The sequence below is a fragment of the Aristolochia californica genome, unplaced genomic scaffold, assembly GCF_029961685.1.
Source record: "Aristolochia californica isolate CCGP_79_NKW_82.1479 unplaced genomic scaffold, dmAriCali1.0.hap1 SCAF_16, whole genome shotgun sequence".
In the NCBI taxonomy this organism is placed as follows: Eukaryota; Viridiplantae; Streptophyta; class Magnoliopsida; order Piperales; family Aristolochiaceae; genus Aristolochia; species Aristolochia californica.
Genome location: NW_027181837.1, coordinates 23,111,870 through 23,179,656, shown reverse-complemented (window position 1 = coordinate 23,179,656; position 67,787 = coordinate 23,111,870). Strand labels below are relative to the sequence as shown.

Here is a 67,787-nt window from a genome sequence, read left to right as displayed (position 1 = left end):
AGGGCGCCCCTGACGCCAGAAACCGAATTTTTGGGATCTGGCGAATTTTTGGGAGTGTTTAGAGATTTCAAAGGGCCAGGACGGATTCTGAGCCTTCAAAAGCCCAAGGGAAGAGGCTATAAATAGGAGGGGCCTCACCCATTGTAAAAGGGGAGGAATTTCGTATTCTTAGCATTCTTTGCTCTTTGAGTGTATAAAGAGAGTTTTTAGCATTGGCCTTCAAGAGTGTTTGGCTACCCTTTGTAATCTTGTACCCTCAACTAAAATGCCCATTCTCTCCCCTGCCCCACATGTTCCATCGAAGGTCCTGCTCATCCCATCGATTGTTCCACCCGCCCCTTGATTGCCCCACTTGTCCCATCAAAGGTCCCATTTGCCCCCTTCGAACCTCACGTCGTTTATTCAAATCTATCGCCATCGGGATCTGGCACCATGTGTTTGTCTTCCCTCTTCGATTGCTCCACCTGCCCCATCGATTGTACATCAAAACTCCTCGATTGCTCCACATGTCCCCATGATTAAGCCCCACCACTCCCTAGCCGAACAAATATTATTTGGATCGGCCATAAGGGGTTTGTCCTTTCAAGAATTGTGCCACGTAGAGACACCCCCTCCCCTAGTCTTCTCTCCTCTTAAATACTCGAACCGTGAAATCTCCATGGAAGTTTTCCTGATTGAGACCTACTCCCTCTATCATCTCTTGACACTCTGAGTCTCCCAATTCACACACACACACCTCGAAAATTGCCCCCAAAATCACACATGGATACTCCCCAGCCTTCCACTTAATCCCTCGTCCAGTATGCCTATGTAACCCTAGACTACTACCAGACTGAAAAAGTCTTCTCCCCCTTCCATCTATCAACACCAAGAGAAAACCCAGCCCGATAGTGTTATTTCATCGTTTTACTACCTAGATTCTGGTCAAACCTCACACCTCATTGAATGACACCCACTCCAACTTCAACCAAATACCCAAACATTCACCAACATAAACCACATCTCCCATGTTTTATGCCTGCTCCACTCACTATCATGAAGCCCGACACCAACCACCATGCTGACATCTCCAATGTCGAGTCCTCCAACCGACCTACTCCCCCAATCAAATTCACCTACTTTTGTCATTGATACAAATCCAAAGACAAAGAAATCACCCGCCCTCCAACTCCCCTAGTGGCACAAGATGATAGATCAAGAAGAAGAGCAATTCACCCCTATTCCCTTAATGTGATCATTTGGTCATGGAATATCAGGGAAATTAGTTCGTGCTCCAAGCATGCAACAGCTAAAACAATTCTCTTTGAATGTAAACCAAATATTGTAATTCATGTGGGATTATTCCTTAACACTCTTCCTCACGTGCATACCTTTTTCTGTGGCTCTACAAGTGGATAATTATGGTGGAAGCCCACATATGAGTACTTATTCTGATACCATGTGAAATTGTGTCCAAGGCCCATCCCAAAATGATTAGCCAACTTAGGTAACCTTTTTCTCAACTAATATACTCAAGGTCTTTGTATTCACTAATTCATATGGAGGGATTCCTTAATGAGACTCTCGTTTGCTTAGCATTTTGAGAACTGCAGATTGAGTTCATCCTTGAGTATCCTTTTGAAGACCAAAATGTTGCACTTGAAAATCGATTCATGTATCCCACGAACAATGAGAAACCATTTTCCGATTCCCTTGAAAAATTACGATAAATGCCGGAGAATTATTATTTGTTGCGAATTAGGATGGAAGATTAAGATACTTTAAAATAACGTTGAGCTTAGGGGCAGAGAACATCATTTGGAATTCAATTTTATTTACAACAACTTTATAGAATTATCACGAAAATGTGCATTTATAATTGTTAATCGGGTGTCTTAAATCCGATTACCTGACCCGATTACCCGTTTCGGCCCCGCGTATGTTACCCGATTAAATCACTTAATCGGGAAATCAGTTTTCGGGAGGTTTTGAGCTGAGACATTTTGGAAAGATAGGTTTTTCGTCGGGGAAGAGGGTTTCTTCGAGAGGAAGAGGGCTTCATTGGGAGAATCGTGTTTGATTTGTATGCTAGGAGCCGCAAAGATCTCTTCTTCGCTCGAGTTAGTGGACTCGTCGCCTCTACCCGTGGAGTAGACTGTTGCCGAACCACGTAACCCTGTGTCTCCTCTCCTTTGTGATTTATTTACTGTTTCCGCACCTATTTACGTTTTCTCTCTTTGATTATATGCTTCATAGTTGGATATTGTTGATTATGTGCTAGGATTTGTGTCTTCGTTTTAACAATTGGTATCAGAGTGGGGTTTTCCGGCGTCGGCACCGGATTTTCGGTTGCCTCTTTCTGTTTCCTCTGACGGGAAGAGAGTACTCTGTCCTAAGCTTCCGTTTGGTGGTTTTTTGGAAGTGCCGAAAGGGGTAGAGAAAACAAAGTTTTTTTGTTGGGGCACTCTTCGGTTCTATAAGTGCAGAGGAGAAGAAAAAGAAATAAAAAATTTGGGGGGCACTGTTCGGTGTTGGATTCTGGAAGTGAAAAGAGAGAGACTCTATTTATCAAAGAGGTCCAAAGAGAAGATTTAAGCATCTAAGCATATTTGTGATCGAGGGTATTTTGGTAATTATGACTGTGAATTATACAGTAGAGAAATTTGATGGGCAAATGAGTTTCAGTTTGTGGTGCATAAAAATACGTGCTTTGTTAGTAAATATTCCACAGAGCATTGAATGGAAAGGATAAGTTTCCAACTACGATATCAGAAGAAGACAAGGAGGATCTTGACATCAAAGCTCTTAGTTCCATTCACTTGTGTTTGGCTGATGAGGTTTTGCGGGAAGTTGCAGATGAGATGACAGCAGTTGGTTTGTGGTTGAAGTTGGAAAATATTTATATGACTAAATCTCTCACGAACAAGTTGTATTTGAAGCAATGTCTTTACACTCTTCGGATGAAGGAAGGTATATCTCTCAAAGAACATCTTAATGAGTTCAATAAGATTGTTATGAATTTGAGAAATATAGATGTTTTCATTGAAGATGAGGATCAAGCACTGAATATGTTGTGCTCTCTACCCCCATCCTATGAGCACTTCATTATGACTATACTCCATGGGCCTGATACCATCTCTATGGAGGATGTTAAAGCATCCTTATACTCAAGGAGTTGAGGAAGAAGGTGTCTACCAGTGGGAGCGAGGAGCAAGAATATGGTCTGTTTGTTCGAGGGTGAACGAAGGAAAAGGATTCTGGAGGTAGTGGCCGTTCTAGGCCCAAGTCAAAGGGGAAATGGGGGAAGTGCTATTATTGTCATCAACCAGGTCATTTTGCAAGAGAATGTCCAAAACTCAAAAAGAAAGAGAAAATAGAAGAAAAAGAAGAGGTTGTTAGGGTTGCTGAAGATCATCCTGATGGTTCAGAATATGTTCTCACAGTTGAGTGTTGCACACTTACAGGTTGAGTGGATACTTGATCTAGGCCGCTCCTACTTGTGTCCTATCGAGGATTTTTTTCTGCGACATATCAGTCGGTAGATGGTGTTACAATTTTGATGGGGATTTTTTGCTCTATAAAACTGTTTGGGATTGGAACGGTTTAGATCAAGATGTATGGCGATAAAGTGAGGATTTTGAAGAAGTTCAACATGTACCAGATTTTGTTTTCTCTAGGTTCTTTTGTTTCCCTTGGCTACAGATATACAACTAAAGGCGGAGTTTTTTGGAGGTCTGTATAAGTACACTGGTTGTAATGAAAGGGAAAAAGTTGGAAACCTTTATATGCTTCAGGACAGTACAGTCATAGGTACTGCAGCAGTTTCCTCATCTTCAGATTGATATTGACACGACTCGTCTGTGGAATATTCGATTAGGGTATATCAGTGAGCAGGTGGAGTTTGAGGGTGATAAATACGGCTATGCTGACATGGTCGCTTGTGCATTGCCTGTGGCAGAGACCGTTTAGTTTCCAGAGCCCTCTAACTACCGTGAAGCTGTCATGGGTAGTGATGTTGCTCAATTTAGATGCCCTAAGAGGCAAGGTGGAGATGGCGATAGACAGGTTCAGTTTTTCATAGAGGAGTAATCGAATTCAAGCCAAGGTGGAGATTTGTTAATCGGGTGTCTTGAATCCGATTACCCGTTTCGGACCCACGTATGTTACCCGATTAAATCACTTAATCGGGAAATCAATGTTCGGGAGGTTTTGAGCTGAGACATTTCGGAAAGAAGGGTTTTTCATCGAGGAAGAGGGTTTCGCCGAGAGGAAGAGGGTTTGGGAAGGAAGAGGGCTTCATTGGGAGAAATTGTGTTCGATTTGTATGTTTGGAGCCGCAAAACTCTCTTCTTCGCTTGACTTAGTGGAATCGTGTTCGATTTGTTTGCTTGGAGTAGGCTGTTGTCGAACCACGTAACCTTGTGTCTCTTCTCCTTTGTGAGTTATTTACTGTTTCCGCACCTATTTACGTTTTCTCTCTTTGATTATATGCTTCGTAGTTGGATATTCTTGATTATATGCTAGGATTTGTCTTCATTCTAACAATAACTATTTAGATAACAGATTTTCATTAGTATATGTTAAACGTTACGATATTTGATATGTTACTCTATCTTATATGTCACCGAAATATTAAACTCATTTTTAAGAAATATCGACAGTTACAAACCAGAAAGTTATCCGTTAGAATGCGGACGTTCGTGAGATTCCTCGGTAAAACACCGACCAAGGTCTCGCAGAGTCTAATACCCACACAGACTTAAAACTTTGTTGTTTTCCAGCTTCAAGTTTCATAATAGGTTTAATGAACCTTCTGAGAAAAAAAAAAAAAACTACGACATTTTTAACTTTAAGGAATCTCCTTCTCTGGTTGTCTGCATTTCTTTGGCAAACAGAAGATGCCTGCATTTCTTTTGACTGGCAACAGAGATTGTCGTCTTCTGTTTGCGTTGTGCATATTTTTCAATGTCTGGGTATTAGAGTGTCAGATAGATCCCTTTCTGGGTTTATGTTCTTAATCATTTTTAATTTGGATCCAAGACTTCTCGCCTACATAAGCCCTCAGTCCAAAAAACTGGTTTGCCTTTCCTATGGGAATACTACTTGCGCCATGCAAGGAAGTGATAAATTTTTAAAGTGAAAGTGTATTTTTTTCCCCTCCATCTAGGACAGAAATTACTGAGACACAGCAAGACATCTCCAGGGTATGGTCCAATGCTTTTCTTGGGTTTTACGGTAAAGTAAGAAAAGGGATATTAAATTGAATGTGGGAAGGGGTGCAGTGATAATGAAAGGGAAGAGAGAAAAGAGGATAAGCAGATGGGTATTGACTGCAAGACTGGATTTATCACGAAAGAGTTATGAATCTTGATACAATCTGGTGCCACACTAACAGGCCTCGGGATTTTTTAGTGTCAAGCCGGATGTCTCTATAACTAATTTTGCATGAGAATCCACCAAGCGAACTGAACTTTATTAACAATAGAAGCCCGCAAAGTTTAATTTGAACATACTGTAAGCAAGCTCCAATAATGAATCTAATTATTCAGGGAGGAAAATAAAAGTGTTTGTAACTGAAAAGACATGGAATATCTGTCTGTCTGTCTTGGGGGCGTGGATTCTCAGCATCCTGAGACCCCTTTTTTATCGGTTCTCAAGCCAGCAAAGGTGCCGGCCCTGGACACTAATATTGTCTGTGTTGTTAAAACTTGTAGGGTTGAATGAAACCAGCAGAATGATTAGGGACCGAATAGAGGTAGATAAACGTAGTACCGCTCCCATTGACTTTCCTCCGAAGGTGTACTCATTGTTGGAAATAAAAACCTCTGGGGCTTGCACAGGCAAGGATGAGTTGAGTGGAGATGGCTCAGTCAAATGATGGAGATTCAGATTCATTCAAAGCCATAACGAGATCATTTCCTTAGAAAGAAGGTGACACAGCTTCATCTTCAAGAAACTTCGGAAAATGGATACGGGGATGTAAAACCATACCTCGCCGGCTTAGTAACAGGAGCAAAGGGGAAGGAGAAGCCTCCCTCATCGATTTCGGTCTACGGATGGCACTTTTACGCCTTTTACAGTGAAATAGAGAAGATTTGAAGTTGCAGGCAGTCGGAATCTTGCGGCGGCTACGTTGGAAGCTAAAGCTTCGATATAAGGAAAATAGGGGGAAAAAAGAGAATATCCGATATACCACCCGATATCCGTTACGTTACATATGCTTCCGATATGTTACGATATACGATGTTTCGGACGAAATATCGGGACTAAGTTGGACCGAGTTTGACTTGTATTAGCCGCTATAAACCATAAAATTTACCATTACGATCATATATGGGGGCTAAAAACATAATATAACGGCGCATCAGCCGTTACTTTGTCGATGTAAATGTCTCGTGTTAGGATTTTCGCTACGTAACGCCAAGTTAGGTGACTGAGTCATATCTGAGTTATCCTACCGACCGCCAGAGTTTAACGAGTCGACTCCTACCGTTTGAGTCCACTTGTATCGCCTGCAATAAAATATGGAGTTGACATGACAAACTGCAACAAATATAACAAGTTAACCCAGACCGAATGTAATAAAATAGTGAGCTGACACGGATGACTGCAGTCGAATGCGAGTTGGTTTTCTGCTACGTAGCACTTACAAATGTGACTAAATCAAGATTGAGTTGAGTTGACCCGGTAAACCCTATTTCAGTTGAGTTCTCATATTGTTTCCTAAAAATAGAAATAGAGATGTCCAGTTTCAAAACGAGACTGAAACCTTTCAATCTCCATCTACGGTTATATTTCTCTTCATCCTCTGCCCTTCCTCTTTCTCCCGCCCGACCGAAACTTCGCCTTCTTCCTCTTTCATTCTATCACGGCCGACTGAGACCTCCAACCGACCTCCCGTTCGACCTCTTCCTCTTGGTTCGTCATTCCTCCCCGCGTTCCTCTTTCTCCTTGCCCGACCAAGAAGAACCCCTTCCACAATGGAGAGTTCATGACTTGGCTTTATTGGTGAGGTTGTGAAAGCGCTCCCAAGCCAATATTTTAAAAACTCGTTTCAAATTTCCATAAGAAAAGCAAATCCAACACACTACATTAGGCCCCAAACCCTATTAATGGGAAATCTAAAAAACCCTAAACCCAGCACCCTAAAAACACTAAACCCTATATATTAAAAAATCACAAACGATTTATTGCATTCGACTAAAATCGAAATGAGAATTTTTATTTGCACCATTTAGATTGTCAAGCGAATTAGTTTTTCTTTATTTTGTTTTCAGAAATTTTAGACCTCAAAAAGGTCGAATTTCCATTGAAACCAGTTCCTACTAACTGCTCTCATATGCTTTCACAGCTCAAATTGAATTGTTTTGTTGACCTAATCACACCAACATGTAACCTTATCTTACTTCATTACGGCTTTGTACAGATATAATGGAGACAACACTGGCAACTGTTGATCCCCATCAGAATAGCATCCTTGTGTGTAACAACATCGATTGATACCGTCACCTAAACCCATAAAAATTCTAGCAGATTTCTTCCAAACATCAAAAACTATAAAAAAATAAATAAATAATGCAACCCATGTTGGACAGATGGACGCTGATTGAACTTTTGAGTCACTTTTGCACAGCATCTCACCGGAAGTTGCTCATCTTGGATTGGTTATAACTTGTTCAAGTGACCTGAATCGACCAGCTATTAACAAACACTGGATGTAGCCGTTGGGCACAACAGTTACCACAGAGTTCAAATGTCATGCGTCAAAGAGTTTCAAAAAGAAGAGAAAAATCAAGAAAACTTTCAGCAGTATCCGTCAGGCCCAAAGTTCATTATGAGTTGAAACTGTTCCTCACTGCTTTTGTCTCATTTATCCTGGCAAAACAACAAATGACAGGATCTTGTATGGAACAACCCCCTTCATAATGCAAAGACCAAATGATAAATACAAAAATACCAGCAAACGTGTCATAAATACACAAAAGTTACATGTATGTTCGGTCTCTTTCAAATATTAAACACTTTAACCTAGACCCACCCTCCAGATACCCAAATGTTCCATGAGACTTGAACCGAAGACCTCACACAAGACCTCAAAAACTTCAGGAACCCCCTGTTATCCAACAGTTGTCTACCACTTCCTAATCAGATCAAGTTCAACCTTTCACAGGATAAGTATGAGAACTGATGACCAACTCCACAATACTCAAAAATCATCATCATCCTTCATGTACTTTTCTTGCACAGCAAACGTTGTGCAATAACTTGTCAAGAAGTAACAATCAACCAATATGTTATGCTTAGTTGACAACAATATTTTAAAAGAAAACATTCAATACAAATAAAGTTAGCAGCGTATAAACATTCGTTGAATCAGTTAATGAACGTTATCCAGCTGCAAGTAAGACATTAACTTCAAAATCCACATAACTATTGATTGTTCTCTGAAGGGTTGATGACAATGAAGAATTCTAACATATCACATACTCCTAACCATATGACAACCCTCAAGATATATGGATGGAAAGCAAACTGTTTAAATATTTATGAATATTTAATCAGTGACCAAAGAATTCTTGGCAACCAGCAAACAATCCAGGATGTCCAAACCGAAGAATATTTAATCAATGACCAAAGAATTGTTGGCAAACTGCAAATATTCCAGGATGTACAAAATGCACCATGCTACAACTGCAGCACTTGAGAAACAGTTCTAGCTCTCATGTGCACACCATTTTATAAATCAGAGGGTTTTAAGGAGAGCAAAGATAATGAATCTGGTCACATTTTGTGTGTGCATGTTTCTATGCAAATATTAGAGGTAGAGGGAACAAACAATGGAGAGCAGGAAAATGGAATCTCATGGAGCATCAAGGAAATTGAACCTTGTCTTGCCATCCATTAGGATTTGAGAACCCTGTAAAGTAAAAACAAGTAATGCATTCTCAAATACCACAGAAACACATAAAAGGCGACAAAGGATATCTGTAATAATCCCAATCAGTTGGGCCAGCTGCTATCTTGCTGAACTCAACAGCACTGCTTTCTATTCCCAAAAAGATATAACCATTGCTTTTGTCTATTAGCTTCACAAGATTTCCCACGCTTTCTTTATCCTGAATGAGAGTGCCAGACAGTGAACCATTTGATCCACCTCCTAAAATCATAAAGAGGACAAGAAAAGATACAAAAGCATTTATTTGACTACCTGGATGTCTAAGGTTGTGAAGTTGACGAGACCAAAATTTTCTATAACATCACAAAACTCCTTCGTCAATTTTCTGCATCAAAATAATAATAGAAGTTATAGAAATAATTAAGAAACATAAAAGACAAAATACCTTGCTTTTTTATCAAACATTGCCTCATTTCTTATGTAGTCTACAGCAAAATAAAAAGAACCAAAGCATACCTTTTTTTTATAATTTTGAAAATGATGCTAGCTTTGTTAATCAACTGAGCAATAGTGTTTCAACACAGGTTACAAGATGAAAGTACAAACAATCTCTGGATGTCCCATTTTTTGCTAGCTTGTCAGCTTCCGAGTAAGTAGATCTTCTATCTTTTCTCATGCGATTAGCCATCAATTGTTATGTGCATGATCTCATCAAATAGGTGTTATAGTTTCCACGGGGTAGTAGCAGATTTGCTCATGCAGCCAATGACAAGGCAGAGTCGCTTAGATCTTCTATCTTTTCTCATGCAATTAGCCATCAATTGTTATGTGCATGATCTCATCAAATAGGTGTTGTAGTTTCCACAGGGTAGTAGCTGATTTGCTCGTGCAGCCAATGACAAGGCTGAGTCGCCTTCTGGCCCATTGTAGTGCACAGTGAATTACTTTTTGTATGATTCCCCCAATAGTTGCTGCTTTTCCTTCAAATGCTCAACTATTTCTTTCAAGCAATAAGTGCCATGGCACTGCAGCAATTGCAAGCTTCTGTAATGCCTTACGTTCATTATACCAAGCCCCCATCTTGTTTACTTTTACACACCTGGTTCCACTGCACCAGTGAATACATTTTTTTTTAAATGATACTGATTTTTATTAAGAAAAAAGCTCAAAAGAGCAAATTACAAAGGTGGGAAGCCTTCCCAAACAATGAGATATTGCTGGGAAGTTTCGAATTTTGCCAATTTATCAGCCAAATAGTTGGCTAATCTAGGAATGAGATTCCAATTACAATGGACAGATGATACAATGTCAACAATACAATATGTGATAGGCCAGTGGTGCCAAGGGGGGGAGCTGTCTTTGGAACACCAATTGATGACAATCTTCAAGTCTCCTTCAATGATTAACTTGCCATGGAGGCCGAATAGAACAGCACTAACTTCAACAGTATTAGAATCAGCAATGACCACGGGTCCAGCATAAGAAATAATAGTTTCCATTGTGACCTCTGAAAATACCACCTGCTTCAGGACAGCCAATAGCACTACCATCAAAATTGAGTTTGATGCAATCGCAAGGGGAAGGATCCCAGATGGCCATAATTGGAGTCCTACAGGGACCAATCATATGAGCGATCGTGCCCTAATTTTCCCAAAGGGAAACACCCAATAAAGCGGCAAATCCCTTCCTTGTATGAAGCTAGCTCAAGATAAGGCCAACGGCATGTGAAGCCGTGTTGTCCGGGGTGCAAGCTTTGGAGTTAAATCTTAGGTTATTTCGCTCGAGCCAAATACACCATGGAACATGCGCAAGACAGGCCGAAAGTATTACCTTGCCCAGCCGAAGAAGCCGAATCCCTCTAACCATCTCAAAGGTACCGAAGAGGTCCTGATGTAGCCCCATTGGGAACCCAATCTTCTGAAAAATCTTCATCGAAACTTGCCAAGAAAATCCAGTGTAAGAGGACATGCTAGACTGTCTCATCGTACTCACCACAAGGAGACAAGAAAGATCAGGGGCGATGAAGCCTCTTCTATGAAGGTTGGCAGAAGTAAGGATTTGTTCTCTGATGGCCAACCACACGAAAATTTTGATTTTAATTGGCGCTGAGATTTTCCAAGCCAGATTTGCCTTGTGCGCATTTATAACGTATGCTTTCTGATATGAAAGTAAGCATAACCAATAGTGAATCGGCCATTAATGTTGGGCTTCCAAGTCAGCTTATCAACTAAATGCTCCCGGATAATAATACTGTTGAGTATGGTAAGGAGAGCAAAAGGCCGAAAATTCCTTATAATTTAGTCCTCGACAGAACGGGAGACTCCATGACTGATCCCTCCAAGAATCAGCCACTGAGCAAGAGAGGTCTCTAGCCACCCTATACAGCCCCAAGAAGTCATCCGAGAGGGACTGGCGGCCCCACCATTCATCTAACCAGAAGAGGAGGGTTCTACCATTGCCTATGTGAAACATTGTAGCTTCTCTGAAGATAAGAGTTTACCCCTCCAAGTGGCTAGCCTCATTTCAATTTCTCAATGATGGCGGACCAGAGTGACGCCGAAGGCCGAGAATCAAAAAGTGGGAGCCAAAGATATGTAACTGACAGATATCCCACAGAATACCCCAAGTAGTCCGCCATATCCCGAAGTCCAGCTGGATTGAAGTGGTAGCCTAGAAGAGCGGGTTTTTCCCAGTTTATGTTCTGACCAGAAGCCATATCAAATAATCCCAAAACAACATGCAGTTTTCTTATCTGATCCATAGTACCAACCCCGAAGCAAATAGTATCATCTACAAACTGGAGGATCGGAATATGAAAAGTTGTGCAATCTGTGGTGGGGAGAAGTCATCCCATGTTCTTGGCCAAGTAGATCAAGGAGGATGGATATTCTGCTACCACATTGAAGAGAAAATGCGAAAGAGGGTCTCCCTGTCTGATTCCCCTGGTTCCCTTAAACTACCCACAAACTATTCCGTTGAGAAGGACGGAGTAACTTGCAGAGGATATACAATTTTGCATCCAGAAGTGCAAGTTTTCCCCAAATCCCATCCCCAGGAGGGTGTCCAGAAACTTCCAATTGACTCTATCAAATTGTTTTTCGAAGTCAAGCTTGAGGATGAATCTGGGGAGCTTAAGAACCTTGAAGTGGTGGATAAGTTCATGATATCCCATGGCTGAATCAAGAATGTTCCTTTCCTTAATAAAAGCACTTTGACTATGGTGAATGGCAATAAGGAGAACAGCCATGAGGCAATTAGCAAGGAGGCACGCAATCACGTTATATGCACTGGTAGTGAGAGTGATCCACCGGAAGTCGGATGGGAGTTCTACCCCGTCTTTTTAGATATAAGGGCAATGAACGAGGCTCTAATGCTCCTATATCTGATGCCATGCTGATAGAAGGAGCGGGTCATGCCGGCAATGTCGTCTCTGATGAAGGCCCAACAATGGCGATAAAATTCCCCTTTGAATTTGTCCAGGCCCGGAGCGTGATCCAGAGAAAGACCAAGGGCCGCAATTTCAATTTCCCGGCTAGAGAAGGGGAGATCAATGAAGCTTGATGTAGCTGATCGAATAACCTGGAGGTGAACCCTTTGGAAGAAAGGGCAGACTGGCTAGTGATCAGAGTATAAATCTACAAAAAAAATCACCAATGAGTTTGAAATATGGATTCAGTCTGAGGTTGTCTCACCATAGACGTTGAGCATGGTGATGTGGTTGGCCCTTCTTCATGCAGAGGTGACTGCATGGAAAAATTTAATATTAGCATCCCCATCAGAAAGCCATTTGAATCTTGTTGCTTCTAGTGTACTAGCTTGTTGTGGGCGAAGGACTGCAATTGCCCTTGAAGGGCATACCTCTGAGAGACTTCCGGAAAAGAGACCCCTCAAGACTCCTCTAAGTCAAGAGCGGCTATCTGTGCAAGAGCATTGGCTCTCTCGGCCGAGGAACAGGCGTTCTTCTCAGAGGTCCACCATTCAATTATTATTGAATCTGAAAAGAGGGGGGAGGAGGTTGTTTTCTTCGAGATGGCAGGGATTTCTCAAGGCAGAAGCGAGTAGCATTAAAGTCATCCCGCAAGCATCAGAGGAATAGGCCACATCTGACGAGTCCTCAATAGGCCATCCCAAAGAAGGTGGCGCTCGTGGTGTCTGGTAGGGTCGTAGACACCTACAAAGCACCAAATGTTCCCTAAACCTTTGTCTCATAGCTTGATGCCAAGGGAGTAAGAGTCATAGCAACGATCAAGCACCTCAATAGTACTAGTGTCCCACATCAGTAGGATGCCGCCAGCCAATCCCACTGCATCCACTAAAGCCCAAGGAATACTTGAAATGGTTGGTGCTCCTCACAATAGAAATCTTCTTTGATTTGATTCCGGTTTTGCTGCAATGCTAGCCGGGCATGGCAAAAATGTTAAGGAATAATTAGGAAGGCCAGCCAGTGACGCCTTCAGCAGTGTAGTTCTACCTGCTAGACAGATCAGGTGACCCTTCCATGAGTCGAATCCTCACACATCTAATCCACCACTGGTTGCCATAATTGTTTTGTGTACTCTGCCTACAAAGAGTGTAGGCCCAGGTACATATTTGGGAGTTCCATGGTTAAACAGCATTGCACCTGTGCCATACTCAATTCCACATTCTTGCTCATGTTGGCACCTAACAGTCCTTACTTATACCAGATTATATTCTGCCCAGACAATAATTCATAATGGTACAACAATCCTTTACTTCCCTTTACACGGTATGACAGTGTCATTGGCAAGATGCATTATGTGTACTATTATTGGTGATCACCCAGACTAAAACCAGTGATCCCCCCTTGGTTCTGCCCTTCATACACTAGAGAACATAATGCCTCACAATGTTAAACAACAGCGGTGATAGTGGGTCACCTGGCTGAGACCCTTAAGAGCTTTTAAAGAAGCCTTTCACAGTTCCATTGATGAGTACCAAGAATTGGGCCAATGATAAACAGCTCTTGATCCACCCCTTCCTTCTTTATTTAAAACCCATCTTCACCATTAGGAAATCAATGAAATCCCAATTTACTCTGTCAGATGCTTTTTCCAAATCCAATCTCAGCACAAACCATTTTAGGCCCTTCTTTTTATATAGGTGCAACATTTCAAGCACTGTAATTGCTGCAACTAGCATTTGCGTTAAAGCTGACTGGTATCCTCTTATCACCTTGGTTAATGCTTTTCTCAGTCTGGAGGCAAGTACCGCCAAGATTAATTTGTACTGGCTGGAAACAGGATTATGGTTCTGAAATCTTCGGGGATTTTGCATCTTTGCAGCACTGTCTAATGTCCCCCTAGAAGGATTTCAGTTTCGGGCAGAATTGCATGCCAGCTGTTCCTGTGTAGCTGATTTCCTGCCATTAATTTTTCATCAGCTCCTTCAAGCCCTTTCCGATTTACCATGTTTTACAAACCTGAAAGGTGGGGTCCCATTATTGTAAGGATGTTTCAAGTAAGACACTGTGATCCAAGACTGACCATGGGAATATTCCTCCCAATGCTGTCACAAATGCAAGCTACTCTTGGTTCACTAGGAATATGTCTAGCTTTGATATGATTCAGAAAAGGGGGCGGGGGGGGGGGGGGGGGGGGCGGGGGGGGGCTGGGGGGAAGGAGTCCCCACTGATGACCCACAGTAAGCTCTATGGGCATATTCCTCAATACTGTCACAAATGCGAGCCACTCTTGTCTAGATTTGATAGGATTCGAAAGGGAGAGGGAGGGAAAGGGGGTGGGTGGTTTCTTGTTTGTTTGTCCATGTGTACTCTGCTCCTAATAAAGCAGTCTCTATGAGTGCATGCCTGTTAATGTATTTTGTTAAGTACCTCATTGCTGCCTTTGTCATCGTTCTGCCCTCCTTTTCTTCATAGTTGTTAAAAAAATGAAGTCCCCACTGATCACCCACAGTAAGCTCCACGGTTGTATTATTGCCAACATCTCTTCCCACATGAGCTTCCATTGTAGAACTTGTTAAACCACAGACAGATTGGGAAGTTCAGTGTAGATTATCCTACACTGATCAGAAGTACACTTCAATTCTAAAGTTTCCTTCCTCCTACTCAATTTCCTCCAGTTCATTTGGGCCCTAGATATCTGTAATTCCTCCGGCAATCCCCTCTGCTTCAATTAGAGTCCATCTCGGGTTTATTTTATGCCATATCTCCCTGATTACATCTTCTGTGATATCCTCCGTTTCTGTTCCTATATGAAAGCTGCTTTTACCTTGTTTTTTTTTTATAATGGATTTCTTGATATGAGAGTCGAACCCACGCATGTTCCAGGACATAATATTCACCAAACCACTCTCTTATGGTCCCATCTTGCTTCAGTTGTTTTATTCTTGCTTTGCAAGCCTCAATGTAGTCTCTTAGAATTTTCAAGGATATCTCAGATTCATCCATCGCATTCTCAATAAAGACAACTGTTGGAATATTTGTTTGTATCGACCGGGCCAGTCCTTGTATAAGATCCGTAGGGTTGCTTTCCTAATAGGTTCGAGCCTTTTAGCGCACTGGTTTCAACATGGTATCAGAGCAGGTTGGTCCCGAGTTCGAGTCCCACTCCCACCGAATTTGTCTTGGGTTTTTCCAAGAATTTGTCCTGGGTTTTTCCAGTGAATTTGTCCACGGGTTTTCCCCGTGCGGGGAAGTGTTGGAATATTTGTTTGTATCGACCGGGCCAGTCCTTGTATAAGATCCGTAGGGTTGCTTTCCTAATAGGTTCAAGCCTTTTAGCGCACTGGTTTCAACAACAACAATTCTTTTCTCAAAGGCAATTCATTCTCTTTCTGCTTCATCCATCAATTGATGTGGAGGAGCCACCACAGGCGCTTCCTCAACACTATATAAGATCATCGTGTTTCATTTTGCTTTGTTCATTTGCACCACTTTTATCGCTTTTAGTATTTACTCAACTCCCTTTCATGATTGGGAGGACTTCTTCATCCTTTCCACCAAGTTGATTTTGTCTTGATAGGTTTAAGTATGCTACCATGACATCCTTCTTCCGCTTGTGCAATGAGTGGCATGCCTTCTGAGACAATGAGTCCTAGGGCCTAGCAAGGTCGTTTTCCTGACTCACTGATGTTAAGCTGTTTCGATCCAGCAATTTTGCACCTGATTGAGCTCAGTTTGGCCTGATTTTGCATCTGCTCTGTACCAGCAATTTTACATCTCATTTTGCACATGACAAAAGCAGCATGCTCACTCATGTGAGCCAAATCTTCCAAAAGCGGTTCTAGGTTTGAATCCCGCTCGGTATTGGTCTCCTTTTTTTTTTTTTTTTTTTTGAAAAGATGCTGATTTTTATTAAGAGAAGCTCAAACGAGCAAATTACAAGGGGGGAAAGTCTTACCAAACAATGAGAGAGCATTGTCTCTGAAAACACCACAAGCTCCAGCCGGCCCAGGACAACATAAAGCACTACCATCAAAATTGAGTTTGATGCAGTCGCAAGGGGGAGGATTCCAGGTGGTCATAATCGTAGTTCTGCACGGGCCCGCCATATGCGCGATCAAGCCCTAATTTTCCCGAAGGGAAATATCCAATATAGAGGCAAACTTATTCCTGGTATGTAACCAACTCGAGACAAGGCCCACTGCATGAGTAACCTTGGAGTTGAATCTCTAGTTATTGCGCTCGAGCCATAGGTACCATGGGACATGTGTAAGGCATGACGAGAATTAGCTTGCCCAACCTAGGAAGGCGAATCCTCATAACCACGTCATAGGTTCCAAAGAGGTCCTGATGTAGCCCCATTTAGAGTTCAATCTTCTGGAAGATCTTCATCCAGACTTTCCAAGAGATATCACAGTGTAATAGAACATGCTGGCATGTCTCATCGCTTGTACAATAGAGGGGACGAGTACGATCGGGGGTTGTGTAGCCTCTGTTATGGAGGTTGTCAAAGGTGAGGATATGTTTCCTTCGTCCACACGAAAAAATTGATTTTACTAGGCGCTGAGAGCTTCCATGCCAAGCTTGCTTTCTACTCCTGCATGTTGTAATCATGCTTTCTGATATGGGAGTAGGCGGATGGAACTGTGAATCAGCCATTAATACTGAGCTTCCATGTCAGTTTATCAACTGCATGCTCACGGATAGTAATGTTGCTGAGTCTATAAAGGAGAGGGCATAAAGCCGAAGTTTCCTCATCATTTAATCCCCGGCGAAACATTAGACTCCATGAGCAATCTCTCCAAGAATCTGCCACTGAGCAGGAGAAGTCCCCCGCCACCCTAGAAAGCCCCGGGAAATCCTCGGAGAGGGGGCGGGGGCCGCACCATTCATCCGACTAAAAGAGGAGGGTCCTTCAATTGCCTATGTGAAAAGAAGTTGCATCTCTATATATTGGGAGGAGCTTTTGAATTGATTTACATATCAGAGATAGGAGTCCAGTAACGCCATCTTCCCTCCACCAGGCACCTGAAGGTTGAAGATAGAACCTAACCATATCTCTTTATAGGCTGTTATGCTTGATGTTGAAGTTCCAGATCCATTTGAGCATAAGGGCAATGTTCATCTCCTTCGTAGGCCGGATGCCTAAACCACCCCGATTTCGAGGCATGCAATTATCTTTCCAACTCACCAAATGACATCTGAAGGTGTCCTATGATCCTCTCCAACAAAAATGCCAACAGATGGCATCAATCCTGTAGCAAATGGAGGCCAGACAGTGCACAAAATATAATAAATAGTTTGGCAGTCTTGCCAAACAAGACTTAAGGAGAGTGAATCGCGCAGCAATAGATAAAAGCTTGCCCCTCCAAGTAGCTACTCTCTTTTCAAATTTCTCAATAGGGAGGACCAAAGTGTCGCCGAAGACTGAGAGACAGAGTGGCAGTCCTAGATATGTAATTGGCAAATATCCCAATGAGCACAACAAATAGTCAGCCATACCCTAAAGCACAGATGAGTCGATATGATAGCCTAGGAGAGTGGTTTTCTTCCAATTAATGTTCTGACTAGAAGCCAATTCCAATAGTCCCAATACAGCATGCAGTTTTCGGATCAAATCCATAGTACCAACCCCAAAGCAAATGGTATCGTCTGCAAACTGAAGGATCGGCACATTAAAGGCTGCACAGTCCGTCGTGGAGAGGAGCCAGATTAACGAGGATAGATATTCCACTACCACATTGAAGAGCAAAGGGGAAAGGAGGTCTCCTTGCCTGATTCCCCTGGATCCCTTAAAATACTCGCAAACAGTTCCGTTGAGGAGAACGGAGTAGCCTGCAGAGGAGATGCAACTTTGAATCCAGAAGCACCATTTTTCCCCAAATCCAGTCTTCCCGAAGAGTGTCCAAAAGCTTCCAATTAACTCTGTCAGAGACTTTCTTAAAATCAAGCTTTAGAATGCACATGGGGAGCATTAAAGCCTTAAAATGGTAGATGAGTCCGTGACATGTCATGGCCGAATCTAATATATTCCTTCCCTTGTTAAAAAAATCTTGGCCATGATGAATGGCAATAGGGAGGATCACCCTGAGGTGATTGGCAAGGAGGCGCGCAAGCACCTTAGGCACTAGTGGTGAGACTGATCGGCCGGAAGTCAGATGGAAGTTTTGCCCCTTCTTTTTTAGGGATGAGGGCAATAAATGAAGCTCTGATGCTCCTAAATTTGATGCCATGTTGATAGAACGAGTGAACCATTCAGGCAATGTCGTCTCTGATAAAAGGCCAGCATCGGCTATAGAATTCCCCATTGAAACCATTCAGGCCTGAAGCACAATCTAGAGGAAGACCCAGAGCTACTTTTTCAATTTCCCTACTGGAGAAAGGGAGCTCGATGAGACTAGCTGTAGCCGGAGGAAAAGCCTGGAACTGAACCCTTACAAAGAAAGGGCGGACTGGCGGGCAATCAGAATATAAATCTGCAAAAAAATTCACTAGTGAGTCTTAAATAAGGGATCGATCCAAGGTAATCTCACCAATGACGCTAAGTGTGGTGATGCGGTTGGCTCTTCTACGTGCAGAGGCAACTACATCAAAGAATTTAGTATTGGCATCCCCCTCGGCGAGCCATTTAAATCTTGCATGTCGCTTCCAGTGCACAATCTCACTATGAGCGAAGGACTACATTTGTCCTTGGAGGGCATATCTCTGGGTTATTTCTATTGAAGAAAGGCTTTTAGATTCCTCCTCAGAGTCAAGAGTGGCAATCTGAGAAAGGACAAAGGCTCTCTCAACTGAGGAAGAGGCCTTTCTCGCAGAAGCCCAGGATCGCAGCAACGGCTTCAGCATCTTGAGCTTGGCTGGGAAACTCCAACCGCTCGGGCCTGCAACGACCATCCTCTCCCAAAAGGACTGGATATAGAAGTCACAAGAGTGATCCACCATCCAAGCATTGTTAAATCTTAAAAAGGGCACCCGCAAGCATCAGAGGAATGGGCCACCTCTGACAAGTCCTCAAAAGGTCATACCAGAAGAGATGTCTCTCATGGTGTCTGGTAGGACCATACACACCCACAAGGTACCAAATGTTCCCCAATCCTTTGTCTCTCAACTTGATTCCAAGGGAGTAAGTGTCACAACATCGATTGAGCACCTCAATGGTACAGGTATCCCACACCATCAGAATGCTGCCAACCGATCCAATTGCATCCATAGAAATCCATCCAGGCTCTTTAAGGGGCCACAACTTCCAGATATATCCAAGGGGCAGAGAAGCCACCTTGGTTTCTTGAAGAATAGCAATATTTGCCTTGGAAGAGGCAAGAAGGCCCCGAACTGAGGCGCGGTGATGCACGAATCCAATTCCACAAACATTCCAAGAGAGAATGATCTTTGATCATTTGTCTTCTTCTTGGACTTCTCAGACAGGAGGTTATCTCCCTGAGGGGGACTCTGTGTAGATGGTGCCAATCACCTTGGCAAGTTCCACTATCTGGGCCCAGGTTTCTGGGTTAAATTTTTGTTGTTCTATCTGGAGAGCAGCCACATAATTCTAAGCTCTTTCGCCCGGCACTGGAAAGATGTCCCCTATCTCTGGGTTGCAGGGGGTATCTAATAGTAACACTAGGACCTCCTTGGAGAAGTTGTCTCAAGGGGGGGGGGTGAAGTTTTTTTTTCAGGGGAGAAGGAGGGAGGGTGGATGGCTGTTGTAGGTATTTGGGGATTGGGATAGATTATGTCTGGGATATGGCAAGCTAGAGGGCGGGACTATCGAGGAGGCAGCTGGAATAGCATCAGTGCCAGTTGTAAGACTGGCTGGGTGAGCACACATCTGCTGGGGAGAAGAGACCAGGGATGTGAAGAATCTCTAGGTTCAGTTGCAGGGCTCGAGGTCACATTACTGATGTCTTCCATATCTGCCAACTCAATGCGGATCCAGAATCGGGTATTATCCACCATGATGCATCGGAAGTACTGTCCTTCATAAGGACGTATAGGATTGATGACGATAAGAGGGTCTGAAGCAATTATGGAGCCAAACTCTGAGATGATGCTCGTAAAAACCTCAATGTGCCATAGTTCCGCAGGGAGGCCGGTGACTGTAACCCATTGCCCAAATTGACTAGGGGTCGAGGGGAGCCATTCAAATATCCCAATGATGCCCAAGGGAGTCTGGGGTGTGAGAGCAAGGGCCACAGAAGACTCTTGTTGGGTTTCAAAATGAACAAGCCAGGATTGGTGGTTGAGGTAGGAAATTCTGGATGTGTAGGGGAGGTGAAGCTCATCGGTCAACCATTGAAGGATGCTGGATTTGACAATAGAGGGAGAGGTGTGGACTATGATAGAGCAGGCCAGAGATTGTCGGCCTTTATGGAGCAAGTTGGGAGGGATTTGGATGGTTTTGGATGTTTCTGACTGAAGAAGTTGTGTTGGGACATGGTCTAAAAAGAGGTTCTAAATGGTTGGGTTAGGGGGTTGATTGGAAGGAGAGGTGGACTCTGGGAGTGTTTTGTCTCTAGTGGGGCTCGAAAATAAGGGAGGGGAAGGCTCAGGTGGTGTCGCCGGAGCTGGGTGCTCCTCTTGCCAGAGTCAGCACCAGAGAGAGGCTCTGGATGGCCTCTGCGAACTCCTTCCAGCCGATACCCGAGTTGGTGGCCTCGGGAATATAGATCCTGGCAAGCACTGTTGAGCCTCGACGATGGACGACACGACACACTCTTCGTCCCCGAAAGGAGCTCACTGATAGGAAGAAAATCGAATCCCGTGTCCAAAGTTCACGGGTTCGATTGGCTTCGTTCTTGACTCTTTGGAATTGAAGAACGAGGCTTCCATCGGAATGCAGATGAAGGACATCTTCGATCCGACAACGGAGGAGATGCTAATCACCTGTCCGAAGCTCCGAGCAACTATCTCCACTATAACTCTGTTCTTTCTGTAACTAAAACGGAAAGGATGGTTCCTCTCCTTTCATCGAGAGATCGTCTATCGTCTTCCAACTGGCATCGAAACCTTCCGTCAGAGGTTCAGGAGACTCATTGGAAGGGAGCTCAAAGACTTTCGAGCGTCTGGAGTGGCTTTTTCTGGATCGATGGTTGCAGATTTTCTAGGTCTTCTCGCCAAGACACCGTCATTCCATCAATCGGAGTCAAAGAAGGTGCTTGTGTCCTTGTAGAAAGTTCAGCGTCATGGGTTCCGATTACCGGCCGTGGGGATGGTGACCGTTGAAGGGTCTCGGCTCATTTCGAATAGCGGTGCACGTTAGCACATTCGAAATCGTCAGGGCTCTCAACGCATGTTACGAATCCCCTCGGTGCACTAACATTTTTGCATTGGCCTCCCTTACCGGATCTGGACACGATTGGATTTCAAATTCGAATAAAATACCATTCATTAGGCAACCCTCCCCGGCTATTGGCCGCCATTCTACTAAAATAAGCTGTCAAAGCCTTCCTACGACGAGCAATCAGAGTCTCCAGTCACTTGTTTTCCGACCACCATCTGACTGCACCGCCTATATCTCGGGTTTACATCTCCCTTCTTTTTCTTTATCCTTCATCCACAATAAATGATCAACTTGCATCGAGATAGGCATCGATCATCGCCTTGTAGACTCTTCCTCCCACTTAAATCAAGACGTCGAGGCCCCCAGAAAAATGCCTTGCCACCAATCTTTTGGCTCAAACTATATAGATCCAATTGGCTTTAATCGCTTCTTTATGAAACTTTGTTGCCACACCGACTATGCTAGAGAGAACCTAGAAGATCTCCACACACCAAAAATGAGCTAGGATTCCACGCATTGTGGCCTAAACAGATTACCTCTTTCGTGCTTTCTCTGGAGGTCCATTAAATTAACCCCTAGTAAGTCCTACCTTTCATATCTTGTTTATAGGTAACACCCTTTCGAGAATATTCTAACATTTTTACCTACTCAATCAACTAGTTCTAACAGAGATTAAAAGGTTTTAAATATATCTGGTCTTGCAAAGGAAACAGCAGCCCAAGGTAATATGTAAGTCACTTTGAACTGGCCAATGACAAGGTCATATCTAAGACATGCTACAATTCAAGAAACAGTACTCTACATACATTATAGATCATACAAGGCAACAAACAGACAGAAAATGCAGATAATACCCTCGAAGGTAACCGTTGCCTCATCTCTGTATAACATTATGTTTCCTGAAAATTAAGAGACTTCTCATCTTGATCAAGTTTCTTACTGTCAACCCCGAACATACATACGATTAGTTCCATTGGGCATAATATTTAAGTATCAAATTCCTATCTGACTGCATCTGAAAAAGTGGCAGTCGGGGGAATGACCAGAAAACCCCAAAACTTGGCGATGTAACCAGTATGACATTCACCTAACAGTATCCCAATTGGCTTGATAACGAAGAAAGAATAAAATAAAATCAGTGAAATCCCAAGATCACCATAAAACGAAACATATTTGTTGGACACCAAGAGGCACAGAGTAGCATTAATGATAACCATCTAAACCTGTACTTTGCTGAGCGAGGATCTTGATCAAGATGATTTTGTAAATATGATAAATCCTGAACGTCTGTATAGAACTCAAGGTTGAATGCTGTACCAGATAAAAAATATGTTAATTGTATACAGTCACAGACAACCCCCTAATAAAGCTTTTAGCTTCCACAATGGAAGAATTTGACCTTACCTAGTTTCCCATAGCTTTCAATTAGATCAATCTTAGATAAGACATTTATGTGCGGCAGTTCGAGATGTAACATGGTCGACAGCGAGAAAAGCAACGCACTCACATACTTTCCCGGGTCACTACACAAATGGGCATCAACTAGATGGACAGCAGTCAACTGAACAAGAAAATTAAATTAGTAAATAATAATATGAGACCTTAATAAATATCTAGGATGTAAATTTCTGAAGTACTATCATGCATGGAATGCACTACAAAATGTATCAATGTGCACAAACATACCCGAAGGTTCAACTTCTTTATGAGTTTGGTGATAACGTTTTTTGCATTAGAATGAAGGAAGAATAATTCAACTTGTCCAGGAAAGTCAAATAGAAGGTAGTGATCTGCAAAGTTAAACCAGAGCACTTTAAAAAAAAATGCACACCAAAATTTTGTGAAGTTTTTTCAACCAATCATTTAAACGTGATCTCTATCAAAATACAGAGATATGCAAAAGAATGTAAACATTTCGTTTAAACAATTTTACATTTCAAACTTAGGTATCATCAGAAGTATACATTGTTTGAAGACATAAATCCACCTAGAGAAAAGAAATATTGGTATCTCTAGATTTTTTACTCAGTAGTCAAGCACACATTTGATTAAGATACTACCAATAGAAAATACTGAATTTCAGCAAGTTTCTGGGCAAAAACGTTTCGTGGGGGGTTAATCAACATGAATCAGGAGATGAAGTTCATCCCAATTACTTAGATCATTCAAGTAAGCCATTAGTGGTGCAGCAGCTTCATCTGAATGATATAGGTAATCGGGATGAAGCTGCCCTGGGCTTAAACAGTGGAATCCAGAATCCACCCATTTTTGCGAGTCATCCACTTGAAGCCATCAGGACGCATCTCTTCCTCCCGATTTCCTTTGATTTCCCCCATTTTGGTTTCGATTTTCCCCATTTCAGCATCAATTTCTTTGATTCCACTTCGATTTTCCCTTGATTTTCCCATTTAAGGCCCTCACCCTGTTTTCCTGATTTTGCGGAGCACATCTCTTCTACCGCTATTGGTGCCTGCTTCATCTCAATCGTTGTTGCCATTGTCTTCAGTTTCGGCTGGTTTCTTCTCTCGGGACGAAAGGCTTTGGCACTCCACTGACTCGACTATGCTCTTTTAAATTAATTTTGCACATTGGGCTTGAAGACGGCAGCCAGAGTGACCCTAAGTTATACGGATCCGTATACCATGTAAATAAAAAATAAATTTTGGAATTAACAGAGCTTCGATTTTCATGAGCATTATAATGATTCAAGAAATGACAAAATTTCATGGCGTCAACATCGGGCAGAACTGAATATTTGAATAGGTAAAAAAATGCCATGAGAAAATGAGTTGGTCAACTACAAAATGCATGAGAAAAATAAATAATGTACAAAGGTAGAATTTTAGTGTAGTAATCATGTTTGTTTTAGTTAATTTGGGGTTTAGATCTCATCATCCATAGTTTATTTCCACTCAAGAGAACACGAAGCATCCTGAACTCAACAACGAATACAGAGACATGGCAAAGGACTTAAAGAACGAAGATAAAAAATCAAATGACACGTATTGTGAGATAGGATATTACCGGTACCACACCACAAATCGTCTCTTCATAATGTAATGCACCAACAAAGAGAGGCAGGGCAAGGCAGAAACAGGAGCAAATAGTTGTGTATGCTAGCCAGACAAAAGTTGAGGAGAGTCAATCTGCCAGCTTTGGATAACATCCTACCATTCCAAATGAACAGCCGACTCTCAAGCCTTTCAATAATCGGGGCCCATAATCCCATTCGGGGTCTCAAGTCAATAAGAGGAAGGTCAAGATAGGGGGATGGGAGAGACACAATCGAGCAACCCAGAGTATTCGCAAACCCATAATAGTCGTCTTCCTCTAGTTAACCTTCTGACCAAAAGTGATTTCAAAAAGACCGAGAAGGGCTTTAATATTGTGGATTGAAATTCAAATTCAAAGACAACTCACTGAAGAGATGGAGCACAAGTACAAATATAGACAAGCAACCCTTCTTTTTTTCGTAAAATAAGGCTATTGGACATTTTAACCAACAAAGAAAGTTAAAATTCATGTTAAATACGAGTGTAGCACCTAAGGGGGGTTAGTCAACTTGAATTAAGAGATGACCTTCAGCCGCATTATTCAGTTCATCTCCTAACGTCATCAGTGGTGCACCAGCACCCAATTCATGTTGATGAATCCGAAGATGATGCCCAAGGTTTAATTTCTGGATTTACGATTCAATAGTTTTTTGGAAATCATCCGGATGAAGAGGACACGTCATCGCAGGAGGCCTAAATTTTTTTTTTCTCCCACTCCTCTCTCGGTCTCCTTCCTCGCATTTTATTCTCCCTCTCGGCCTCCCTCTCCCTTCTCTCTCCCAACGCCAAACATCGTCGCACGGCTCCGTAGCAGCTTCTGTCGCAGAGCCACCATGCTAATCCCATTCATCCATTGTATCTTCACCATTCAGATCAGCTTGGGTTGGTTCTCATACCACAACCCCTCACTGAGGAGAATTATAGCACATGGAGTCATTCCATGACTATGGCCTTGACCGTCAAAAACAAATATGGTTTTGTTGATAGATCATTGATTTTTGTTTATTAACTATATTTATTTTTTAATTACTGTATTATATTAGTGACTTAATAGTGGTAATTAAAATATTGTTAAATCAAGCATTTGATAAATTATTTTGGTTTAATTAACCCATTTTTATAATTAAGAAAACTAATGGTTTTAAATTTAATGGAAAAATATTATTAATAAATAATACGTAAAAAATATATAGTGTGTTAAAGTTAGCATTTGATCAGTTCTTTTTGTTTAATCATTCCTTTTTATGTTGAAGTATATCTTATGTTATTAATAAATTAATAACTTCATTTATTATATTTGTTACTTTTTTTTGAGTAAAAAGATGTATATTTCAATAGAGAAGGGAAAGAGTACAATACCTGGCTAAAAAAGACCTTCCTCCACAACAAGATGTTAGAGAATTTATATACGTTACAGTTATTTTTAACTTTTTTTTTATAATTAATCATGTGCAAAGTTAATTGGCTCACGTAATTACTGTATTAATGTACAATAAACTGCAATCATTAAATAATTAATTAGTATATTAATATATTTTAATTATACATTAAATTACTTCTTTGTGTAGTAATCATGTTTGTTTTACCTAATTTGGGGTTTAGGTATTATGTTTTAATTAAGTATATTATTACAAGTTACTCATTCTCTTATTTTTTATATTTTTTATATTTTTCTCATTTTGAGGCACTAATATTAGAAACAATTTTCCAGAGTACATGAACTCGTCCACACTAACACCAAATTTGAAGTTGAAGTTCATGCCCCCCAAAGTACAGCTATGTCTTTTCCAAAAACCTTGTTGCACATCAAGAACTTGAGGAAGCAGTCTCCACAAAGAGAAACCAAACTACCCTATGCCAAAACCCTTTTAATCTCTTTTCTTTCATTAAATTTTTTTGAGGAAAAATGTGTATATATATAAAAATAAAATAAAATAAAAAGAAAAGTTCTTTGATTAAATTATATTAACCAAAAAACCAATAAAAACAGCAAGTGTTTGAGTTTGTATGTGTGAATGTTTTGCCATAACAGGGAAAAGGATTTCCAGACTAGAGAAGAATTTATTCATCAGACAAACAAAATGAATGTGAAAAAAAGATAGATACCGACCTTTAAAAAGAGGCTTCAACTTGGACTCCAACCAGTCAATGTTCTTCTCCAAATAGTCCATGCAATAAACAAGACCTACTTGAAATAAAAGAAATTGCATCCAATATCTAGTAAAATTCTTTTCCATTAATTAAGCCACATGAATAACACCTATAAAGGATAAATTCAGTATACATGTCCCTAGTGCACATGTAATCAAGTAACTACTTGTTGACAGCTGCTCTCAACAGACTGGAAGCAAAAGTCAATTTTCTTTATTCAACATGAATTATGGAATTTTGCTCTGAACCACAAGCATACACAATGAATAGTGTGAAAGTGGTTTCAAGTTTATTTACACACATTAAAGATTGCGACAACCCATTAGACCTAACTACAGAGGTTAGAAAAACTCAGTGCCATAGCAAATAATTCTGTAAGTACAACCAACCTCCATTAGGACCAAGTGAATGCTCAGTCATAACATCACTGAGTTTTATGAGGTCTTCAACATTCACTGCACATTCATACCTATGTATCAAGTAAAGGAAAATAATGATTGCAGAAAAAGTTATTTGCTTAACCTCCACTGCAGGTTAGTATCCAACTAATACAACTATTTAAGATGGATACGGTAATGCATCATTTGCTGGATCCAGATTTATGATGGCAACTTTCCTGCAATCAAAAGAAAGAAACATATTCCATGTAAATGCATAGAGGCATAATGTCACTGGCTGATAGACAAGGTAGGCACCTAACAGAAAGATTGCAGCTTGCATTTCATCCAGTTAACTAACCTTTCCATCTCCGTTTACAAGTAAAATAATCACATTAGACGTAGCTGCTGTATTTGAACTTACTAATAAGTGCACATACACACAGCTTTTCCTAATTTAAATTCTTCAAGGGCCACAAAGCAATTTCTTGGAGTAGCCTTTCAGAATCCTTCCTTTGGAAGGCTGAGGGTTTCTACCCACTCCCGCATCCTTCTACATTTATCTCAAATCATAAACCATTGAAAAAATAATAAATAGAAATTAAATGAAATGAGAAATGAAATCTTTGAAATTGCACTACCAAATTTGAACAATTTGGCCATGAACCAAATGCAGAAGAAACTTTAATGTCCAAAACTGGCATTATTCTCCATAGTGCAAGATTTACATTTTCCCACTCATATTTGGCTCAAATATTTGCAGATTGAAGTGGTACAACAACTTAGGAACACAAATCATGCCAATTGATGGATGACACTCTTTTGCAACTCCTTGCACTCAAAGCGTCAACTTGTTAAGTTGTTCACTGATAAAAGCATTAGTGTATAGTAGGGTCACAAACTAGGCAGAATTGCCAAAACCTAGAGAAATTAGGATTTACGTTCCAGCCTAATTAGGAAATTTATGTGTGAATCTTATTAGAAGACATAGCTCAAAGGGATGCTGATGGAAGGTAGTAGTGAACTTTAGTGTGATTGTCTTTGCTCACAGGCAACTGTTAGATCGTGAGCTAAGACGTATAGATTTCCTATTCTAAGAAGGATTTCCTTGTATTGGGTTGCCTAGTGCCCAAATTTTTAGGAGTTGTAGAAGCTTAAGATTAGGAATTCTAGTTTGAGTTAGTTTCCAATTAAATGTATGGCGGATTACCTATAAATTGTAATTGATTTTTTCGAATGAATAGACGGAAACACAGTTGTGTGGTTTTCTCTCAGAAATCCTGTCTCTCTCTTTCTCTCACACTCATGGGCAGTTACTAACTTCTAGAACTGAGCCCCAAAAGTAAATATGCCAAAAACTCTAAGTGATGGAATATGGAAAAGTAGACCCTTAATCCTATTCCACGCTAGGCCGTCTTAATCCGCTGCCAGTAGCCCAGGTTGGGCGTGTGTGTGTGTGCGTGTGTGAGAGAGAGAGAGAGAGAGAGTCTATTGTTGCTTTTAATTGATGTTATCCGATCCATTCAATTTTTTTCTTTAAATGATGATAATTTTATTACAAAAGAAAGCAAAAGAATACATTGAGGGAGGCCTCCCCTAACAACTAGAGATTGCAGGGAAGGACCCAATTTAGCACATAAATCAGCAGCCGAATTGGCTGATCTAAGAACATGGGACCAAGTACAAGTCGTAGTGGAAACAATGTCCATAATATCAAGAAAAATTTGCCAGAGACGCCACGGGGGGAAGGAGGTGGTGAAGCACCAGCCAATGACGACTTTGGAGTCACCCTCCACGATCAATAGACCTCTGAAGTGATCCTGGTAGATGTGAAGCCCGTGGAGGAGACCAGAGAGATCAGTAGTGGCCAAGTCCGTAATGCCGAGAGGACCAGAGTATGACATAATAGTTGTTCCTCCAGGATAAAAAAACCGCCCCTCCAAAGCCAGCCAAACCCGGGTTCCCAAAAGCGCTGCTGTCAAAGTTGAGCTTGGAATATGCGATAGGAAGGGGGAGGGGGGCTTCCAAATATCAACTTGGTGGGGCACTAGGAAAATGGACATCTGAGCAATAATCTTCCAATTGGTGCAGGAAGGGGTACATGATAAACAGCCAAATTCTTTTCGACTGTGAATTCAGGTAGATAAAGCTTGTAGCAGTGCAGATCACCTCAGTGGTAGAGTGAGAGGCACGATTAAACCGTCTAGAATTCCTTTCAATCCAAAGGCACTAGAGAATGTAAGCAACACAAACAGCTAACAGAAGCTTACCAAGGAGAGAGAGACGAGTGCCTTATAAAAAACGGCACATGATGCTCAAGTCAAGGGGGATGCAGAAACTGAGGCCCATGCTATCAATCATAGAGGTTTGGACCTTCCAGGCAAAAGCACGGTGGAGGAGGTGACTGATGGTCTCGGCTTCCACCACACAGAGGGAACATAGAGGGTCAGAGCAATGTTTCCGCGTCTGATAAGATTGTCAGCAGTGAAAATCCTGTTGCAGCAGGCACTCCATAGGAAAATTTTCACCTTCGGAGGAGCAAAGAGCCTCCAAGCAAAAGCAGCCTAGTGAGGGGCGGGAGGTTGTGTCCAACCCATTAGATGATGATAGACCGAGGAGGCAAAGAAGTAGCCAATGTCATTAGGGAACCAGATCAGCTAGTCAGTCAGCAGGGGTCGAATTTTAACACTATCACATCCATCAATCATATCACAAGTAGACACGGCTTCCACATCAGAAGTGCCATTCATTAAGGACAACGATCCAAAAGGAACAATTTTGAGACCAAACTTAGATTTCATCAGTCCACCAATTGTGATGGATCTATGGCAAGGTGACCTTGTTGATTCATAGACAGGTCAACTATGCCAACCTAACGTAGTAGTAACTCCCTATGAAAGAACAATCACAACGACTTGAAAGAGGAAGACTCTAGTGCAACAATATTCACAAATGATTAACATATATCAAAGAGGGCCACTCAAAGAGAGTTACCAATAGGACCCAAAGAAAAGAAAATACTTTCAAACAGATATTTGAATTCATTAAGAAGACAACTATTTCTGTTTAAATGTCAATGTTATGACATGATAAACAGATAAAAAATCACAACTCTGTTCTGGTTCGTGCTCTCATTCAAGCAGCTATTACTGCTTTATGCATTTATCAACAGGTAAGATCATTGATCAGCCTTCAAATCTATAGACAAAATCATTGCTCAGAATATCATTAATGAAGATTTCCGCTATCTGCACTTAAATCTAACAACGGATGAGGAAAAAAAACCTGGATGTAATAACGGCTAATATAAAATCAGTTCATCATACTCCCAAAAAACAAAATAAAGCTCATAAAATTAGTATGACAACAACACAATCATTTACCGTAATCAAGTACCTTCCAACAAGTTTGAGGAACTGTGACATGCCATTGCAAAAAACAAAATAAAGCTCATAAAATTAGTATGACAACAACACAATCATTTACCGTAATCAAGTACCTTCCAACAAGTTTGAGGAACTGTGACATGCCATTGCAGTAAGTTGTTTTTCCTGAACCAGGCGGGCCAATAACTACTTGACCAAACACCATCCCCACCACCGTCTTGTGGATTCAAATGCACCTTTAAATCACATACAACATTTAAGAGTGATCCAAATCATAGTCATCCCAAGCATAGCACTAAATGGAGCTAGGAAGCACTTCTTGATGTGGTACATGACTCAATTGTAGAAGAAGAATTTCAAAATATTTGCAGATATATATAAAAAAGGAAAGAAAAAGATAGAAGAAGACTGAAATTCAGCTATTTATTTTTTCGGAAAGTTACTGTTTTGAGAAAATACTCACTTTAGTACTTTTTATCAGGAAAAGTCAGCATGTTTCCACTTTTAGTAGCTTTCTAGTTTGTCTACAGCCCCAAATTACAAGGGTTTTAGGGTTTAGGGTTTATATTTGCAGATATATATAAAAAAGGAAAGAAAAAGATAGAAGAAGACTGAAATTCAGCTATTTATTTTTTCGGAAAGTTACTGTTTTGAGAAAATACTCACTTTAGTACTTTTTATCAGGAAAAGTCAGCATGTTTCCACTTTTAGTAGCTTTCTAGTTTGTCTACAGCCCCAAATTACAAGGGTTTTCTCTAGCAAAGTCTTTAGTTAGTAAGTTTTCTTCATTAGTAATCAATTAGGGAAAGGGTTAAAGATAGTAAGTCTATCATTAGAAGTTTCCATCTAAGCTAGTTGCTAGAATCATTTCTTAACAAGGGGATATCAATTTATAAAGTCATAATTCCATTGTAATTAGATCTTTAGTTCACAGAAAGTTTTATTGTGGTGATATAAATTATTTTGGTAAGTTGTTGGATGTTTTAGAGTCTATAAAAAGGGAGAATCTATTGTAACTATGAATCAGTTTGTGAAAAATTAATACAAGTTTTCTGTTTGGTTGTTGGAGCACCATTGTTTCACTTTCTTTTTTGTTGAGATAATTCATAGTGAATTTTTCTGTAGTCCTAGCTACAGCAAGTTACAAAACAACACTCAGTGAACTCAAGTTCTTCTCTTTGAACTTTGAAAACCAAGAATTCCCTAGAGTTGAAACATAACCGCCGAGTTGTTCATATTCCAACATGTCCATCAACTATATTCCAATTGTTTTGAAATGTTATTTATTTACGAATAATATGAACTAAAAAAGAATAAAAAGATATACACAACCATTCTTGAACTTTTAACTTCCCTAAAGTCTTAGAGGAAAGTTGTTCCCACTCGCATAGGTACTGGCAAAGAACCATAATTTCATTCAAAAGGAAAAGAATTGAAAGAGGCACAAATGGATAACTAAGCCATGTGCAAATTGCAATATCCATCTCACTTTCAGTTCCAACTCAGGTAACCCCAAATCTAAGACTCAGAAAAACAAGTTAACTCTTCATATCTGAAATGTTACTAAAAACTGGTCTAAACTCTCCAAAAATTTAGAGTTTTCAATATAGATGTATATATATTGGAATGGGATTCATTAATCAAACTAAAGAGCGCAAAGGAGAGGGGAGAGTAGATCCCTCTTATTCCAATGGAGAAAGAATCTCCAACTGATAACCATGATCATTTTTTTTTAAAAAGGTGTGAATATATTACTGAGAGAAAAAAATTACAAACTTTACTAAACAGGACCTTCCTCCACAACAAGATGTTGGAGAAAAACACCTGATTTAGCCCGACTATCCGCCAAGTGATTTGCGGACCTAGGAATATAATTCCACATACATTGCAATTGGGAAATTAAAGTACATATATCATCAAAAAGATCCCAATGACGCCATGGAGGTTTACATGTCTTCTTACACCAATTGATGACAACTTGAGAATCGCCATCGACATATAAAGGTCCTACCATTCTCTGATGAAACAGCTTCAGGCCATTAAACAACCCAGATAACTCGGCTGTAGTTGAGTCTGATATGCCGATAGGCCCGGAAAAAGAAAGGAGCAAAGTGCCTTTATCGTCATGAATGACCCCACCATATCCAGCAGGCCCCTAACACACTTCCATCAAAGTTTAGTTTAAAAAACCCAGCTAGAGGAAGAGACCAAGTCTCCATAGTCGGGAGGCGGGGGAGATGAGACATTTTTGCAACAAGATCCCAATTCTCTCGAAAGTTGATCCCTTCAAGACTTTTGAATTCTTTTCTCATACGAATCCAAGAAGTGACTTGCCCAACAATCTGATTGCTCAGAATATAGTCAGGAAGGAATTTTTTATTAAACCTTCTGTTATTCTGTTTTTTCCAAAGGCCCCAGATAATGTGATCGACGCTGCAGGAGATTAATAACTTTCCAATTTTAGGGAGATTAACCTTAGTAATCGTGTGAATCGTAGAATCGAAATTTTGGGAGGAACAATATTGCAAGCCAATTTTGCTAATGAGTTTTGTCCATACAGAGTACGCATAATTATAATGCAATAATATATGATTTGTAGTTTCAGTGGAGGACAGGCAGAATGGGCTAAGTGGGTCCAAAACATGCATTCCCCGATGTATTAGCGGATGTCAGGATTTTGATTTGGCATGCTGTCCAGATAAAGAATTTTGTTCCCGAGGGTACATGTAGGGACCACACAATGGCTGATGGGTGACAAGATTGAACAAGGGAGGGGGAGAGAAGAGATTTATAGGCAGATGAAGTAGAAAACGTACCTTTGGGACAAAGTGTCCATATCAGGGTGTCAAGGCCATTGTTTACATGGGCAGAAGAAAGTCTCGTAATGAGTTTGGCGGCATCAATAGTTTCTGCTTCTATCAGCGCTCTACAGGGATTTAGGTTCTAGTCACAAGAATGCCGCCCGACAGTAGAAATATTAGCCTCCTTGTTTTTGGTGAGAGAGTAGATTTGACCATAACAAGAGTTTAGACTAGCCTATCCTATCCACCAATCTGTCCAAAAACTTGTCCTACTGCCAGATCCAATATAACACTTGACAGCGTTTTTGAAGATAGGCAGCAACTTCGCTATTTTTTTCCAGACAGGAGATAATCGGTTATACCTTCCTCCTTCAGTCCACCATCCCAAGAACTTATTTGCGTTACTTGCCACAATGTTTCACCAAACCAGAGACGGAGCCATATTGAATTTCCAAATCCACTTCAAAAGCAGAGCCGAGTTTGTTGTTACAGTGTCACGAATTCCAAGGCCACCCTCAGCAAAAGGTTTACATACGTCAACCCATTTGACAAGACAATATTTTTTTTCACCATTTGCCCACCCCATAAAAATCTTCTTTTTAAAAACTCTATTCTCTTTCTTACAGAGGAAGGGCAGCGGTACAAGGATAAAAAATAAGACGGAATACCATGTAAACATGACTTTACCAGCTTTGGACAAAAACTTCCCTCTCCAGGAAGCGAGTCTACCTTCGAGTCGCTCAATGACTGGGTGCCAAGCAGATTTTGAGGGTAATGCAAGAGAAAGCGGGAGACCCAAATACGTGCCCAGAGAGGAGGCAACTTTACAACCCAAGTAGTTTGCCATGGAATTAAGAACCGAGGGATCAATATTAAAACCCAAAATTGAAGACTTAGCCCAAATTACCTTCTGCCCAGAAGACAACTCAAAGAGGTTTAATAGAGCTTTCAAGTGGGAGATTTGAGAAAGGGTACCTTCTCCGAAAAAAACAGTATCATCAACAAATTGGAATAGAGGAATGGTCCTGGTGAGAATCAATTGAGATAGGATTAAGCCAACCAGTTCGTTTGGCAAATCCGACCATAGAAGCAAGATGTTCCCCCATGAGAGTGAAAAGAAATGGGGACAATGGGTAGTGGGTCGCCTTGTCTTATTCCTCTCGTAGCTTTGAAATAGCCGCAAGGGATCCCGTTTACTAGGACAGAAAAATATGGGGAAGAGATACAACTTCTCATCCAAAATTTCCACCGAGTCCCAAAACCTATTCTATCTAAAAGATAATCAGATAGCTTCCAATTTACTCGATCAAAGGCCGTTTCAAAATCAATTTTTAGGACGAATCTTGGATGTTTTGATTTTTTGAAGGTGTCTAGGAGTTCGTGGGCAACCATGGCAGAATCTAGAATATTTCTGTCTCGAATAAAAGCACTTTGATAGGGGCTTATAATTTAAGGGAGGTGGGTCCGAAGGCGGTTAGCCAGTAGACGGGCTATGATTTTATAGTAGCTTGTGGTGAGACTGATGGGTCTAAAATTTTCAGAAATGACAGAGCTCGCCAACATCTTTTGTGCGGGCTACTCTGAAGCTGGCGCCGTGGAGCGAAATATCAATACCCACCTTTCCCCATGATCGTTCTATCATGGAATGTTAGAGGTCTCGACTCTCTGGCCAAGCGTGCCCTCAGCAGAGCAGCGCTTTTTGATGTTAAACCAAAAATTGCTATTCTTATTGAAACTAAGATAGTCTTTTGATTACTCAATTGTGTGTAATTTATGGTATGACACCAACCCAACGTGGGCACATGTAGGTGCAATTGGCCATTCTGGTGGCATAATTGTCATCTGGGATCCAACTGCTTTTGATGCTATTTCTATCATTCCGGGGCGATACTCAATCGGTCTCCAGCTCCTGGATCACAACCTCGGTACTTCTTGGGCGCTAACCAGCATGTATGGGCCAACTCATTACCGTGACCGAGCATCTTTCTGGGAGGAAACCATTCAGCTTGTCCAATTGTGGGACCTCCCTTGGCTCATTGGAGGAGACTTCAATGCGACTTTACTTTGCTCTAACAAAAGTCCTCCTGCCTCCCGAACCTCATCAACCATAAGAGTTTTTTATGACTTTATCAATAGTCTTGCTCTCTCCGAGGCTCCTCCCTCAGGGAAAAAATTCACCTAGACAAATTGTCAGAATCCCCCTATTTTGTCTAAATTGGACAGATTTTTTGCCAATATAGAATGGAACCTCCTATTTCCCAACACATCTGGCCAAATCCTAAACAAAATAGGATCTGACCACTGGCCTATCCAACTCAATTCTCGGCCAGTTACATGGGAAAGATCTCCCTTTCGGTTTGAGAATGCCTAGTTATCAACCGAGGCTTTCATCCCTTCTTTGAAATCGTGGTGGCTCGAATTGGAAAATCATCCGAACCCGGGCTGGGCCCTCCCTCAGAAACTCAAAGCCCTCAAGACAAAGATCAGAATGTGGGATAAAAATCACCGAATTTTTGCTGCTTCCCAGAAAGGTTCGATTCGCCGCCACATTTCTAAGTTGGATCTACTGGAGGAACAGAGGTTAATCTCTCCCACTGATTTTCTGATTAGAAATAATTTAAATGTTGAATACCTTACGTTTCTTCGTTCTGAATCTGTCCGTTAGAAACAACGTTGAAGATTTCGTTGGATGGCTGAGGGTGATGGAAATACAAATTTTTTCCATTCCATCGCCTTGGCCAGGAGGACTAACCGTATCACTGCTCTCTGTAACGGAGACCAAGTGGTAACAGATAGTGCCTCCATTTCTAACCTTTTGGTGAAGTATTTCTTAGAGCTATATTCAGAAGTCTGTTTCAGAAGACCAAAAATTCATCAGCTCGACTTCGAGCGCATCTCAGCTGAAGACGTTGCTGATCTTGAAAAACCATTCTCCTCATAAGAAATTGAACGGGCTGTCCTTGGCCTTCCTAAAGAAAAGCCCCCGGACCAGATGGCTTTAATGGTGAGTTTTATCACTGTTTTTGGGACCTGTTAAAAAATGATGATTGTGCCTTCGTTCACAATTTTCACCAAGTGGGAATAACTCACTCTGGAATCGGTGCATCTTTTATTGCACTTATTCCTAAAAAAAATTATTCGGAGGTTCCTAAAGATTTTTGCCCTATTAGTCTCACTTCCGGTTAATATAAAATTATTGGGCGTCTATTGGCTAATCGGCTAAAAGTTGTCCTTTACAAGGTAATTAATCCTTGTCAATGTGCTTTTATCCGAGACAGAAACATCCTGGACTCTTCTCTAACAACTCATGAACTTCTTGATTCTTTCAAAAAATCTTCCCTTCCAAGGTTTGTTCTGAAAATTAATTTTGAGAAAGCTTTTGATCGGGTTGATTGGAAACTAGTGGATTATCTTTTTGATCGTATGGGTTTTGGTACAAGATGGATATTTTGGATGAGGAGTTGTATTTCCTCTCCTTCTTATTCTGTCTTGGTAAATGGGAAACCCCGAGGATATTTCAAAGTTTCTAGGGGGATAAGAGAAGGCGACCCCCTTTCTCCATTTATTTTTACTCTCGTTGGAGAATACCTTACCTCTATGATCCGGTTTGCTAAACGTTCGGGTTGGCTCAGTCCTATTTTTTCTGATCAAATCCAAGACGTTCCCATTCTTCAGTTTGCTGATGATTCTATTTTTTTTGGAGAAGGGTCCATGAGACAAATCAAACACATAAAAGCAATTTTGAACATCTTTGAATTGACGTCTGGTCAAAAGATAAGCTGGGAAAAAACAACAATTTTTGGATTTAATATTGAAGCCTCTATTCTCATCTCAATGGCGAACTATCTGGGTTGTAAGGTAGCGTCCGTTCCGAGTACATACCTGGGCTTACCTTTGACTCCGTTCCTGCCTTCGAAAAACTCCTGGTTTCCGATTGTTGAGAGGCTTGAGAAGCGTCTGACTTCTAGGAAAGGAAAATTTTTATCCAAAGCTGGTAAACTAGTTCTGATTAAATCATGCCTTCATGGAATTCCATCCTATTTTTTATCTTTGTACCATTGTCCTGCTTCTATTCGGGATAGAATTGAATTTTTGAAAAGAAGATTCTTATGGGATGGGCCAAATGGGGAAAAAATGTTTAATCTTGTAAAATGGGTAGATGTTTATAAACCAATTGTAATGGGGGGCCTCGGGATTCGGGACATTGCTACCACAAACAAGGCTCTACTCTTAAAGTGGATTTGGAAGTTCAACATGCAACCCAATCTACTGTGGCGCCGAATGGTATATTGGGAGTGGTACAGATACTCTATTCTGGTCGGATTGGTGGATAGGGGCTAGTTGTTTAAAGGAAAGTCATCCTCATTTATTCCAACTGTCAAGATCTCGTAGCTCAATGATTTCTGACCATTGGCAGTCTTCGGGTGGTTGGAATCTTCATCTCAGGCGAGCATTGAATGACTCTGAAGCTGTTGAAGCCACCTATCTGGTCAATTTACTTTCTGGTGTGACCTTAAAAAACTCTGCCGATACACTCATCTGGACGCCCAACAAACAAGGTATGTTCTCTACAGCTTCAACGTACCATCGTATGATTTCATACCCGCCTCTCCACGCAGAACATCCTGCTGCTTTTGCATGGTCGCTCCCAATTCCTCCTCGCATCAAGTTTTTCATCTGGACGGTATGTCATAAGAAAATCTTAACTTCTGACGCTTTGCAAACACAAGGCATTAATACTCCCAATCCAGAATGCCCATTTTGCAACACATCTCCTAAAACAGCAGATCACACGCTTCTACATTGCGAATATGCTCATAAGATTTGGAACGAATTAATGGACAAAATCGGTTTATTATATTGCCCTTCGCCAGATTTGCAAAACACTATCTTAACTTTGGTTAGTTCTCGTCTTCCGAAGTTAGGGAAAATTTTAATATCTTGTTGTGTTGGGCACATTGCATGGAATTTATGGAAAGAAAGAAACAATCGTAAATTCAATCAGAAAGCTATTCCTCGGAATGTTCTTTTTGAACAGATAGTCGGTCAAGTTAGCTCTTGGGTTCTTCTTCGCAAAGAATTCTGTAATTTAAGAGCAACAAATATGAGGAAAAATTGGCGAAATGTTGCGGGTATGTCTTTTCCATCGAAGGTTCCTATTATGGTAGAATGGACTAAACCTCCTCTTGGACATTTTAAACTAAATTTTGATGGAAGTGCTCTCGGGTGTCCGGGCCCAACTAGATTTGGCGGAGTAATTCACGATGATCAAGCGAATCTTCTCTTCACTTATGCGGGTCCAATTGGAGTATCAGACTCTACTTGTGCTCAACGGACTGAACCTCTTCAAACAAAAAAAGGACGATGCTCTCTTGGTTGAAGGGGATTCTCAAGTCATTATAAATTGGTGATCCAAGCCATCAAAACCTCCTTGGCGTCATTGGAAGATTTTTGATGAAATTTGTAATTTAACTTCTGGTTTATTATGCACTTGGAAACATGTTCCAAGATCTGCTAATCATTTAGCCGATGTTCAAGCGAAAAAAGGCGTTACCCTCCAACATCTTGTTGTGGAGGAAATGTCTTTTTAGTTTCAAGGTTTGTAATTTTTCTTTTTAAATACATTCACAACTCCTCTCAAAAAACAAAATCTCGAGGAAGATTGGCAGGGTATTTTTTTGGAATTAGGGCAATAAAAGAAGCACCTACTGCCTTATGGGTGATACCGACTTGGTGGAAATTTTGGACAAACGCATAAACATCCGATTTAATGGTATCCCAATACTTATGATAAAACTCACCATTAAACCCATCCAAACCAGGCACTTTATCTTTCGGAAGCCCCATTGCAGCCAGTTCAATTTCTTCTTTGTTGAAGGGCTTTTCCAAGTCTGCTGCTTCAGACAAGGAGATTCTCTAGGAATCGAGTTGAGGCAATTTCGGCCGTTCTTCAGTGTATAGTTCTGACAAAAACTTCACAAAGAGATTAGAGATTGAGGGGCTATCTGTTATCACTTGGTCTCCATTACAGATGGAAATGATACAGTTAACCCTCCTTCTGGCCGAGGCAATAGTATGGAAAAACTTCGTATTTCCATCCTCCTCGGCCATCCAGCGAAATCTTGCTTGCTGTTTCCAACGACCAATTTCGCAGCGAAGCAGAGTAGAAAGCTCAGAATTTAATTGAGCTCTAAGGATTAAATCATAGGAAGAAATGGACCTTTGCTCTTCGAGTAAGTCAAGCTCCGAGAATAACCATGATCATGTTACACCCATGGTTTGACGACTTGGGATGGGGACCCAACTCAACATCGCCCAATCCCGATTAGGCTCCCAACTCACCCAAGTAGGGTGGCCAAGTTGCCTACGATATCTTTGAGACTCGGCAAGAAAAAAAATCATTTTTTAAAAAAAAACCCAAAAATAGGAAAAAAATCTTCATTAAAATATGTAATGTGTTATATATAATTAGCTCAATACTTTAATAATTTCAGAAGCATAAATTTAGTATGTTGTCAATCCGTAATGACTAAGTACTGGATTGGCCAGAGAAAAAGAAAACACCAGTATAAATCATAATAGTGTAAGAGTTCATGGCTTTGGAATTAGAATTGGAATTCGACTTGAAGTCCAATGATCCCGTGTCCCAACTCAACGTTTAAAGATCCTTAGACACAACTTGCCTGATACTCTACCTGACTTGAACATATAAAATTCTACAAGGAGACAGCAAAAAATAAATTTCACAAAAACATAAAAAAGAAAAAATTAGTCTAATATTTTTAGTTTAATATATATATATGTCATACATAGTAAGCAAAATATAAAGGAAAATCCAAAAGTCAATCAGTTTATGAGATTGCTTTAAAATCTTAACTATTATTAATTTAAAATAATTATAATTTAATTTAATTATAGATTTTAATTTTTATTAATTACTTCTAGTAATTAAAGATTTAAAACAATTATTAGTTATTCTTATTGCTTTAAATTATAGATAAGTAATAATTAGAAATTAATAATGATTTTTTAAATCTATGTTACTAATATTAAACTATTAATCAGTATAATTATCATACTTAATAATTATTGTTACTCTATTAGTAATATTAATTATTAGTTATAAACTCTATTAATTGCAAATTTATTCTAGTAATTAGTTATCATTAAACTATTACTATCAATAATTATGGAACTAACTTATTGATTGGAAATAAATTAACAATTAGTAATAATTATTATACTTCATAATTACTGTTACTCTAAGCTTATTAGTTATTATTTCTATTAATTATAGTTTTACTCTAATTATTGGTTATTATTAATATTGACTATTATTATCAATAATTATTGCTCTAAATAATTGATTGGTAATAAATTAATAATTGGTAATTATTTTTTGAAATCTATATTTTTTTTTTTTGAAAAAGATGTATTAATAAAATGAGAGAAACTACAAAATTTGGGGGAGCAAAAAATCTACAACCAGCGATTGTAGGGTAGCTCCCTGCCTGGCAAGCGCATCTGCTGCCGAATTAGCGAAGTTTTTTTTGAAATCTATATTAATAATAATAATTAGTATAATTATATTATTACTCTATTAGTATGTTAAAGAAGAAAGGTTTCCACCCTATGTAGCTATGCATGTCACAAGTGTAATTTCTATATATTTCAGCACTTAAGTGAATAAGGGTATATTTGCACATTCACATTTTTTCTCTCACTGTAAATGATGAGTAAGAGAGTGTATTTGAGTATGCAAGTGAGCACTCTCTTCTTTTGGTGCTTATTCTCTCCTCTTTACACATCCTCTCTCTAAACCCTACTACATCTTTCTTTTCCTTCTCAACACTTCTCCTTCTTCTCTTTTCACATTCTTTGCTTCAACAGGCCCTTTACAAGATAGGAAAACCTAGAATCGTACAAAGTGCTTAATAAGTAATAAGTTAATACCCTACAATTGGCTTTAAGCCCCTCCTTCCCAAGGTCATTAATCATAGTCAAAGCGCGTTCATCCGCGATAGGAACATTTTGGACTCTTCTATGGCCACTCATGAGCTTTTAGATTCTTTCAAAAAATCTTCCCAACCCAGATTCGTCCTAAAAATAGATTTTGAAAAAGCTTTTGACCAGGTTGATTGGAAACTTGTAGATCACCTTTTCGATCGAATGGGTTTTGGCACTAGGTGGAAATTCTGGATGAGAAGCTGTATTTCTACTACATCTTATTTTGTCCTCATTAATGGAAAGTCGTGTGGTTTCTTCAAACCTTCAAGGGGGATTAGAGAAAGTAATCCTTTATCCCCTTTCCTATTTACTCTCATTGGCAAGTACCTTGCTTCTATGATCCGATTTGCTAAGCACTCGGGTTGGCTTAGTCCCGTCTTTGAAGACCCAAACCAAGATATCCCGATTTTACAGTATGTTGATGACACAATTCTTTTTGGAGAAGGCTCTATAGGACAAATTTCTCACATGAAAGTCGTGCTGAACATCTTCGAATTAACAACTGGTCAAAAGGTAAGCTGGGCAAAATCCTCTATCATTGGTTTTAATATTGACTCCTCTATATTAAATTCAATGGCAAGTTGTTTGGGGTGTAAAGTTGCGTCACTTCCGGACACCTATTTGGGTCTACCTCTGACCCCTGCTCTACCAACAAAAAGTGCTTGGTTCCCTGTCATTGAATGCCTCGAAAGACGTCTTGCATCATGGAAAGGAAGATTTTTGTCCAAAGTTGGTAAGTTGGTTCTCATTAAATCCTGTTTACATGGCATACCGTCTTATTTTCTGTCATTGTACCGCTGTCCTGTGTCTATTTGAAACAGAATAGAACTCTTAAAAAGGAGATTTTTATGGGATGGGCCATAAGGGGAAAGAAAGTATAGTCTTGTAAAATGGGATGATGTTTGTAAACCCATCTTGATGGGTGGTCTCGGGATTCGGGATATTGCAACTACCAACTCGGCCTTACTATTGAAGTGGATATGGAAATTTAACGTGCAACCTACTCTATTATGGCGGAAAATGTTTGAAGCCAAATCTGGGAAAAATATTGGGTGGTGGCTTGATGGTGGGAGACTTTACAAATTATCCCCAGTATGGAAGAAAATTGCCCAACTCCTGCCTATCTTTAAATCCGCGGTCAAATGCTATATCGGTTTGGGTCGTCAAACTAAGTTCTGGACTGACTAGTGGGCTGGTTCAAGCAGTTTCAAAGATAGTCATGGACATATTTATCGCCTATCAAGAGTTCAGGATGTGACCGTTTTTGTGCAACGGCTGACATCTGGTGAGTGGAACTTGGATCTCAGACGAGCCTTAACAGATGATGAAGCTTTGGAAGTTGCAGATCTTGTCACAAATCTCTCTGCAGTAAGAATCAAAAACTCATCAAACACACTAATTTGGCCGCCATACAGGCAAGGTATGTTTTCTACTGCTTCTGCCTATCAGTTCATGATCTCTCCCCAAGCACATCAATCAGCTCATCCAACTGCTTTTGCATGGCCTCTACATATTTCACCACATGCAAAGTTTTTCATTTGGACCGCTTGCCAGGAAAAAATCTTAACCTCTGACGCATTAATTCGAAGTGGAAATAGCGTCCCGGACCCATTGTGCCCATTCTGCAATTCCTCTCCTAAAACGGCTGATCATACCCTTTTGCATTGTGAATATGCTCACTTGGTATGGACCGAACTACTGAACAAAATTGGTTTACAATATTGCCCTTCGCAATCTCTACACGACACAAATCTTCACAACAATAAGTGCTCGTCTTCCCAAACTGGGGAAAATAATAATTTCTTGATGTGTTGGGTACATAGTTTGGAATTTATGGAAAGAGAGAAACAAGAGAAAATTTAATAAAAAATCTCTTATTTTCCATGTCACAGAATCGTTGGACAAGTGTCATCTTGGGTACTCTTACGGAAGGAATTTTGTAACTTACAAGGATCAAACCTGAGCGGAAACTAGCGACTTATTGCAAAAATGTCCTTTCCGCCTAGACCTCCTATCATGGCAACTTGGTCTCAACCTCCAGTAGGGCACTTTAAACTAAACTTCGACGGAAGTGCGTTTGGATGCCTAGGTCCAGCGGGTTTTGGCAGAGTAATTCATGATGAAAATGGGAAGCTTCTTTTATCATTTGCGGGTCCGATTGGTATATCAGATTCAACAAGTACGGAGTTACACAGGCTGTATAATGGGCTGAAACTCTTCAAGCAAAAGATGCAGGGCATTCTCTGCGTTGAAGGAGATTCAAAAGTAATTATCAGTTGGTGTACGAAGCAATCACCAGAATATGAGGGACCCGTGTTCGAAAGAAACGGCCCCGTGACCAGACAAGAGGGACTAGCGAGGGAGTCCGAGCCTCCACCTCCCACGAGGAGCTCGGGTCATTCTCCCGACTGCAAACCCCCCTCCTGGTCCATCACGTCGAGAGAGACACAGCCCAGATCACGACAGCGATCACTCGGCAGTTGAGAAACAGCAGCAGAAGCAAGCTTAGCACGCAGCAAAAAAGGAAGACTCGGGATGGCAAACAGTCATCAACAAAACATCCCGACGAAGAATACGGCTAAATGAAGATCGTGAGTTCGAATTTAAAAATGGGTACGGTTCGATTTCACTCAGGCGAACGAGCGAGAGGTTCGGCGAAGACCTCCGCATTCTCACCAGGTCTGGTGCGAAATAATCCTTCATTTCCATCCCAATCCAAGCATTCAAGGCCTTGGTCAGCATCTTCAACAAGATTCAGGCCGACAAAATTGGCAGAGGATTCGGACGATCCCTTCTCACGGGAGACCTGGAATTTCAAGTCCATACCCAATATCACAGAGGACAGATCGAATGCGTCATCACTCAGCGACGCGGACTTAGCTAGAAAAAATTCTGAGATACCTTGCTTCAAATCCTAGAAAAACCAACACTCCCACCCCCACCCCCCCCCCCCCCCCCTTGGAAAATACCCAAAATCCCCCACTGATAAATCCACCCCTCTTACAGCCGAGCACCAATCACCCACCAATACCCCCCCCCCCCCCAGCTTACAAAACAGGAAAACTACTACTCCCTCACGCTTCCAAGCCAAGCCATGACTGAAGGAGAGCGTCGGCTGTCTCAGGAGGCAATCATCTCTGTCCACACGAACAACAACTCTGGCCAAAAACTAAAACAATGGATTCGCGAAAGAGAACCAGAGATTGAAATAGTAGATGCCACCCTATTCAGGACCACAAATGGATCGTTGTCTTCAACTCGTCCGAAGATCGGAAAAAAGTCCACAAAATAAAAGGCGAGGTAGGCTCCCCGATCTTAAAAATGCAAGATTGGACCACCGAACTCACATCCACCATTTCCGGCCACTGGGTGGTTATCTGCTGCATCCCTGCAGAGTTACGTTCCAGGCACGCCATCGAATGTCTCACAAGCATTTTCGGCAAGCTCCACTTGGCAGAAGAACAGCCTACGAATCTTTTGTGGGAGAGACTCTTCCTCCTGCCAAAAACTCCGGTAAGTGGTACTCATTATGTGAACCTCATCTCTCCGGTGACACCTCTTCTTGGGTCGTTTTGGAGTTCGACAGCCTGATCGTCCTCCACACCATGCCCCCTGACTCGCCAGGTTCCCAACAAAATACAACTCAGTCCAGGTTAGCTCAACTAAACTCAGAGTTAACTCGGCACCAAACCGAATCTAAGTCATACAAGCACCTTCCAGTGATAACTGTCCCAAACCATTCGAAATGCAAATATTCAAACACCTTCAAGCTCCTCAGACACAGCGCCCATCAACCTTCCTTCACATCACCCACTTGGCCACAGTCATCAGTCACTTCACCTCACACCTTTCCCCATGCCTCGTGCAGCACGCCCATCCTCCCTTCAGCCATAGTCTCGGCCAAACAGCCAACTCCTATCATCTCTCCCACCTTTTCCCCAGTTGTCAGACCAAACCCCGTACTTTGGCCCACCCTAGTCAGATCACTTGACATATCCCCTCCCTCAAAAAACTCACCCATCTCCACATCACCCCCCTTCAGCTCATTGATCTTTTCCCACCCGCCGACTGCCAGTCCACCTGCTATGATACACTCCCCTGAAAATCCAACCTGTCTTCCCACTTCTCTGACATCATACCTACAAACCCATCCAAACACAGTCTCCCCTCTCGAAAAGCGCTCCTTTACCAACTGTCTTCGCATCCCCCCCTTTCATTTCGTCACCTGTCAGTCGTTCTGACCGCACATACTCCCCAGAAAAAGCCGACTCTCCCTTAAACTCGTCCCCGTGCTCTCAATCCCGAGACATTTCTCGGGCCCTGCCAGCCTCACCAGCCCCGATACATGCCTTGAAACCCACCCCCCCCTTCCTCGGCTTCTACGATACCTTCCCTGGTCCCAAAAAGTTTTCTTTCTCAGGTAAATCATGCCCCCCCCCCCCCCCCCCCCACATGTTCTGTTCAAATCCTTACCTCCCCTATCCTACTTCCTGACATGCACTCCTCGAAAAACCACATTTCCATTTCTTCTCCAGTACCATCACATCCCTCTCACCCTACTCTTATCAACAGATGGGAGCTATCACTTGCCGACCCTGCCACCTCGAACCACCTAAACTCCACCTCTCCAGAAAATCTTTTCAATTCGTCCTATCGTAACCCCCCAGTTCTCTCTCCTATTAAAATAAATGAATGGTCCGTGTCTGGATCATTCTACAAAGCAGATAATCAATGGAGCCCAAAACCCAAAGCCTCTCCCAACCTTATTCAATGGCAAGGTTGTCTTACACCGCCCAACAAAGCTTTGCATCAATGTATAAATAGCATCCCTTCCCCCATTCTTTGTCTGAGCCCTTTAGCAACTATCAGACCAAAATCCCGCCACCTCATGGAATCCTCTAGTTTCAAAGGAACAGTTCCCGTTCCCTCTCTAAACCCCGATGACAAAGCCCACAACCCTCCCTCAATTTCGAAAGACAACAACTCCATCTCCCTTCCAACTCTCCCAATCTCCCTCAAAAAAGCCTGAAGAAAAAACCTCCCATCACTCCATTCGCTCACACCTACACCAGAAGGAGGAAGACGAAAAAAGAAAAAAAAAGAAAAAAGCCCTTTGCGAAAGCCTTGCACTCTGATTTCCCCTCCATCCATTGCTCCCCCTCCAAAAACTGATTCTCTGGCCAACTTCGCCCAAATAGCTCAGACTGAAGCCCAAATGGACTTTATTCGATTCGTCAAAGAGCAAGAGCAAGATTTTTCGCCGCATGAGTTCGAGGAAATTACCAAATTATCATGGGAATTCTGCAAATTTTACCACGATAATCTCCTCAATCCAGAGGAGGATATCTCCCTTCCAGTCTCGAAATGATTGTTCTCTCCTGGAACATAAGAGGAATTGGGTCGCGCTCCAAACGAGCAATCGTCAAGGCAGTCCTTTCTGAATCCAAGCCTAGTATTGCAATTTTGGTTGAAACCAAACGACAACCCTTTGATAATTTTTCTGCCAAAGAATTATGGTATGATCCCTACCCTGAATGGGCAAAAGTTGATGTTGTGGGACATTCTGGAGGTATTCTTGTTCTCTGGAACCCGAAATCTGTTGAAGCTGTTATTTCTCACCCTAGTCTTTTTTCCATTGGAATACAATTTCAAGACCATCTTTGGGGATTTCTTGGGCTCTGGCTGGCATTTATGGGCCAACTCGTTACTACCTTCGTGCATCCTTCTGGGAAGAACTTCTCCTTCTTGCCCAACTCTGGGACCTTCCATGGCTCCTAGCAGGGGATTTCAATGCCATCCTCCATTGTTCCGAAAAAAGTCCTCCTGCCATTCGGACTACCTCCAATATGCGAGCCTTCTCTGATCTCTCTCATCAGCACTTTGGAACTTTCCGAAATACCTCTCTCTGGTAAAAAATTTACTTGGTCAAATTCCTGGAACCCCCCTATTTTCTCTAATTAGATCGTTTTCTTGCCTATAATGAATGGCTCCAAAATTTCCCCAACTCTTCTGGTCAAGTTCTCAATAAGATTGGATCTGATCATTGGCCGATCCAAATCAACACCCATCCTCCTGCATGGAATAGATCTCCATTTCGATTTGAGAATTATTGGACCCTTTCGGACAGTTTCAATTCCAGTTTTGTTGGATGGTGGCAAGAGCTCTATCGCCACCCTAATCCCAGATGGATGCTCCCTTTGAAACTCAAAGCTTTGAAGATAAAAATCCGCCAATGGTCTTCCAGCCAACGCTCTGCTGTTGTTTCTCAAAAGAACTTGATCTGTCGGCGTTTATTTGAGTTGGATCTCCTCGAAGAACAAAGATCTTTACACCGAGGAGCGCTACAACCGTCCTATTATGTACCAGCTGGAGTATAACTTCATTTCCTCTTCGAATGTGGACTTCTTAGAGCGGCCATTCAGTACTCAGGAAATCAAGGCTGCTACTCTTGGCCTCCCTAAAGATAAAGCCCCTGGTCCTGATGGCTTTAATGGTGAGTTCTATAAAAAATTCTGGGAAGTCATAAAAAATTATGTTTTTGCTTTTGTTCAAAATTTTCATCAAATGGGGATCACTCACAAGGTTGTGGGAGCTTCATTCATTGCCCTTATTCCAAAAAAAGCAAACTCAAGATTTTCGTCCAATTAGTCTCACCACGAGTTATTACAAAATCATTGGACGAATTTTGGCCAATCATTTGAGTCCTCCTTCCCAAGATCATTAGCCCTTGTCAAAGTGCTTTTATACGAGGTCGAAATATCCTTAATTCTGCCATGGCTGCACATGAATTGTTGGATACCTTCAAAAATTCAAAAAAACCCAGGTTTGTTTTGAACCTCGATTTTGATCGTGTAAATTGGAAACTTGTTGACCAGTTGTTTCATAAGATGGGATTTGGCACACGTTGGAATTTTTGGATGAGTTGTATTTCGAATGTTTCATATTCTGTGTTAGTCAATGGTAAACCTTGTGGATATTTTAATCCAACTAGAGGTATTCGGCAAGGGGACCCATTATCTCCGTTCATCTTCACTCTCATTGCTGAACATCTTGCCTCAATGGTCCGTCTGGCCAAAAATTCTGGGTGGCTGCAATCTATCTTTGATGACCCATCTCAAGACATTTCTTTGCTGCAATATGCTGATGATACTATTTTCTTTGGGGAAGGTATGTTAGCAGAAATTTCTCATATTAAAGCCCTGTTAAATTTATTTGAAATCTCTTCTGGTCAGAAAGTTAGTTGGTCAAAATCATCAATTACTGGTTTTAATATTGATCCTTCTGTGTTAAATTCCATGGCCCAATATTTGGGATGCAAAATTGCTTCGCCACCATGTACTTATCTGGGATTGCCTTTATCTCCTTCATTACCCTCTAAAAGCTTTTGGCATCCTGTTATTCAGCGTTTGGAAGGTCGCCTGGCCACTTGGAGAGGAAGATTCTTATCCAAGGCTGGAAAACTTGTTCAAATTAAGTCTTGTATGCATGGAATACCTTCTTATTTCCTTTCACTTTATCGATGTCCTGCCTCTGTTTGCCAAAGAATTGAACAACTCAAAAGAAATTTCCTTTGGAGTGGACCAAATGGTGAAAGGAAATACTCTCTGGTGAAATGGGTTGAGGTTTGTAAACCAAAATCTCTTGGTGGGCTTGGGATCCGTGATACTGTCACTACAAATTCAGCATTGTTACTTAAATGGATCTGGAAATTTAACTTATTTCCTGAATTAATTTGGAGAAAATTGGTGTCAATAAAAGCGAATAAATTGTTGGGTTGGTGGACTGAAGGTGGGCGATGTAATAAGTTGTCTCCAGTATGGAAAAAAATTGTAAAGTTATTAACTGCTTTCAAATCTGTTGTAAAATATTACTTGGGCACGGGTTCTGTGACAAGATTCTGGACCGATTGGTGGACTGGTACTTAGAGCTTCAACAACAGCCACAGCTTGGTCTCAAATCTGGCAAGAAATACTGAAGTCTCTATTTCTAACCTGCAAACTGATTCAGGAGGGTGGAACCTAAATATCAAAAGATCACTCTCAGACTCTGAGGCCTTAGTGGCTTCTAATCTCATCACAATGTTGTCTTCAGTAAGTCTAAAAAATTCAGCAGATACTCTCATCTGGATGCCGAGCTCAAAAGGTAATTTTTCTACTTCCACTGCTTAAAGCTTCCTATGCTCCTCCAACCACCCACAAATAAATCATCCATCTGCCATTGCATGGACTCTTCATGCTCCCCTTCATGCAAATTTTTTTATATGGACTGCCTGCTGGAACAAAGTCCTTAAGTCGGACACCTTAATTCGAAGAGGTGCCCTTGTCCCTGATCCTCTGTGCCCTTTTTGCCAAACTTCTACAGAGACTATCTCCCACATCTTCCTACATTGTGAGTATGCTTTTTTCTGTGGACTAGCATTTTAAACAAAATTCGTTTCCAATTTTGTTCCTCTCATAATCTCCCTTCTACCATCCAGCCTACCAAAACTCGAAAAAATATTAATATCTTGCTGTGTGGGCCATCTTATTTGGGCATTATGGAAAGAAAGGAATAATCGAAATTCAACCTGAAGTTTAATTCTAAAGAAATATTGGTTGAAAAAATTATTGGTCAAGTTACTTCGTGGATTTTATTGCAAAAGGAATTTCGAGATCATTGAGGGACAAACTTCCGTGAAAACTGGCACATTGCAGCTAAAATGACCTATCCAGCAAGCCCCCCTGTTATGGTGAGTTGGTCCCTCCCCCTATTGGCCATTTTAAGTTGAACTTTGATGGTAGCGCGTATGGATGTCCGGGCCCTGCTGGTTTTGGTGGAGTTGTTCATGATGGAAATGGGATTCTTCTTTTTTCTTATGTCGGGCCAATTGGAAATTCGGATTCTACAACAGCTGAATTAACTGGATTATAACACGGACTTCGGATTTTCAAAAGTCGTGCTTCTGGGCCCCTTTGCATTGAAGGTGACTCAAAAGTGGTTATCAATTGGTGCGCAAATAAAGATCGTCCTCCATGGCGGCATTGGGATACGTATTACGATATATGTAATTTAATTTCTACTGTAAATTGTAAATGAAATTATATTCCTAGATCAGCTAATCATTTAGCGGATACCCAGGCTAAACTAGGCATCTCTCTCCAACACCTTGTTGTGGAAGGAGGCCCTGTTTAGCAAGGTATTGTAATCTCTCTTTTTCTTTTAATACATCTTACACATCTTATTTCAAAAAAAGAAAAAAAAAATTGGTGTACGAAGCCTTCAAAACCTCCTTGGCGGCATTGGGAGTTATATGAGGATATATGTATTTTAATTTCTCAAATACACTGTAAGTGGAATCACATTCCAAGATCTGCTAATTATTTAGCTGACATTCAAGCTAAACAGGGTGTTTCCCTCCAACAGCTTGTTGTGGAGGAAGGTCACTTTAGCTAGGTATTGTATTATCCCCTTCTTTTTGCAATATATTCACACCTTTCTTTCAAAAAAAAAAAATACTTATTATTTATTACTTTTATTAGTTAATAATTTTTATTTTTATTTGAAAAGGAGTTAATTATTATTATTATTAACTATTGTTATCAATAATTATTTTTTTGAAGGAAGGTGTGTGATATTCAATAAAATAGGAGAGAAATACAACCTAGCGAGGTGGGTCGTCCTACACAACAACGTGATGGAGAGAAGATCCTTGTTTACCGTGAAAGTCTGCCAAATGATTGGCAGATATGGGAGTGTAGGTCCATGTACAATTTAGATGAGAAGTTATGTTACAAATTTCAAATAAATATTCCAATGCCACTAGGGGGCGAATTTCCTTTGCGCACCAATTGAAGACAACCTTAGAATCCCCTACACTATAAGCCTTGAAGGCTAACCGGTGAGTTTTGCAATAGTAGAGTCAAATATACCCAGAGGGCCCACAAAAGTGTAGAGAAGACAGCTATTATCATGATGAATAACTCGTCCGAACCTAGCCAGACCTGGGCAGCCAATGGCACTACCATCGAAGTTCAGCATGAAGTGGCCAAGTGGAGGAGGGGACCGTATCTTCATGATTGGGGGACGGGGGGAATCTGTCATCTCGAAGATCAGCCGCCAATTTTCTTTAAAATCAGTGTTGTTGAGGCGACTAAATTCTTTCCGGGTCATTAACCAAGCAGAAACCTTAGAAACAATGTTATCTACAATCACCTCAAAAGGAGAAGCTTTGAATTAGAATTTTCGATTGTTCCTTTCTATCCAGAGGACTCAAGGATGTGGCCCACACAACTGAAGATGAGCATTTTCCCAAGTTTTGGGAGAGTATTTGTGATGGAGAGAATCATTGATGGCAAATTTTGTGGTATACAGTATTTAATTCCAATTTTGTTGCGGAGGTTGGCCCAAACGGTTTGTGCAAATTGGCAATGGAGGAGGACATGAGTGGTGGTGTTTGGGTTATTTTGACAAAAATGGCAAGAAGGGACTTGCAAAGGGTGCCCCACCTAATGAGGGAATCATATGTGAGTATCTTACTTCTACAAGCACACCGGATAAAAAATTTCACGCGGGATGGCAAATAAGGACCAGGCAATCGCTCTAGGGTGATGCAGTTGGGAGGGGTCGGGGCTGTGAAGAGGTTGTAGGCAGAAACCGAAAATGATCCTTTTAGGCACAGGGTCCAGATGAGGGTATCGGGCATGTGCCCTTGGATTTTGACCTTTATTTTTTTGAAATAGGATGTATAAACTATTAAAAAGAGAAAGAAAACGTACAAACAAACTTAGCTAGGTGGGTCTTCCTCCACAACAAGGTATTGGAGCGAAATACCCAACTTAGCCTGAATATCTGCCAAATGATTGGCAGTACAAGGAATGTGCTTCCACTTACAATTTAAAGAAGAAATTAAATTGCAAATATCAAAATACATATCCCAATGTCACCAGGGAGGTCGAATAGACTTTGCACACCACTCACCCATGAGCCGGCATGTGAAGATTTGAATCCCGTTAAGCAATCCAGAGAGTTCGGCAGTGGTGGAGTCGGAAACTCCAAGTGGCCCAGCGAAGAAGAAGAGGAGACAGTAGTTGGCATCGTGGATAACTTCACCATATCCCGCAAAATCCGGACAGCCAAGAGTGCTCCCATCAAAGTTTAGTTTGTAGTGGCCCCGATAGCCATAATCAGGGGGCGAGAAGGCAGAATCAAACGAGCAAACAGCTACCAGTTTCCTCTGAGATTGAACCCGCTAAAACTTCTGAACTCCTTTCGGGTCAATAACCAAGTTGTTACGTGGCCCGCACTGTTATCAATCAAAATTTCAGTAGGGCTAGATTTAAAGTTGAATTTTTTGTTGTTTCTTTCCTTCCATAGAGCCCAGAGGATATGCCCAATGCAGCATGAGAGAAGCATCTTTCCAAGCTTTGGGAATCTAGCACTGGTGATTGAGAGAAATAGTGGATGATAGATTTTGTGAGGCGCAGTTCTAAAACCCAATTTTATTTAAGTCCAGTATGGGCATAATGGCAAGATAAGAGTATATGAATGGCAGTTTCTGAAGCATTTTGGCAAAAAGGACAAGAGGGATCCTGGACGGTTCGACGCCGAATTAAAGAATCCGAGGATTTTATTTCTACAAGTGCTCCAGATAAAAAAAAAATCATGGGGGGGGAGGGGGTGCAAGTAGTGTCAAGGCAATGGTCGCAGGGTGATTGAAATAGTTTGAATTGGGGTTACCGAGGAAAGTTGTAAGATGAGGCAGTTGAGAAAGTACCTTTTGGACCGGGAATCCAGATCAATGTATGATGCAAAATCCGAGGTTTAGCCCTAGAGAGCCTAGAGAGGAGAATTGAAGCCAGAATGGCTTAAGAATCTGAGAGAGCTCTTGGATTTTGACTTTGGAGAGGCAAGTGAGGAGGTCTAAGGCCAATAAAGCTTCTGAATCCATAAGGGCTCTCAAAAGGTTAAGGTTCCATCCACAAGGTTCGGACCATAAGTCTCAGATAGAATCGCTTTTGTCTCTGGCCAACAAGGAGATAGGACCATGACTCATATCAATAATTTTCTCCCAACCACAAGTCCGACAAGAATTTTGTGAGACGGCCATTACCAGGGTAGCATTTGACTACCTTGCTGAAAGCAAGGAGCAGTAGGAAAATTTTCCTCCAAACAAGCAACATGCAATAGCGACAGCCCCTATCAGTCCACCAACCATTTTATTTATTTGCTTCAGCGGCAACAAAGGCCCTCCAGATCAATTTTGGAGATGCAATAAATCTCCAAATCCATTTCAATATGTACGCAGAATTGGTTATTGCAATATTGCGGACCCCCAAGACCACAAAAATGAGAGGGTTGACACGCATCGGCCCATTTCACTAAATGATACTTTCTTTCCCCATTGGGCCTGCCCCACAAGAATCTTCTTTTAAGACTTTCTAGCTGGTTTTTTATTGCTGCAGGGCAGTGGACTAAAGAGAGATAGTAGCTCGAATTCCGTTAAGGCATGATTTGATGAGAGTGAGCTTACCCGCCTTCGAAAGAAATTTCCCCGCCAAGTGGCTAAGCGCCGTTCCATACGCTCAATCACTGGATACCGGTTGCTTTTGGACGGCATACCAGGGGTCAGCGAAAGACTCAAGTAGGTACTTGGAAGATTTGCAATTTTATAGTCCTAGTAGTTGGACATTGAGTACATGACATGTTGGTCCACATTGAAGCCAGAGATGGAGGATTTTGACCAGCTCACTTTTTACCCAGAAGAGAGTTCAAACAGGTGGAGAAGGGCTTTTATGTGAGTAATTTGTTCCATAGTGAAAAAGCCAAAGAAGATAGTGTCGTTCGCATACTGCAATAGAGCAATGTCCTATGCGGGATCTGCAGAGATGGCACTCAACCATCCAGAGCCTTTGGCATAGAGGATTTTGACCAGCTCACTTTTTGCCCATAAGAGAATTCAAACAGGTTGAGAAGGGCCTTTATGTGAGTAATTTGTTCCATAGTGCCGATGCCAAAGAAGATAGTGTCGTCCGCAAACAAGGATTGTATATTTAATTAAATTAACAGAAATTAAATTCAACAAATCATCAATTAACATGAATACAATTAAATTAGTCATAACATGAAATTAAATAAAAAATACAGTTAAATACCGAAATTAACCATAACAGGAATTAAACTAATACAAAATTTTAAAATATACAGATATTCAATATCAATTAAATCGATAAATTTAAATACATACAGAATTAATTAAATAAACTAATACAGAAATTAAATATAAAGTAAATATTCAACTATTAACAGAAACCCAATTAATTCATTTAACTACACAAATCAATTCGTTATAAATCCAATTTCAACAATTTTATTATTTCATTTTTAACAGAAATTATTAAACTAAACATTTAATATCAACCTTAAACACAGAAATTACATAAATATAATATCGAACAATTTAGGAAACCATAAAATTTGCAGAAATTTTAAAAATCCAAAGATTACCTTTAGGTTTTTGAATTTCGGATTACAGAAATTGAGAGAAATTTTGGGTGGGAACGATATATATAGGGTTTAGGTTAGAGAATTTGAGAGAAATTTAGGATTGAGGGTTCAAGATAGGGGGCGATCAGGATGAGATGTGAGAAATTAGGCTTAAAGAGAAGGGCGGCGAGGTTGAGATGATAGAAATTTAGGGTTAGGTTCTGAGAGAGGGGCGACGAGAGAAAGAGGCAGCGAGAGAAACCGAGAGGGACAGCGGCAGAGGAGATCTGGAGGGGCACGGTTGAAGCAGAGAGGAAGAGAGACGGTTGAAACAGAGAGGAAGAGAAGCCGAGGAGGGACGAGGATGAGAGGGGAGCCGAAGAGAGGGTTAGCAGGAAGATGAGAGACGACGGACGGTGGCCAGACGGACGGCGAGCGCAGGTAGAGGAGAGCAGAGAGCGAGTGAAACGGGAGAAGGGATCGTAGGAGTGGAGCGAGTGAAACGGCGAGTGAACCCTAAACTCGAATGAGCCTTCCCGAGTCCCCTCTCTCTTCTCTTCCCCCTTTTCGTGTTTTTTAATCCCTGTACCAAAATGCTCCTATCGTTCTACCTTATTCCACCACTATTCTTAATGAGATGTAACAATGATTGTCCTCCTAACTATCCTTTACATTTTTTATTAATTGTAGATGTAATTATTGCTCCTAAGACCTGGTAGCGTGACCAGGCTGCTACTATTTTTTCACATTTGGCTTTTTTTTCCAATTTAAAAGACTGTTATATGAAGTTATAGTCACCCATGATGAAGACTACTTTTTATTCATTATAACTCAAATATACCATTAGATTCATTTAGGGTTTAAGAACTTAGGGTTTAGGAAAATAATTCATTTCAACATAAAAATGAAAACTAATTTATAAGTTCCGGAACAAAGATTAACCATGAAAACACAGTAAAGGAAAGAAATTAGACTTGAAATTTTAAATTTAAATGTAATGGGCAAAGTACAAATGAGGTGCAGCTAGTGTACCAAAATTTGAATCAATTCTCATATAGCCATGGTCATTGAAAAGATGTAGGTGCCTTAGCAGTTTTTTGGTTCACTGGCTACTAAGACTTCAATCAAGATTGAGTTGATCTAGTAAACCCTATTTGAGTCAAATTTTGTCTTTTTGCTTCCCAAACATAAAAATAGAGGCCCTGTTAGTGCCCTTTGAAAGTGAAATATATTTCACTTACGTTGGGTAAAATGTGCTAAAACCCGTTAGTGCCCTCTGTAAGGTAGGAGGGAAAGTAAATTACAAATATAATATAGTTTCTCCTGTTTTAGGCATAACGCAAGGGAAACTGAATTCAGAGGGATCGAACTTTGAATTCACTTTCCCTCCATCAATTACATAGGGTTGTCAGGAGGGTTGTCGAACGAAAGGTTTTTGGAGAGAAAAAGTTTGGTTCCTCTCTCGCTCGCGACCTTCGGCGATTTCAATCACCCCCTCTACAACCTCTCCCTGGCGTTCGCCGACTCTCTTCCTCTCGCCATCCCTAACACCAACGACCTTTGGTGACTTCTCTTCCCTCTTTGCAACCTCTCCGGCTCGATTCGAAAGAAACTAGGGTAAACCCTTCTTCCTGGAAATCGATGGTTATTCTTCTTATTGTTTTTGAATCATTCATTTGCTTCTCATTTTTATTTTTGGCTCCATTTTCGGAATCGTTCCTTTGCCTCTGCAACCTCTCTCATTGGATTTGACAGTAATTAGGCTTTGTTCTTCTTGGTTCGGAATCATTCTTCTTTATTTGGCCCCTCTGCTAGCTTTCTTATGTGAAGAAAACGTTGACGATAAGTGATAAACTTCATATAAAGAGTTCATCTAGCTACAGTTCTTCATTATTTTTAAGCAGTGGGACCTAAATATGAATTCAATTAAAAAAAAAACTAAATTTGTGTAAAAGTAGATATGGTGTTGTCCAATTCCTAGTAGAACTCCATGCCCTTGTGACGATTGTTTTGATTTTATTACCTCTGTGTTATTTCTTGCCCTTGTTGTGAGCTTTCCAATGTTTTGTGTTCCTTTAATCAAAATGTCATGTCATCATTTCCAAAAGAAGAAAAGGAAAAACTCAGTAAGAAGTTGACATTACTTAAGAGTTTCAGTTAGATGCAAAAACATAGATGATGGAAATTTATCTATGTTTAGAGATTTCATCCATTGGACTACCTATTAATTTGGAAGGCAATATGATAAATATACATTTTGTTTTTTTTTTAAATAGGAAGCCTCAATTTTTTTATCTTTATGCATTAGCCTTTTATTTTCTTTATCAGTATGTTACTTCATGTTTTAGTGGCATTTACTATTTTTAAGTGGTAAGATAAAGGGTGGGTGGGGGAGGGATTCGCCCCTCTTCTTCTCTTCATCCCCCCTTTTTTTTAAGAACAAATTATTCTTAATTCATTGTCTACTTGTTATAAGTTTTAGATGGTTGGAAGGAAGAAAGGTAAAGACAGTATGGATGAAACTACAAAGAGAGCATATAACACATGAACATGCGACGAAGACAATAAAATGCTTGATTTGCTCATTCAGCAAGTCAATTTGGGTAACAAATTACCCAATGGAGTTTGGAAACATAAAGTTTTCAACGATTGTGTCTGTATGTTTAATTTGGACACAACGAACCAAAAGACAATTGAACAGTTGAAAAACCGCATGCGGACTTGAAAAAAAAATTATCAGATCGTGAGTACATGTCTCAACACAAGCAGCTTTGGGTAGGATCCAACAACCCAGAAAGTCGCAAGTAAAACAGTGTGGCAAGTTTACATAAAGGTTATGTTTCTTGCTTTATTAATTAGGATTTTAAGTATTTTAAGCGATAACTTTTCATGTAAGCGCACAGAGAAGCCGATAAATATAGCCGAGAAAGTTGTCCACTATATGAAAAATTGGCTTTAGTTGTTCAAAATTCTATTGTCGTGGGGACAGTAAGTCAAACAAGCATTGAGTTAGAAGACAATATTCCAAATATTGCAGAAGGGTTAATGATTGAGGACATAGATGAAGATGATGCAATTTGGGAGATCCCAATACCTAACAGTATAGAGTCTCCAAGTGAGGCTACTCCGAGAAGCAAAGCACCAAGAAATGTTGAGGATAGAACTTGTGTTACTCGGCATAGGAAGTGATCCGAACAATTAGCTAAAAATACTAACAGGGTCATTGAGGCCATTAACAATATGTCATCAACCCTTTTGCATATCTTTAGTCTCATACATATCGATGCACAACTTCCATGGTTTGAAGCTATCAAGGCATTACCTAACTTGCTCACGTAAATCAAATTTTGTTCCCCAGAGTTACTCGACACCAAAGATAAGAAGGATATGTTTCTCAAGATGAAACAAGAATATCATTATGACTGGTTGATGGCTAAATTCAATGCAATGTAATAGACTTACACAGACGTTGACAATTTTACCTTATATTTAAGAGACATATTTGATTTTGTTTGAATGACGTTGATTATTGAGTATTTGTGGTAAACAGTGAATGTGTATGTAGTATGAAAAAAAGTGGGTAGAAATTTATTGTGTTTTCTGTATGACAAAATGGTTGAAAATCATTATTATTTGTGTTCAATATGTAGATGTTGAGACTTCTTTATTGGTGCAGGTTGTGTTAACATGTTCAGACGTAAATAATTGAATGTATTTGAGCCATTTTTCCTTGTTAAATGTCTAGTATTGCAGGTACCTATGGGTAATCTACTAGATAGGGAAAAAATATGCATTTGTCTTGCAGCTTACACAGCTGTAGTTGTCCTTGTCAATTCTTACCGAAATGATTATAATAGGCAAGTACAACGTTCTTATCATATGGGAGGTCCAAGATATTAAAAGAAAGCATTAGAAAATCGTCTATTAAATTTCAAAAATTGTATAGGATGAATCAAACTATTTTTCTGAAGTTGCCTGGAATCTTGAAAAATAGAGGGCTCTTATTTGATACATGGACAATATATGTGGAAGAACAACTTGCATATTTTTATATCATTGTTGGTCAACAACAATCGTAATGTGTCACCTCAAAAATGTTTGAAAGGTCAAATTGGATAATTATTATGTATTTTAACAAGGTGTTAGATGTTATTATCAAATTACAATCTGATAACATCAAACGTCGTTCAAGACGTACTCATTCAAATATCTTGAACAGTGACATCTATTATCCATATTTGAAGGTAAATATAAAGTCGTTTGATGAATAATTTTCAGTTACCATCAAATATATGTTTGTATTAATGGTTTTTTTATTAGGATTGTATTGGTGCCATCGATGGTACTCATATTAGAGGACATATCCCGTTTGATCAATTAGCGAGATTCTGAAACAGGAAGGGTTTCCTCTCACAAAACGTAATGGCAGCATGAACATTTGACAAGCAATTCACATATATACTTACTGGATGGGAGGGATCAATAACTGATGCACATGTATTGAAGTCAGCATTAACCAGACATGATAAACTTTATGTTCATTTGAAATGCAATTCACATATATACTTGCTGGATGGGAGGGATCAACAACTGATGCACATGTATTGAAGTCAGCATTAACTAGACGAGATAAACTTTATGTTCCTGAAGGTAAATGTCTTTTCTCTTTATATAATCTATTTAAATTTATTATTTTTTATTACGTTATAATAGAGATATCTCTTATTGTAGGCAAATATTATTTGATAGATGTGGATATACAAATCTTCCAGGGTTTTTGTATCCCTATCGAGGGACTCGTTATCACTTGTAATAATTTGGAGATAATACTCCTACGGATGAAAGAGAATTATTTAACCAAAAACACTCATCTTTTCGGAACACTATTGAGCATACATTTGGGGCTTAATAGCTAGTTTCAAGATATTAAAAGATGTTCCTCCTTTTGATTTTGATGTCCAAGTAAAAATTGTGATTACTTGCTATATATTGCATAATTATATACGCATGGAAGATTGCATGGATTTATTTGAAGATGAAGAAGATGATTCAAGTGATGATTCTAGTGGAGAACATTGTGAAGATAACAACGAAAATGAAAATGAAGATTTTTTCCAATAGTTACGTATTAGAGCAATAAGAAACACATTTTTGCATCCATTTTAACATTTGTTAAACATGAAGGAATCAAACAGAGTTTTTCCATCTCCAAAAATGACATGAAGGTGGGAATTTTTGGTCCAAGGGAGAATTTTTCCTACACTTTTTGATTGATACAAATGTAGACTATAAGTTGATTTCTCATCTTTTAAGTCAATAGAGATGTCCTCACGTAATCTGGATGGTGAACACTCTTTTACTCAAAAGGACACTGATGGTGGAATGAAGAAAGATAACTTCTAGTTTTGCCGGTCAATCCTTACCATGCTTAACTTTTGCCACTAATAACTTCTCCCACATGCTTAATGTTGAAAGTGCTTCTGACTCCTCGTTTATCAATGCCTACATAAACACACCAAACTTGAATAGACGAATACATGGCACCTTTTCAATATCTTGGTGCCTAAAATGTTGTCATGGCTTCAACGAATAGATGAATTGCTCCAATGTATTTGAACCCAAAACTGTATCAACCTCCAAATTAAGATTTTTTTGTGTTTAATTACTTACCATTTACAATCTTTGATTTGAAGAAAAATTGAACATGGAGTTGTCTGCCAAGAAAGAACGGTGTGCAGATTCATGCTTACATGACAAGAAAGTGATTTTGGACACGTTTTAATAGGAAAAATGATTTCCCACAACTACTATACTAGTATTCCACTAACAAGTTTAATATATCTTCTTATAAATTGCTTTAGTCCTAGTGTGGCCTAACCAGAATGCTGAATTTAGGATTCCATGGTTAGAACCTTTAGGCTAAGAGAGAACTTGGACGAATTAAGAGAAGGGGAGAGAGCTTGAATGCTCTACCCCGAGCCAAGGGCATCTATTTATATTTTTTAGAGGTTGTTACAATGTCCATAATGCCCTTAAGACTACAAGCTTTACATATGAAAAGATATAAGTTGACACGTTCCTCCTTGACTAATTAAATCTTTGTGTCGTCTTTATGAGAAGTCTTTTCATTTAGCATGAAGTTACCTCTCTTGGACATGTGGGCCTTCTCCATGGATGTATAGGTCATCCTTGGTCGTGTGGGCTTGAGCCCTTCTTCCTACACTCCCCTCAAACCGGGGGTAAGAGAACATCATAAATGCCCAACTAATTGCAAATGTTGTATATGATCTTCCCGTATAAAATGGCAATCCACCAAATCTTCTAACACTCTCCCTCAAACTGGAGGTCTCCTTTTCCCCGTTAAGAGACCCAACTAGCATTATAATGGTGAGAGTAAAATCACTCCTACTTGTAAGATATAGCTCTATATTATTGTCAAATGGTCATATTAAAAAATATTCTTTGCTCAATTTCAAAGGTGAAAAAGTAGCTTTATTGTGGAGCACAGAGTCTACCCACTTTCTTAGGGTAACTCAAAAGAATACCTATTTGGGGAATAATAAACTTGATTGATGCTAGACACACTCCTATTTCCTGTAGGTAGTGGTCTATAGGCATTGTTTAGAAGTGTAGTAATAAACTCCACCATCATGGTGTCCCTACACCAGACATTGACTCTCAAATGTTAGTAGAATAAATTTGTCAAATAAGGGGGGTAAAAGATAATCACTGGAAGATAATATTTTGGGGCCACCATGTGCTTTCTTCTTCATCAGAATAACCAATGTTGACAATTGTCAACAACCAAGTAGTCCTTATATAATAATGTCTCAATAAGAGAGACACAATAGTAGAACCTAGAATGGGCACGGGCCCCAATCACACGTACTAAATAAGGAAAATGTGCACCAAATAATAAGTTGGAATTGAGTAATACGCTATTTGTAATGGATGAAGTAAGAAAGTAATTTTCAAGCCTTGGCAAACTTCTACCCAAAAGATATTGATCCTCTTAGGAGTGGCAAGGGCTAATAATAAACTCAAGAAATAATAGATTAAGTACAAGCTCACCAAAAATATTTGTGAATCACCCTATGACTAAACTTAGCCCGAGATATCCTTCCTCGATAAACTAAGCTAGCCCAAGTTGATGATGGGCTTCAGTCACTTTTCCATCTCAATTCTTCCTCCACTAATTAAGGAGGTTGGTAGTAATAACTTCACAATATCTCAAATATCAATTGGCGTAATTTGTTTAAGAAGAACCAAACCAAATCAAATAGCCCAAGTAAGTGAAGACTTGAACCAACTCGTCTCAAGGATGAATCTGAGCCCAATCTATTAATTTCAACTTCAACTCAATTATTGACTTTAGTCAATTAATCATGCATTTAATTAAGGAAAGTATTGGCTGGCCAGAAAATCATATCTTTCTTAATTAAAAAATATAATAATCAAATTATCCACCAATGAAGATCTTGAGAATATCTTTCATAAAATCAGCCACTTCCAAATTAAATAAGGAAACTTTTCCTTGTATTATGGCACTGCATACAAAAAATCCTCAATCTTTTCTTGCTTTAACCCTCAAGGTTATCAAATTAGATTCTTGTAATACTTCCGAATCACCAACAAAAACTCATAAAATTTGTCGCTGGCAAAAAATATTCTTACTTCAGAATAGGAACACTTCTTCTCTTTGATAAATAAATCAAGGAAAGTTTTAGAAACTAAGATAATCTTCTAATGATTATTTCCATATATTTTTAGTTAAAAAATAGAAACTTTCCAAAGGTAGATCATGAGATACATTTATGATATTATTGACCAATAACAACAACTCAAAAAGTGATGCAAAAAAATTGGCTTAAATTCAAATGTTCGCATGCAACAAAATACCAACTTGACATTTGATTCTTCCAATGGGAATATCTCCTTAAATATAAATGAGATTGACATAAATTTTTCTCCTTATGAAACTAGACTTAAATATATTTCATCCAAGTATAAATTTACTTCATAAAATATATTTCTTTTAGATAAATTATCTGATAGATTTTGAACTGTGTAATTTAGCCGAACTCGGTACTCTTTCTTCTTTGACCTGCATGATCATTGACTCTTCCAAGATCAATATGTCCATCTAAAAAATTCAGTTTGAGAATTGGTTGAATAGTTAAGAAAATAAACTTACATATATTTATTTTGATCTATATTAACATATAAAGTGTAGTTCTTAATGGCATAAAACTACTCATAAGTTGAAGCTTTCTGCATCTTGGCCTTCACTATTTCAGATCTCGATTTTTCTTTCTAGAAAAATTAGACTCAAATATCTTTCCAACGATATATAATTCGATTTCTCTTTTATTTCAATGATTCTTTTTTATTTGGAAACAAAACTCAAATATCTTTCCAACGATATATAATTTTTTATATGAAACATACGGTAGGAAAGCTAAAACCTCTAATGAAAAATAGGAACTAGGAAATAAAGACTTAAGGAAAAAAGAGAAACTCCTTTTTTTCTTTTTTCCTTTTCTTCTTATTCTTCTTCCTCCCCTTCTTCTCCATCTTTTTCTTCTTATCCATCTCAGATCTTTCTATGCTCAGATACCATGTTGAATTTAGGATACCATAATTAGAACCTTGAGCAAAGTAAGAGAGGAAGAGGAGAAGAAAAGAAGAAGAAAAGACAAAGGGAGAGAGAGAGCCTTTAGGCTAAGAGAGAGCTTGGATGAATTAAGAGAAGGGGAGAGAGCTTGAATGCTCTACCCAAATCCAAGAGCCTTTATTTATAGTTTTTGAGAGGATGTTACAATGTTCATAATGCCTTTAGGGCTAAGAGCTTTACATGGTGGTGGTGGAGTGGGGGGGGGGGGGGGGGGGGGGGGGGGGGGGGTGAGAAGAATCCCCCCCCTTTGCATTACCTAGTTCATTAAAAAATGGTGTTAGTGTAAAAAGAATTGAATTGAAGTGAGACTACACCATTTCATTCGCTCAGGAAAAAACGGGGGAAAGCTGATTCCTACCTATTTTGCGAATCATTCACTTTCCTCGCGCCATGCGCGTTGCCCCCGCGATCCTTCGACAAAGGTTTTTTTTTCTCCCTCCTCCCCCCACCCCCGTTGGCCCTCCTCCCACTCGACATCCCTCTCCTCTCCTTCTTGACCTCCGACGCAGAGCACGGGAGGCCGAGAGGCTCTGTGACGCACGGGAGGCCGAGCCTCTGTTGTAGAGCCTCTCGGCTTCCCGACTTCTCTTCTCTTTCGGCCTCCCTCTCTTCCCCCTTTCTTCTCCCTCCTCTCGGCATCCTCTCTTCTCCCTCTCGACCTCTGTAGCAGAGCACAGGAGGCCGAGCCTCTCGGCCTCCCGACCTCTCTTCTCTCTCGGCCTCCCTCTTTTCACCCTCTCGGCATACCGTCGGAGAGCCGCCTCCGTCGCCGTTGCCTGCTGGCCCGCTGCTGAGGAAGACGACTCACGCTAAGGAAGAAGATGGTTTAATTTTTCCTAAGTTAGGAAAAATTAAACCAATGTTTGATAATTAAACCATTAGTTTTATTTTTTCTTAATATATTATTAATTAATAATATGTAAAATTTATATTATGTTATTGATAAATTAATATATTTATTTATTTATTTATTTATTATATTTATTTATTTTGTATTAAAGTAGTGAGTTTTAATGTTATACTATATCTTAAGTTATTACAAAATAATTTATTTATTTATTATATTCACTTATGTTATTTTTAATTTTTTATATATTTGGTATATTTTATTCTAGTCACACGTAATTAGTATATTAATTTATAATAAACTATAATCAATAATTGGCTTAATTATCCAATTTCTATAATTAATTAAACCATAAGGTTTATTTATTATATTCTCTTATGTTATTTTTTAATTATTTTTTAATTTTAATAATTTATTCTAGTCACACATAATTATTGTTTTAATTTATAATAAACTATAATCATTATGTAATATAATATAGTTTTTTATTAATTAGGATATTAATATATTATAACACTACACATGAAATCACTTATAAGTGTAGTAACCATGTTTAATTTGGTTAATTATATGTTTAGGTATATATTTTATTTAAATATATTATAAAAAGTTACTTATTCTCTTCTTTATATCATACTTTTCATTTGGGGGCACTAACACTGGAATTTGTTTTTCAGCCACTTGAACTCGTCTACACTAACACCCAAACATGAGTTGAAGTTTAATTAATTCATTTCAGTTCAATTCAATTCTTCACTTCAATTCAAGTTCATTGTGGACTAACCCCCCCATAAGTAAAGACATAATTAGACATGTTCCTCCTTGACTAATTACATCATTTGCCATCTTTATGAGAAGTCTTCTTATCTACGATGATGCCACCTCCCATTGGACGTGTGAACATTCTCCTTGGATATGTGGGCCTTCTTTGGTCGTCTGGGTTTGAGTCCATCTTCCAACACGTAACAACCCACAATCATGACCAAAGTCTTTGGTTTTCTTCCTTGCCCCTCTCCTCTTCTCTCTTCATCAGTCTTACTCTCTCTCGCCCTTAGTCCGGACAAGAAGCCAAGATGACACCCACTCCCCCCTCCCCTCTCTCTCTCTCTCTCTCTCTCTCTCTCACACACACACACACACACACACACAATAAATGACATGCCTTTAAGGAGATTGAACGAGTTAATCTGTATGTATCAAATTTTTAAGAAGTTAATCTATCCATATCATGGTACTTGTAATGGAATCTTATACAATGTGAGGTAGCATTGTGTTGCAGGTTTATATTGTGTGTATGGGGGCCTAGCTAGAGAATAAACTTGCTACATTAAATCAACTAACCAACATTCTCCAAGAAGTTCTACAAGATGGGTAAGTTGAATGGCATAATAGGTGGTGATTCAATTTCATCAGTGGTTGGATCGACAAATAGTTGTACGGTGAGTCCACTTTTGTTACACTTCATTTTTTTTCTTTTTTTAGTTACTGATTTGATTTTGTGAATATATCGTGGGAATCCAATACTCATGGTAACCAAATTAGTAATAGTTTTTATTTTCAACAAACGAGGCATCCATTGGCTCTATAACTGTATCTTAGAGCAAGACTTACTAGTGTATAGCTACAAAAGAAGTTTCGATTGTTTTTTTCTGCAAAGATCATTGAAGAAGATAGCAGAGAGATTTTTGGTTAGATTATCTAATATTTATGTTTAGTAGCATGAAATTTATTTGGCCTCACAGATTGGGAAGGTGTAGTTTCGGTCTTCCCGAGTATAAATTATCAACTCCACAAAACCAAATCTTTGGATTTTTTGGGTTTCACAAAGTCTTATTTTTGTGAAATAATTTATAATAATTTAAAATATATAAATTTGAGCAATAATTATTGATAATAATAAATAATAATTAGGATAAATTTATAGTCAATAATAGTAATAATTAATAATTATAATACACAATAAGAATTAATAATTGTTATGTGAGCGACATGTGGGCCACCTCATGGGCACCACACAGGTGCCACTTGTGCATGTTGGTAGATATCCGTTCGTTACGTTACGTCGTTGTTCAATATCTTATGATATTCAATATTTCGTCGAAATATCAGGTAAGAAATTTATAAAGTATCAGCCATTACATAAGTTGACTGTTACGAAGCACATATCGACCATTACAAAGCCGATGTAACGGTCTTGTAATGGGTTTTCTGCTATGTATGGGTAACCAATCTGAATGGGTTAATATTGAGTTGAACCGGTAAGCCCAATTTGAGTCGAGTTGACCCGGTAAGCCCAATTTGAGTCTTTTTGCTTCCTAAACATATAACTAACCCGAGCTACACCTATCTATGCCATAGTTGACTCGGTATGTTCCAATCAACCACATAATGACAACTAACATGACCGAGTCACGATTGAGTTAGCTCGGTCTCTACCTCTCCATAAATAGCTAAGCGAGTGTTAGTGCACATGAAAAGTGATAGGAGAAAGCGCATTCTCTATGGAAACTGACATTAGTGTTAATAGGAAGAGAATCACTTAGAGAAAGAGAATCACCCCATTTACTCTGTGAACAATAGTCTACCCTGTAATTTCACTTTCATTGCTCGCACTGTAGTTTCTCAAGCCGAAGTCCCTCAGTCGGTCCAAAGAAAGGCTATTGTTTACATGAAAAACCTTTATAATTGTCATGCATTTATCATCACATGCACGTTATTGATTTGGCCAAACTGTGTCTTCCTTTGGGCCGAACACAATTTGCATAAATAACTTCGCACAAACATCTATGATTTCTAGTCAAATTATTCTACACTATAGAGGTTACTTTGGCAACATGTAACTTCAAACAATTTGATTGAAAATACTAGACCGACTGGACAAAATAATTTTTTTTCTTTCATCATTCTTGCGCGCTCTAGAGGTCATCTTCAACCTCCAGCCACACGCAGTGGTGGGTTCGGCTTCCACCGGTGGCCCTTTGGCGGACGTCACCGCAACGTTTCCCAACGGACGTTGTAGCGCGAGCCGCCATCGTCTGACATCGGCGTCTATCTTTTAACGGCGATGCTGGCCGACGCACAGCCCCAACGACTTCCGTGGAGAAATTCAACTTTCCTGAGAACACCAGTGCCAGTTTTGGACTGAGTCGCCACTCAGTGCCGATCTCCACATAATTAATCTAAAAATCCTAATAATCTAACAATACCGCTCTGATACCACTTGTTAGAAAACCGTAATAAATCCTAATACAGAATTTACAACATGCCAGAAAATTAGGATTGAATACATACCTGAATCCATTGCTGAAATTTCGTCTTTCTGTTGCAGAATATCTTTGACGAATGATAAGAACAGATGATTGGTGTTGTGGTCTTCCTCAACTAAATCTCCTTATTCCTCAATGGGACCTTCGTCTCTCTTCCGGATGGGGAGAAGGAAAATGTGTGTGATTTA

At 40.0% G+C, this 67,787-nt stretch overlaps 1 protein-coding gene across 2 annotated transcripts; it reads right to left on the bottom strand.

The window, feature by feature from the left end:
• Nucleotides 1-7,616: 7,616 nt before the first annotated feature.
• On the bottom strand, nt 7,617-55,379 carry LOC137953065 (GPN-loop GTPase QQT1). 2 transcript variants are annotated; one of them, XM_068800263.1, is made up of 11 exons: nt 54,834-55,379; nt 30,657-30,779; nt 27,352-27,396; nt 27,170-27,249; nt 26,740-26,814; nt 23,263-23,366; nt 22,981-23,137; nt 22,806-22,887; nt 9,188-9,260; nt 8,965-9,095; nt 7,617-8,234 (listed from the first exon to the last, which is right to left on the bottom strand). In XM_068800263.1, exons 2-11 carry the CDS (start codon nt 30,746-30,748, stop codon nt 8,186-8,188), a joined length of 888 nt encoding a protein of 295 aa, XP_068656364.1. In that variant the 5' UTR covers nt 30,749-30,779; nt 54,834-55,379; the 3' UTR covers nt 7,617-8,185. The 2 variants fall into 2 exon arrangements, with proteins under 2 accessions (XP_068656364.1, XP_068656363.1); XM_068800262.1 differs by having other exon boundaries at nt 22,800-22,887; nt 54,834-55,378.
• Nucleotides 55,380-67,787: the final 12,408 nt, after the last annotated feature.

Coding starts and splice junctions, on each gene's coding strand:
- LOC137953065 (XM_068800262.1), bottom strand. CDS start 30,748: ATGGTGTTTGGTCAAGTAGTTATTGGCCCGCCTGGTTCAGGAAAAACA. Junction 26,815..27,169: donor TTCACTTGGTCCTAATGGAG/GTTGGTTGTACT, acceptor TATTTCAAGTAG/GTCTTGTTTATTGCATGGAC. Junction 9,261..22,799: donor CCTCGCTCAGCAAAGTACAG/GTTTAGATGGTT, acceptor ATTTTGATGCAG/AAAATTGACGAAGGAGTTTT.